Below are 72,089 nucleotides of genomic sequence, written 5' to 3'. Positions count from 1 at the left end.
AGACTTAAGGCAATTGTAACTGTTTTTTTTTAATTAAAGCTGAATTTAAGTCATTAACCTAGAGGCCCCAAACTAGATAAGATCTAATCCATCTTTCATTATTCAGGTTCTGGGCCTAGCTTGAAACCCACAAACCCATTGTCATGACAAAGGCAGAGAGCCAATTGGGCTTGCAATAAGGCCCAAATCAAGAAAAAAACTTGACTCAACGGGAAAACTCGGCGCATATGGATCCCCATTGATGGCCAACTTGATGTTGTCATATCTGAGAGTATTACATCTTCTATACCAATCTCCACTTTGAACCAAATATGGACAAACATTAAACGCATGAAAATCACAATTTGGAGAATAATACATGCATTCTATGGCAACGCGGAACTCCCAATCATGTTGATAAGCATTTGCCCAACATATCCATCATTTGGTATCAAAACTCAACAATCATAAACTTATGCAATGTCTGACTCAAACCAATAAGTTTAGCTAGATCATATATGATTCGCAATTATTAAAGAAGATGAAATAAAACCAAGCTTAGGCCTGGGATTTGCCAAGTCTGAAATCCGATTCAATCTACTTTAAAAGCTCCTTTTCAGAAATTCGAAGAAAAAAAAACTCAGAACACACATGAAAGGAGAAACAGTGATAAACTATGAAAAACACCGAACTAGGTTTCAAACCATACAGATGCAAACCTGAGCAGAATTACTAGGAAAACAAAGTAAAACTAAATTCATGAGACCAATTATTCTGGGTCAACATACATTTAACTTATTGCTATAACAAACACAAACCAAAGACCAAATAATTTCCAGTAATCAAACTACAACATCAGAGTCCTTAATTATTACAAGTTTTATCTAAAGTACCTTTGAACCTCTTACATTCAAACTAATTCAAATCCAATATCTGATACTAAGTGCATATGAATGGGACATCCAAAGCAAGCTAGACTAAATCAGGGAAAGGAATATGGCAAAGGCAGCAACAATTACAATATAAAAATATTGTGTTTCATTCAGCTTCAATTTGGTTCATAAACCGTTACATAAGACTCAACCAAGCTCAATTTCCAACTATAGTTTCAGAAAGGTACCTGGAGATGGAAAGAAAACAGAAGGTGGAGGATCAGCAGTAGCAATAGTATGAGGTAGAAATAGAAATAACCAGTAAAACCAGCTTCCAACCAAGAAATGAGGTGCAGTAACCCTAAAAAAAGTTTCAATCGAACTAGAGCCCAGCAGACTTCGAACCAAACTTTTTTTCAAAACAAAAAAACAAAATCTATCCATTTTCAACCCCAGGTGAATCAGAATTTGTTTCAGAAATTGAAAACCTCAAAAGTCACAGATGAAATTCAATGGCACAGTGATTCTATTGGAATTTTCAGCTGTTTTTTTAATTCTCCAGATCTGATCCCTTCAAAGTCTGCCTTCAATGCCAAGTAAAGGTGCCTTTAAAGGCAAGGCATTAGGGCAGCCTAAAAGGGATTCTTATTTGCACTTTAAACCTTTTGATATTTTTATTTTTGTTATTCAATCCCTAGCTTAAAATCAGTATTTCCAGTAAAGTCCCAAAGCCAGCTTCTAGGAAGCTTCCCTCAATCAGTTACAAGAGATTCCCTAACCTAAATTCCCCAGACTACCCTTAAAACCCCTGTCAATTACCCTAGCTTACCTCATGGGTTAAGCCGACCCAGTAAATTAAACCCAACTGAACGGGCTTCTCTTGCAAATGGGTCAGAAATGACCCAAAGCCCAAACAACCACTGATCCAAACTAGCTTCTGTGATTTAACTAAGAGCAGGAGAAAGCAAACATTTTCATGATTTGAAGACTAAATTTTAACTACATGACTAATTAATAACACAAATAGGCAGGGAACGAAACTAATTAAATTAAACTAATGAGACTAAAACCAAAAGGGAAGATCAAAGATTTAACTATGACATTAACAAAACTCAACAGGCCAAGAAAATCGGAGAACAAGTTTTTTACGATTTGAAAAAGAGATAGAGGGAACAATCGAACAGAAAACAATTCAAACTCGAAAAATTGGTCAAGTTTTCAACCAAAGAAATAGGAGAAGAAAAGAAGAAGGACAAAAGGTGAAATAAAACCAAAAATGGACATAGAGATGAATAGAAACTCACTAATTAAACTCGAAATTACACTTGATATCCTGATTCACACAAAACTGATGCTACTCACTTGTTATCTGTCAAGAACAGACGAACAACATCAATTTTGTAGTGCATCAGCCTCCTAATCGTGGAAAACAAAGGCTTGAGTCGATGCGTGCCACCAGATTCGACAGGAATTGGTTTTGAATTTTTAGGGCTCGAACCTGGATCTAAAATTCGAGACATTCTAGCAAGATTCGGGGGAAGTGGAGTGGGGATTTGGAACAAGGGGGTCATGGCGGTTATGTAGTGTAAAGATGGGGCGATTTGGGAATGGCGCCGCCGACAACCAGCGGTGGACACTAGGGCGGCGTCTCTAGGGTTTGGTTGGAGACGAAGAGACTGAGGGGTTTTTTTTGGGGGGGGGTCCATTTCGAACCGTTAAATACTTACGGAGCTTTAGTTCTGAGTCGTTTGATCAAGAGGAGATCAACGGCTCAGATTCACAAACCCAAAACGGCGTCGTTTGATTTAATGACTGGCCGGACCGGGTTTGGAGACTGGACTTGGGTAAATGGGTGGAAAATATTTGGGCCTAGGCATTGGACTGACCCAATTCCGAGTCTTTAAGTCAAATTCCTTCATTTCATTTTCTTTCAATTCCTCTTTTTATTTTTCTATTTTTTTTTAAAATAACACCTAAATTAATTCCTAATCAAATTATTTTATCAAATTACATTAACCAACTCTAAATAACAATTACCACAAATAATTAAAAATCAAATTAAAGGAAAACTACCAAAATACAAAATTAAAGTTAAAAAGTGCAAAATAAACTATTTTATTTTTTATTTTTTTTATTTTTCCCATTTTTATAAAGCAACTAAATTACTAATGCAAAGTTAAATCCTAAATGCAAAGGCAACATATTTTTGTATTTTTCATAATTTGAACAAAATTAACATGCGCAGACAAATGCAAACAATTAACAAAAAATGCTACAAAAATCTACGAAATTGCAAATAATGGGAAAATTATTTTGTTTTGAATTTGTGGGAGTAATTCATATAGGGCAAAAATCACGTGCTCACACTTTGTACTGCTCCTTGTTGGTCACCTGCAAGTGTTTAGTCTGAAATATAAACAAAAGAAAATGAATGGGGTCGTACCTTAGTAGTAATATAATCTTAGGTGAGTTACATTCTAATTGCTCAATAATTGTTCACCATTCATCATTCCGAGCTTGTAGGATCCTTTTCCGGTGATTTTGATGATATGATACGGCCCTTCCTAGTTCGGTCCCAACTTTCCCTCGCTCGGTTTTTAGGTGTTCAGCGTGACCTTTCTTATCACTAAGTCCCCGATATTGAAGTATCGAAGGTTGGACCTTCTGTTGTAATATCTCTCGATCCGTTGCTTTTAGGTAGCCAACTGAACAAGGGCGGCTTCGCGCCTTTCATCCAGTAGTTCCAATCTTGTATTTATGGCCTCATCATTTGATTCCTTTGTTGAATATTAGAATCTGATACTTGGCTCTCCAACTTTGACCAGTATTAGAGCTACGGCGCCGTAAACCAATAAGAATGGAGTGTCCCCAGTACTAAACTTCGAGGTCATACGATATGCCCATAGGACTTCGGGTAGGATTTCCTTCCATTTTCCTTTGGTGTCGGTTAATCTTTTCTTGAGGTTTTGGAGTATGGTTTGTTGGCCAATTCGGCTTGTCCGTTCCCACTATGGTGATAAGGTGTTGATAGGATCCTTTTGATCTTATGATCTTCGAGAAACTTGGTCACTTTGTTGCCGATAAATTGTTTCTTGTTGTCACATACGATTTCGGATGGCATTCCAAACCGACATATGATGTGGTCCCAAATGAAGTCGATGACTTCCTTTGCCTGGACCTTCTCATACGAATGTGCTTTAACCCACTTAGAAAAATAGTCAGTCATAAATAATATAAATTGAGCCTTACCGGGTGCCCATGGAAGAGGGCCAACGATGTCCATTCCCCACTTTATGAATGGCCACAGTGAGAAGACCGAATGCAGCAGCTCCCCTGGTTAGTGAATCGTTGGAGCATGTCTTTGGCATTCATCACATTTTCGTACGAACTCCTTCGCGTCTTTTTCCATGTCGATCCAGTAATAGACAACTCTGATTACCTTTCGAACCAATGATTCAACGCCTGAATGATTTTCGCATGTGCCCTCATAGACTTATCTCAGAATGTACTCGGTATCTCCTGGTCCCAAGCATATTTCTAGTGGGCTATCAAACATTCTTCTGAATAAGGTTCCATCTTCGGACAAGCTGAATCGGGTTGCCTTTGTGCGCAGGGTCCTCGATTCTTTTGGATCTGAGGGTAGTTTCTCGGTCTTCAAATATTCTACATATTTGTTTCTCCAATCCCAAGTCAAGCTTGTAGAGTTTATTTCGACGTGTCCTTCTACTATCGATCTCATGAGCTGTACAACTGCCCCCGAGTTGAGCTCGTCATCTTCAACCGACTACCCTAAGTTTGCAAGGGCATCAACTTTGCTATTTTGATCTTGAGGTACGTGTTGCTAAGTCCACTCTTTGAACTGATGTAATGTTACTTGCAACTCATCCAGGTATTGTTGTATTCATTCTTCTCTGACCTCGAACATTCCATTAACTTGGTTCACCACGAGGAAGGAATCGCACTTAGCTTTGATCACCTCTGCCCCCAAGTTTTTGGCTAGTTCGAGACCTGCAATCATGGCCTCATATTCGGCCTCGTTGATAGTCAATTTTACACTCCTAATAGATTATCTAACTACATTGCTTGTTGGTGGATTCAATACGATGCCGAGTCCGGTTTCGCATTCGAAGAACGTCCATAAAGAGGGTCTAGATTTATTAGGATGTTCCCGAGTTTACCAACAACTCTCGTTCAACCTCGGGTATTAGGGATGATGTAAATTTGGCCACAAAATCTACCAAAATTTGAGACTTAATGGTTGTCTGGGGTCGATACTCAATATCGTACACGTTGATTTCCATGGCCCATTTGGCCAATCGTCTTGAGAGTTCGAGTTTATGCATTATATTTCGCAATGGGTAGGTTGTCACAACACATATAGGATGACACTGAAAATATGTTTTCAGTTTCCTAGAGGCGATCAGCAAAGCCAATGCCAATTTTTCTAGGTGAGGGTATCTAGTTTCGGCCTCACCTAGGGCCCTGCTAACATAATAAATTGAAAATTGTGTACCTTGTTCTTCCCGAACTAGGACTTCGCTTACCGCTATCTCTGATACTACCAACTACAAGTATAGTTATTTATCTACCCTCAACGTGTGAAGCAGTGGCGGGCTCGATAGATATCGCTTAAGTTCTTCCAAGGCATGCTGACATTCCAGGGTCCATGTGAAGTTGTGTTTCTTCTTCAGTAATGAGAAATATCGGTGGCTCTTATTGGAGGACCTCGAGATGAATCGCCACAGGGCAGGAATGCACATGGTTAGCCTTTGCACAACCTTCATGTTGTTCGCTACCGTGATATCCTCGATAGCTTTGATCTTGTCGGGGTTGATCTCGATTCCTCGGCTGGATACCATAAACCCGAGAAATTTACCTGATCTGACTCTGAAAGCACATTTTTCGGATTCAGCTTTATGTTGTACTTCTTCAATATATTGAAGTTTCCTGCAAATGCTTTAAATGGTCCTCTGCTCGTAGGGACTTAACCAATATATCGTCAATGTAAACTTCCATGGATTTCCCTATTTATTCTTCGAACATCCGATTTACTAGTCATTGGTAAGTGGCACTGGCATTTTTTAATCCAAATGGCATCACGTTATAGTAGTATGTGCCATACTTAGTGATGAAGAGTTCTTTTTCCTAATCATCCGGGTTCATCCGTATTTGGTTGTACCCGGAGTAGGCATCGAAAAAACTGAGGATCTCGTTGTCGGTCGTGGCATAGATCATGTGATCGATGTTGGGCAAAGGGAAATAGTCCTTGGGACATACCTTATTTAAATCTTTATAATCTACACACATTCTCAATTTGTTCCCTTTTTTAGGGACTACTACTGAGTTTGCTAACCATTCCGGGTATTTGACTTCCCGAATGGACCCTATTTTAAGGAGTTTAATTACCTCGTCCTTGATGAAAGCGTGTTAGATCTCGGACTGGGTCTCCTTTTCTGCTTGATCGGGTGGAATTCCAGGTCCAAGCTTAGCTTATGAGTGGTTATCTTCGGTGGGATCCAAGTCATGTCAAGATGGGACCAAGCAAAATAATCTATGTTAACTATGAGAAATTGAATGAGTTTTTTTTTGAGCTCGGAGGTTAACCCCGTGCCCAGGTATACCTTCCGATCGGGTAGATGTTCAACCAATGTGACTTTTTCTAGCTCTTCGACCGTTGAATTTGTAGCATCGGAATCATCAAGAACTATAAAAGATCTGGGAACCCCGTAATAATCATCTTCATCGATCCCCTATTTATCCGATTGGGTCATGGCTGGTGCCAATAATTGCTATTTAGTTTCTTGTTTTGTGTTCGAACTTGGCTCTTTTGATGTCGTCAGTGTTTATACCAAAATCACTTTTTCGACTCCAAACATTTCCTTTATGGTCGGTTGCTCCTTGTAGATTGTTTTAATCCCTCCCAACGTTGGGAATTTTAACACCTGGTATAGGGTCGAGGGAACTGCCCTCATGTTGTGGATCCGTAGCCTTCCGAACAGGGTGTTATATCTCATGTCCCCTTCGATCACATAAAACTTGGTTTCTTAGATGGTCCCGGTGGCATTTACTGGTAATTTTATTTCTCCCTTAGTAGTTTTACAAGCCATGTTGAATTCGTTTAGCACTCGGGCTACAAGCACGATTTGGTCTTGTAGGCCGAGTTGTTCTACGGCCCTCTATCGAATGATGTTAGCGGAGCTACCTAAATCAATTAACACATGTTTAACTCGAATTTATTCATGAGTACAAATATTACCAGTGCATCGTTATGGGGCTGCATGATTCATTCTGCGCCATTGTCCCTGAAAGACAAAGTTCCTTCTGGTATGTAATCTCGAGTCCGTTTCTCCCTTGTGATGGACACTTGGTACGCTTTAACATCGGGCCTTGAGGGACATTGACCCCTCTGATGATCATGTGAATGACGTGTTGAGGTTGTTCTTGCTCAGTTTGTTTATTGGAGTCCCTATTTCTAAATTGATTCTTGGCTCGGTCACTGAGGAATTCTAAAAAATGCCCGTTGTTGAATAACCGGTCTACCTCCTCCATCAATTATCGACGATCCTCTGTTCTATGGCCATGAGTGCCATGATATTTGCACATCCGGTTTGGATCCCTTTAGGCTGGGTCGAATTGTAGAGGTCGAGGCCATTTGGTATCTTTGATGCGTTTGATAGCCGATATGATAGCAGCAGCATCAACGTTAAAGTTATATTCTAACAATCTCAGTGCTTCTTTGGGTTCGATAGGCCTGTCGAAACCATTCTTGCTCATGAGTCCCCGGTTGCTCTGGCCTCAGTCATTTCTTCTTTTATTTCGTATTGAACTCCGTACGGACCCATTGTTTCTTCGATCCTCATTGTACGGTTGATACTGATCCCTATTCGACCTTAGTTCACGATCAATATCTCTCTTGACTCTGTTGACGAGTCTAACAGGATAAACAAACCCGGAAGGAGCCCCAGTTGATCATCTTCGATTGATATCGGTTACGCACATCAGCCCAAGTGATAGCCCGATATTCTATCAGATTTTGCTTCAATTGTTGTGAAGCCACCGAACTTCGAACAATGAGTCCTTGGGTAAAAGTTTGAATGGCCCAATCATCAGCGACCGGTGGTAGGTCCATCCGTTCCATTTGAAATGGAGATACGAACTCTCTGAGCATTTCATTATCCTTTTGCCTCACTTTGAAGAGGTCTAATTTCCTTAGTTTCGACCTTGATAGCCCCAGTGTCTGCTTTCACAAAAGAGTCTGCAAGGATAGCAATGAGTCAATAGAATTAGGGGTGAGTTGTGATACCATATCATGGCTCCCTTTGATAAGGTTTCTCCATATTTCTTCAGTAAGATAGACTCGATCTCATCATCCTCCAAATCATTTCCTTTGATGGTGCATGTGTATGAAGTGACGTGCTCGTTTGGGTCAGTCGTTCCGTTGTACTTAGGACTCGGGCATGCGAAATTTTTTAGGGATCGGCTTCGGAGCCGCGCTCGGAGGAAAAGGTTTCTATACAAACTTCTTGAAATCCAAGCCTTTTAATATTGGCGGCGCTCCCGGGATTTGGTCGACCTTAGAATTGTAGGTTTCCACCTTTTTGTCGTTTGCTTCGATTTTCTTCTCCCCTGATTCTATTCGTTTTGTTATCTCCTCGAGCATTTTTATGATCTCGGGTTGTTACCGGACTCGTTCCCACTCGATATTTCCGCGACCGTTTCCTCCCTGCGAGTGATCTCACAAGACGGGTCGGGCTCGATCATGCTCGGTACGCAGTTCTAGTTTTGTAACTGAGTTATTGACGCATGTTAAGCCTGCAACATTTCGAAGATCATCCGTAGATTGGCCCCGTCTCCTTCATTGTTTTGCGTATTCTATGCTGTCAACTGGGCTCCACCACAGATGCTATTTTTGGGGTCAACATGGAGGCTTGTGTCGATAGCCACGTGCGAATTAGCGTCCAATAGGTCCGCAATTGGAATTCTGACGAGATCAATGGGTGGTACCTCGTTACCAGGAGCTATATTATTGTTCTCACCGTGGTGACCAGATTCATTATCAGCGGGTAGAGGTGTTAATTGTGAGTTTGACATTTTGAGATTAAGCCTGAAATCAGAGACACTTCAAAGAACAAGTATAAAATAGTATGTGTTATGGAAATTTGTATCAAATAACCACTATTATCCTTAACTCCACTATGGGCGCCAAACTGTTTACCCTCTAAATCGGATAACAATTGAATTTACAAGTGGTTTTAAGGATACGTGAATTAATTTGACACAAAGTGATAGATTGAATTATAAATAAAGCAAAAAATAAAAAAGTGAATTCAAACCGTGTGACTTCAACAATTATAGCCTTGAGAATAGATCTCACTCGAACTGAATGTGATTCAAATGATGTCAAAAACAGAAGAACGGTAGCTTGCAGAAAGAAAAAAATATTATAAAGTTTTGGGATGCGTGTTACCATGTCTATTATAAAGAATTAGACCCCCTTTATATGGTAGGGGAGTCTAACTTTAGATACAATTCTATAAAAAGTAGGAAATCTCATGATTTGCTAATTAACCAATCTCTCGTTGATACGTGCCGAGATTCTCGCCATGATATCCGACCGGTCGTGGATATTTCGTTCTTCCGTTATTGGGTCCGATAATGTTTCCTCGGGCTTAATCGGAGTCGGGTCGACTCCAAAGTCACGGGCTCGAAGATTTTGAAGACGTATGTTCTGACTTCGTACTTTGGTTCGATGGGACCTGGGGTCAATCTTCAATCCATCATGTTTCGGTCCCGATCCGTCGTGCAATAGATGAGCCTGGTTTCCGCCGTATACAAGTAGGTATTTGATGGAATAATCAAGGTTCGCACAAATTGGTCCAGACACCACCGTCATAGAAAAAAATGCAAAACATCTTGTCCGCACCCAACTAGTTCCACTCACAAGTCATAAGCCATAAGCCCTCCTCTGAGTTAGCGTCATCTTGTCCGCACCCAACTAGTTCCACTCATAAGTCATAAGCCATAATTCCTCGTCTGAGTTAGTATGCCTTTGAATTTTAAGCAGGCTCGTGCCAATACTTTCGCACATACTAAAAAGCAAAAAGCAAAAAGCAAAAAAGTGTCGACAGCAGGGCTCGAACCTGCACGGGCGAAGCCCAACAGATTTCAAGTCTGTGTCAACCACCACTCGGACATACCGACATTTTTGTTCGAGATCCTAATATGACCTTATATGTACATAAAATCCATCATATGGGCTCCCTGTTTTGTATAACTTGACAAGGACTCAAGGAGCCATTAGAATCCTGACGAGCTTATCCTGTCCAGCTAAGCTATTTTTTGAAAAGTGATCCATATAAAATAAGATAAACAATGCCTAAAAGCGTGTACAAACAATCCACTCTGATATTGTTCGACACTACCTTCTCTCCAAATATATGATTGATTAATGATAATGACATTCTCTATTTATCAATTCGTAAAAATAATATAAGGTTCGGATAGCTACTTGGTAGGGAGGCGGGGTTGGAATTGCTATTCTAGGCTTTTTACCGACTACAAATGTTCATTAGTCTAATAGTATCACTGTCGAGCTTGGATATTCGATGAGTTGCGACCCATTGAAGCCAATGGATATCTGTTCTGTTTATGAACATATAAAAGTACTATATACTCTCATTTAAAAGAGTCGCACACCAGCTATTAATTAAGTCTAACTTAATGTACAAGTTAGCTTTAAAATGTATAAAAAGATTGAACGTGTATTAGTTACTCTTGTTATGCTTTGGAGTCGTGCTTTAATAGTTCCTTTCAAATTTAAATAACACAAGTTCATTTCCACATCATCTTTGTTAATTAAAAAAGGGTAGTAACAGCGTATATGTTAAAAGAGTTCAAACTACAGGGGGTGTGGTAGGATTCCAACTCGATCCCTCCATTCTAAATTAGATCGTTTGGATTTGAGTTTTAAAAATGAAACTTTTTACAGTAGAGAATATATTTTTCCTTTAGTAACCTTATCCGGCATAAATATGAATTAATTGCCCAATAAATTTAAAATAGCAGATGATTAAACTAAAAAGACATGAAATATGGCATGCTTCATAGAGGCATGTGGGAGAGGAAGACCAGATTAGAACACGAAAACAAACAAAAAGCAGCAGAATCATAGAGGCGGACCTATGTTGTAAGGAGAGGGTCACCAACACTGAAAAGTTCTACAAAAATTTTCATATATATATCTATATATCTTTAAAAAAAAGTAGCGATATATTTGTAGCGACGCTCGATATACATAGCAGATTTATTTTGAATGCAAAAGTGTACGTAAGACCTTCAAATCCTAACCAAGACGGTTACACTGGTGGGACACTAGCTTTTTGTAGTGTAGCATTTACAGAAACAGAAGGTCACTCTATCGCGAACGGAAAGCACGATAACCATCAGTATGTGCTTTGTTTTTTTTTTTTTTCTTTTATCGCAACAAATTTGAGTGGCCATTCCGTCGTTATCTCCTACTATGACCTGTCTCTAGTCTCATACCAATACCTTCTGTTATTTGGATACGGCTCCAAAATTGTAATTAATTTACTGCTATATATATGGTATTATATTCAAACAATCTTTTTATTTACGATACAAAATACTTTAATTTTACTCCCTGTTATATTTTGAAGTCTTTCATACCGTTAGTAAATTGTTCTGTATTGGTCATTGACTTTAATGGAGCTATAACATGGAATGAATGAATTTTACCTGTCAAAATATTTGAAAGAATATCTAAATTTACCTTTTTTACTTTTATTATTGATCCAAAATTCTCCTCTATTATACTTTAGGTTGTAATTTCATTAAATTAGCAAATACAAGTCAATTTGTTAATATCAACAATATGAATGATAACCGAAGGTAAAAAGATATTGTATAAGTGATTTTTGCTTTTTCCAATTTAATATAAATATTTTATTAATTTAAGTATTTATAAAATTGGTTCTAAAATAATGAATGTGTTACGTCCCTCGTCTCCCGCCCCCTATCCTTATGGGTGAGTAGTATTATTTTTCTTTCATCAAACGGGTCCCTTTTCTTCATGTTTTCAATGTGCAAACACCAATAAAACATCATCAAGAGTATTATAAATTTATAATATAATACGCCGAGAAAACAAGAGCATTATAGTTTACCTGCGTCCCACCTTGATGCCCTGCTCCTCTGCTCTGCTCTGCTCTTATAAAAAACAATAAGAGAGTGAACAGAGAAACCATACGTAACGTATCCCACCTCCACCCCAAACAAAGACAGGACCATTAACTTCGTTCATAACCAAAAAAAAAAAAAAAACAGATTGAACTTTGAAAAGTTCTGAAGCTGTTAATTGCCAGAATTATTATATCCAATAATGATGGTTCATTTGAAAGAAAGATTTGGTTTCTTCTTCCACAACAGATGGCTGGTTTTTGTTGTTGCAATGTGGATTCAAACTTTTGCTGGCATTGGATATCTCTTCGGCAGCATTTCTCCTATAATTAAAAGCTCTCTGAATTATAACCAGAAGCAGATTGCTCGATTGGGTGTGGCAAAGGACTTGGGTGATAGTGTTGGATTCTTGGCTGGTACTTTGTGTGAAATCTTGCCTTTATGGGCTGCACTTCTTGTTGGTGCTATTCAGAACTTTATTGGTTATGGTTGGGTTTGGCTCATTGTCACTGGCCGAACTTTTCCTTTGCCATTATGGGCTGTGAGTATCCTTCTGCTCTTTTCCCTCAATCTGCTCCTCTTTGTAAAGGGTATCTTGCTCTTTTTCCTTGTCCACTTATTTCATGTTTGTTCAGGGATTATTAAATCAAAAGTTTTGCTTTGTCAAACTCAAACTATTTGTGTGGTACTCTTGCATTTAGTAGGCCTATTTGCTTTTGCATCAGTTAGAATCTATGTATTACTTGTACAATTTGCTTCAACTGAAAATTTCTTGCATAACTAAAAAGCCTTGAGCTCAGATGGCCTCGAAGAACATGTTTCTGTATATTGATGCTCTTTAAGAATTCTGCTTTTTTGAATCTTGTTTGTGTTGAAAATGGCAAACTCCCACATCCGTGGGAGACTTAATTTGGGGAGAATTTCTCCCTGTAAAAGAACGCCTAATGTTTAGGATTTAAAAACACATCTCATTTGCCTTCTCATCTTCTTAAGGCATTTGTATCTTCTTTTTTTAGTATTATTTCACTTGTATTTTTGGAATGGAATAAAATATTGGTTGTGTCCGAGGAAGTAGGCAAAATTGGCCGAACCTCGTAAATTCTGGTGTTCATTTTATTGTTGCTTTATTGTCTTATTTATTATTTGGTGGCTGTCATAATTTTTGGTATATTAGTTGTGACTCATTCACACTATATACATTTGGCTTCCGCAACAATTGGTATCAGTGTCAAGGTACTGTCTAAGTATGCTCTGTGGTTGCAGCATAGTCTGATCTTCCACATCAGAAAATATTTATCTTGGTAACTGAGTCAAGGTTTTGTCTGAGTATGCTATGTGGTTGCAGCTTAGTCTGATCTTCCACACCAGAAAGGAAATAATCTTGATTTGTGTCGTCAGCTATTAAATAATATTTGTGTCAAAGATGGAAGACAATAAACAAAAAGAATCTACATCAAGTGTCAACAATACGTCATCATTGGCATCTTCGCTTATGACAAGAATTGTGTCAAATGCAAAATTTGCGGTAGAAATTTTTGACGGGTCAGGACATTTTGGGATGTGGCAAGGCGAGGTTCTAGATGTCATTTTTCAACAAGGGCTAGATCTTGCCATTGAAGAAAAAAGACAAGATGTTATTGGAGACGAAGATTGGAGAATTATCAACCGTGTTGCTTGCGGTACCATTCGATCTTACCTTGCTAGAGAGCAGAAATATCCATACACAAAGGAAACTTCTGCAAGTAAATTATGGAAAGCATTGGAGGATAAATTATTGAAAAAAAACAGTCAAAATAAATTGTACATGAAGAAGAGATTGTTTCGCTTCACCTATGTTCCTAGTACCACGATGAATGGACATATCACCAGTTTCAATAAGTTGGTCACAGATTTGCAAAATATGGATGCAACTTTTGATGATGGTGACTTGGCCTTGATGTTGTTGGGGTCACTTCCTGATGAGTACGAGCACCTTGAAACTACTCTACTCCATGGGAATGACGAAATTTCTCTCAGAGAAGTTTGTTCGGCTTTGTACAGCTATGAACAAAGAAAGGGAGAAAAACAGAAGGGCGGAGAAGGAGAAGAACTAGTTGTGAGGGTCGTCCTCAAAATCAAACGAGGACAAAGAAAGAAAGATCCAAGTCAAGATCTAGACCCAGCAAAGATGAATGTGCCTTTTGTCGAGAAAAGGGGCACTGGAAGAAAGACTGTCCAAAGTTGAAGAATAAGGCCAAACATAACAATGGAAAGGCCATTATGGATTCAAATGTAGCTGATGGTGATGATTCAGACTTCTCATTAGTTACAACAGAGCCATCAACATCTTCAGACATATGGGTGATGGACTCGGCTTGTAGCTATCATATGTGTCCCAACAGGGACTGGTTCGTGGATTTTCAAGAAGGAGAATATGGAATCGTCAACACAACGGATAATAACCCTCTTACCTCATATGGTATTGGTTCAATACGATTAAGGAACCATGATAGAATGATCAGAACATTAACAGATATTCGATATGTACCGGGTTTTAAGAAAAATCTCATCTCTGTGGGAGCCCTAGAATCAAAAGGGTTCAAAATCATTGCAGAAAATAGAGTGATGAGAGTATGCTCCGGTGCACTAGTGGTAATGAAGGCCAATCGGAAGAACAATAACATGTAACGTTATCGCGGTAGTACAGTTATTGGGACAACGACAATAACATCCAATGACGAAAAAGAGGCAGAAGCAACCAGGCTATGACACATGCGCTTGGGACATGCTGGAGGAAAATCCTTGAAAACTTTATCAAATCAAGGATTGTTAAAAGGAGTAAAGGTTTGCAACTTGGAGTTTTGCGAGCATTGTGTCAAAGGGAAACAGATAAGGGTTAAATTTGGTACAACGATCCATAATACTAAAGGCATTTTGAATTATGTACACTCTGATGTTTGGGGTCCTTCCAAAACACATTTATTGGGTGGGAAACACTATTTTGTAACCTTTGTTGATGATTTTTCCAGAAAAGTATGGGTGTATACAATGAATAGCAAAGATGAAGTGTTGGGATTTTTTCTCAAATGGAAGACGATGGTGGAGAATCAAACAGGCAGGAGGATCAAGTGTATTCACACATACAATGGAGGTGAATACAAAAATGACCATTTCAATAAGGTCTATGAAAATGATGGCATCGTCCGACACTTCACTATCAGACATACACCACAACAAAATGGAGTGGCAGAACATATGAACCGGACCTTGCTGGAGAAGGTACAGTGTATGTTGTCCAATGCTGGCTTGGGCAAAGAATTTTGGGTTGAGACAATTATATATGCATGTCACCTCATTAATCGCTTACCATCTGCTGCTATTGATGGCAAGACACCATTTGAAAAATGGTATGGAAAGCCTGCTGTAGATTATGACTCTTTGCAAGTATTTGGCTCAACTGCATATTATCATGTGATAGAGTCAAAATTGGATCCAAGGGCAAAGAAGGCTATTTTTATGGGAATTACTTCTGGAGTCAAAAGATATCGCTTATGGTGTCCTATGACAAAAAAAGTAATATTCAGCAGGGATGTTACCTTTGATGAATCTGCTATGGTAAATAAGGTAACAGAAGATACCAAACAAAATAAGGGTGCTTCTAAGCAGGTGGAGTTTGAGGGAAAATTTACAAGAAGCAGAGGAGGAAACAAATGAAGATTATCCTCTGGAAGAAGAGCTAGTAGAGAGGGAGATTCCAACTCAGGAACCTCAACAACAACTTGAATCAATAGCAACCAGCAGGCCAAAAAGGACAATAACAAAACCTATTCGTCTTATAGAGACAGTTGCTTGCGCCGCCTCAATTGTAGCTGATGATGTTCCTACACTTATAAAGACGCAGTCCAAAGTTCAGAAGAAGATAAGTGGAGGATTGCCATGAATGATGAAATACAGTCAGTTCATCATAATCATACATGGAGATTGGCCAATCTCCCGAAGGGAAAGAAAGCAATTGGGTGCAAATGGGTATTTGCAAAGAAAGAGGATTTCCTAACCAAGAAGATGTTCGCTACAAAGCAAGATTGGTGGCCAAAGGATATGCTCAAAAGGAGGGAATTGATTACAATGAAGTGTTTTTTCCAGTTGTAAAACATTCCTCCATTAGAATTATGTTGGCTTTGGTAGCACAGTTGGATTTGGAACTAGTTCAGATGGATGTAAAAACTGCGTTTTTACATGGAAACTTGGAGGAGGAAATCTACATGACTCAGCCAGAAGGATTCAAAGTTGCTAGAAAAGAAAATATGGTGTGCAAACTTGAAAAATTATTGTACGGATTAAAACAATCTTCTAGACAATGGGACAAGCGATTTGACGAGTTTATGTTGCGGCAAGGGTACAAGAGAAGCAAATACAATCATTGTGTGTATTTGCGCAAGCTTAAAGATGGTTCATTTGTATATCTTCTCCTATATGTTGATGATATGTTGATAGCTTCCGAGAATTCAGAAGAAATTGATAAGTTGAAGATTCAACTAAAGAAGGAGTTTGAGATGAAGGATCTAGGTGAGTCAAAGAAAATTCTTGGCATGGAGATAATAAGAGATAGACGTTCAAAGAAACTCTGTTTATCTCAGAAAGAATATTTGAAGAGAGTACTGCAGTGTTTTGGCATAGATGAGAAGACTAAGCCGGTTATTACTCCACTTGCTCCCCATTTTAAGCTAAGTGCTACTATGTCGCCAAAAGATGAAGCTGAACAAGAGTATATGTCAAGGGTACCATATGCAAATGTTGTTGGTAGCTTGATGTATGCAATGGTCTGTACGAGACCTGACATTTCACAAGTTGTTGAAGTTATTAGCAGATATATGCATAATCCAGGAAAGGAGCATTGGCAAGCTGTGAAGTGGATTCTACGGTATATTCACAATACTGTAGATGTTGGGTTAGTTTTTGAGCAAGAAGGCAATCAATCTGTAGTTGGATATTGTGACTCAGATTTTGCGGGTGATCTGGACAAACGAAGATCAACTACTGGTTATGTGTTTACTTTTGCAAAGACACCAGTTAGTTGGAAGTGTACTTTGCAGTCAACAGTTGCTTTGTCTACAACAGAGGCGGAGTACATGGCTATTACAGGGCTGTGAAAGAGGCAATTTGGCTTCAGGGGTTGCTAAAAGAGCTTGGTGTTGAACAAAAAAGTATCACAATTTTTTGTGATAGTCAAAGTGTTATTCAATTAGCGAAGAACCAAGTTTATCATGCAAGGACGAAGCACATTGAAATTCGGTATCATTTCGTACGAGAAATCATAGAAGAAGGTGAAGTCACGGTGAAGAAAATTCATACTACAGAGAATCCTGCTGATATGCTGACAAAAGTGGTGACTGCGAGTTTCAACATTGTTTGGATTTGATCAACATTGTTGAATACTGAAGATTGAAGATGAAGACACAACCAAAATTTGTTACCAAGAAAAAATTGAAGATGTGAAATTTTGCCAAGATGGAGATTTGTTGAAATGGCAAACTCCCACATCGATGGGAGACTTAATTTGGGGAGAATTTCTCCCTATAAAAGAAGGCCTAATGTTTAGGATTTAAAAACACATCTCATTTGCCTTCTCATCTTCTTAAGTCATTTGTATCTTCTCTCTTTAATATTATTTCACTTGTATTTTTGGAATGAAATAAAATATTGGTTGTGTCCGAGGAAGTAGGCAAAATTGGCCGAACCTCGTAAGTTCTGGTGTTCATTTTATTGTTGCTTTATTGTCTTATTTATTATTTGGTGGCTGTCATAATTTTTGGTATATTAGTTGTGACTCATTCACACTATATACATTTGGCTTCCGCAACAGTTTGATGTTTCTATTTTGAGGAAGTTTGTAAATGTAAAAGGGCAGGTGCAATAGTATATTTGGGAGAAGTGGACTGCTTTTTTTTTCCTACTTATTTGATAGCTTGCACATTACTTATCAACAATCTCCTCATCTAGATATCTTCATTTCTAGTAGAAAACATAGAGAACTTCTAGTACTTTTTATTTTATTTTGGATAATATCGGTCCTATATATATGAGCTTAAGTGGAGCGGCTTGATTAGTGAGAATTCATATAGCATGTCCTCAATTTGCTTGCATAGCAGCAAGATTCTTTGTTTTGCATCGGGATATCTATATGATGAATATTCATTGTGCTTCTCTCAGACGGTTGGTCATTCACCTCAGATGTTGATCAAAGTCCCTTATTTGCTGGCCACCATAATGTCTTATCCATGACATCTACTGGCATAATTAGCTGGTGTCTACTATAGTGCTGTATCATCACGGGAAACGCCTGACTTTTTTAGCCATTTCTCTGCAGATGTGTATTCTTATATTTGTAGGAACAAATGGTGAGACCTACTTTAATACAGCAGCTTTGGTCTCTTGTGTGCAAAACTTCCCCAAAAGCCGTGGTCCTGTGGTTGGGATTCTTAAAGGATTTGCTGGCTTAGGTGGTGCTATTTTGACTCAAATATATGCAGTAATCCATTCCCCAGATCATGCTTCACTTATATTTATGATTGCCGTTGGACCAGCAATGGTAATTATCGCTCTCATGTTTATAATCAGGCCTGTTGGAGGCCACAGACAAATCAGGCCTTCCGATGGATTAAGTTTTTCATTTCATTTACAGCATATGCCTCCTTTTGGCTTCTTACTTAATGGGAGTTATGCTTGTTGAAGACCTTATTGATGTTAGCCACAATGTTGTCATAATCTTCACAGCTATTCTATTTATCCTCTTGATAATCCCTATTGTGATTCCCATCTCCTTGAGTTTCACTCAAGAGCCAAGAGTACCAGCAGAAGAAGCACTACTACTATCCGAGTCACAGAAACAAGATCCTGAAAATTCTGAACACGACGATGGTCATGAAATTATATTTAGTGAGGTTGAAGAAGAGAAGCCAAAGGAAGTAGACTTGCTTCCGGCTTTAGAAAGGCAAAAAAGAATTGCCCAACTACAAGTGAAACTAGCACAAGCAGCTGCTGAAGGAGCAGTGAGGATCAAAAGAAGAAGGGGTCCCCATAGGGGGGAGGACTTTACATTACTGCAGGCTTTAAAAAAGGCAGATTTTTGGCTTATGTTTTTCTCACTGCTTTTAGGTTCTGGTTCTGGTTTAACTGTCATTGATAACTTGGGACAGATGAGCCAATCTTTAGGATCTAATAACACACATGTATTTGTTTCCTTGATCAGCATATGGAACTTCCTTGGCCGTATTGGGGGTGGATACTTTTCTGAAATAATTGTCAGGTACATGAAATTTACTGCTCATACATTGATGGTTTCACTTAAATTCTAAGAAATTTCTAACACAACATTGTCTTATTGACAAACAGGGATAATGCATATCCAAGACATGCAGCTATGGCTGTTGCCCAAGTTGTAATGGCCATTGGCCATTTCTTCTTTGCTATGGGTTGGCCTGGGGCAATGTACATTGGTACTCTTTTGGTTGGACTTGGTTATGGGGCTCATTGGGCGATTGTACCAGCTGCTGCTTCAGAATTGTTTGGCTTAAAAAATTTTGGGGCATTGTACAATTTCCTCACTCTTGCCAATCCAGCTGGTTCATTAGTATTCTCAGGTCTTATTGCCAGTAGTATATATGACTGGGAAGCTGAAAAGCAAGCTCAACAGCACAATGATGGACAGTTGAATTTGGCTTCGGTTTTGACAAGTTTTCTTAACATGGATGAACCTCTCAAGTGTGAAGGCGCCATTTGCTTCTTCTTGACTTCTTTGATAATGTCAGGACTTTGCATTATTGCAGCTGTTCTAAGCATGATTCTGGTGTACCGCACGAAGACTGTGTATGCTCAAATGTATGGAAAGTCTCGTACATAATTTATCCTCAAAAGTACAAAAGGGATGGAAATCTAAGCATCCTGAAGAGAGACACCCTCGCTATTTTCATGGCATGACACTGCATAACCATAAATAGAGCTCCTCTGGCTGAGAGCAAGCGACAAAGAAAGCACAATAGCCTGGTTTTGCTGTTGGTAGTTGTCCATGGTTGGGTGAAATATACATATTTGTGTTGCAAGTGATTTTTGTATATCTGCATTTTCTCAAACTTGAAATTGTTGAAGTTTGGATGTCAATATTAAGTCACTGTACTGTTTCTTTGTTAATATTAAGTCCTTCTGCAGCCAGAGATTGTGGTCAAGTGGACATCGGTTGGCCGCTCAAGTAATTTTTGTATAAGTTTTTGATGGCAGCAACTACAGGAATGACATCTATCTAAATTCGATAACCAAGAAACGCAAGTAGATTAATTTGCATAAAATTATAATGAATTAAAACCATAGGTCAAAGCCGAACTCCATGAAATATATCAAGAGAAAAAAAAATGTTTCTTATTTAATCTATTACACTAGCAAAAGTCTTAATTTCAGTAACTAAATGAAAAACTGACATGTATCTTGGCCAGTAAAGCTGTATTCTAGCTTCATTGTGGAGGAGGCGGTGGCGGCATATTAGATTTTGCAAATCCCACCCATGCAACAATACCAACTGCAAGTATTACCCATCCAAAAATGTCATACTTGAGATCACTGCTCTTCTTCTTTTTGGAACTCTGCAATGCAAGAACAGACACATAATGGTGAATAAGCAACAACAGTTTGATAAAATGGAACTAAATTTGATAAACCAGCAGATTTTCGTAACTTCAACACCTATCTTTGAGGACTTTTAATGTTTCAAATTAATTACCATGGAGGGTAAAGTAAAACTTTTAAAGGCGTACAAAATGAAAGAGAAAAATAGGGCTCTGAAAGGAAAGACATCATGACTTTGAAGAATAATTTAAAAAAAAAGAAAAACAAGACGCATTAATCGTACATTAATGCAACTAAGAAGGATAAGAGATTGCTCCTATCAAGAGATGGGGGTGTACCTTTGTGCTTGTCGATGTTGAAGGCTCTGGTCCCATAGCTTGTGGCATGGAACCCTGTTTGTGGATTTCCATGTGCAACTCTGGAGCCTAATCATAATGTAGATGAATTATAATTGAGATTCCCAACCAGAACACGAGACATTTCATGAGTAGAAATACCACAAATTTGGCAAAAAGGATAAACAAAAACAATCAAAAATTACCACAAGCTGCAACACCTAGTCGGGACATTTATAATAAGCTTGTTCGCGTTGAATAAACAGAATCACACACCAACATTATTTACCAAAGACAAAATGCAACTCAATCCAGAGTTACACTTCTCTAAATTCTTAGCCTGATAGAAGAATCCAACTGCATTGGGTTTTTTTCCCCTAACAGGAAACAGGGTCAGACTAAAAAATATTGAAACCAACTGGTCATTAGATAGACAAAGCTTCATCTATTCAGAACTCTCCAAAAACCACCATTCTCTACAAGGTTTAGGAAGATACATGCAAAAGAAGAAAAGTGAATCATCTTTTATAAGCAAGTACCGGTCCATGCCAGCAAACATTTGCTCAACGAAAACCAAGCAATCAGAAAGAAAGAAAAATAGTCATCTTAGTACCTCATTAGTATGTGCAATAATTTTGACAATAAAAGCTAATATTGAACTTCATTACATTAAAGTCCATTCGCATTGCAGTAAATCGACATTTATATGCCCACATAATCTTATATGCAGAGCAAACATCTCCATCAAAGGATTGCTTTGCTATATTTGGGAAATATACCAGCGGGGGAGAAATAAGGAAGACAGGATTCAATAGAGACCACAAACAAAAGCCAAAAGATCAAAAGGATGGTTTTTGAATGGAAGATCAAAAGGATGTTAATGTGCATCTATATAATAGTAGCGCTTTCAGTGTCATCACACCATTCTAATCAGGTCCATAATGCTTCCCGTATAGCTTACAAATTAAGATGCCTGGAGAGGGAAAAAGTTTTTTCCTCTGAAAGCTTAATAAATCTTTAATACAGTAAATGCTGAATGTTATCTGTATAAAGAAATTAAGATGCCTAAAGCAGGGAAAAGCTTTTCCTTTGCAACCTTAGTAAATCTTTAATATAGTAAATTTGAATGTTTTCCGGACCCGTGGGATCCACTTCATCACCAACGAAACCAGAGAAATACCCAGCCAGCCTAGTAAACTCCGACGAAACCTTCTAAGGAGTCTCACACCTCATAATTATGTGAATAACAACAGAATAAAATAAATACAGATGTAGCGGAAAAATTTGCAGATTTCATAGTCTCCTTTTTTTCTGTTGGATAGGTAAATTCTGAAGTATACTGTCACTTGCTATATGGTGTTTAGTGCATCTTCGCTTCAGTTCTATTTCACCTCTCATTTTTCTAAATTCCTTCTTCATTTTAGGGTCTTACGTATTATTTTTCCTTAGCTGTTGCTACTTTTGTGAATTCCTAGCAATGTAAAGGAAGTGGGAACTGAATTGGAAGTCAAAAAGACCTCCAGAAACACAATTTCTTTATAAGGGACCTCCAGGAACAGAATTAGTACAATGAGTAGTTCACTTACTAACGCCATGGATATAATATGTATAGCTGTATGAGCACATGCAATGAGGGATAACGTATATCTTGATGGAAGTTACCTATTCTTCTTTTATAAGATAATTGCACTTATTGCATTTGGCTCAACACCAAAATTGAATGGCTGTCTTACAATAACTGCCTTTTAAGTTGCTCAAGCATTCATTTGAAATATCTAAACGAAATATAAGGATGCTGAGGATAGAACATATCGAAAGTTAGCTAAAAAAAAAAAAGAGCTTCACCTTAGAGGTAACTTCCAAAGACTTGCGGTAAATGTCATTTCCTGGATCCTGCATTCAGAGGACCAAAAAGCTAAGGTAATTGCAACAGTAAGCACAAACACTTGGAATTTCTGCTGAGAAATATATACCGCATCAACTGCCTGCTGAAAGCACTGAGTTGCTTTGTCAAAGTAAACCTTAGCCTCGTCCATATCAGGAGTTAAAAATGCATGAGATGTATGTGCATTCCCCAAACACCAAAGAGTTTCATGTTTTTCAGGATTAACCTCCAATGCCTCCTCCAACTTTGAGGTTGCCTCTACAAAGTTAATTCCAACCATAAATTAAACAACAAAGGCCGGACAAAAAAAGAGAACTTTAAAACCCAAAGTACCAAAACAGTTCTGTCTTTAAGCATGGGAATAGAGATTGATATGGATAAACAGCAGGGAAAAGCAACATTTTTTTCGAAGAGAAACATTGTCTTGAATAAAAAAAAAAATTAAATTATCCCTCCCCCCCTCCCCCTCCCAAAAAAAAAAAAAAATTCGTCTGCAAATATATTTTATCAACAGCAGGAGATTGTCCTCAAAAATCCAATTTTTAGCAGACTGTTTAATCAAAACCCAAGATTCAAGTAGGTAGTACAATACCAGAAATCATCTGTTTAGATTCAGGAACGGGCTGGAACTGTGATAATTCCAATAATGCACCTCCCCATCTCGTCAAGTTCTGCATTTGTTATTATATCAGAAACAATAGATTCAGTTTATTGAGGCAATATAGCATATAACTTACAAATATAAAAACACATCAAGCTGGTGGAACACAAATAAACATAACTCTATATATATTCCTTATTACTATAGTAGCAAATTATAAGCTTGAAATGAGAAGATAAAAAGGAGAAATACGCACATCAGCATCGAGGGGATTCTGAGCGTAGGTAGTTTCAGCAGTCTTACGAGCGTGCTCGAAGAAGAGGAGGCGATCGAACTCGCTTTGCATATCCATGTCCACTGTTACTTAGGACCTTACTATTTTTATTAGGGTTCTACCAAAATCCTCTTTCCCACTTCCTAACGGCGGCCCGCCCTTGGTTTTGTCGACGGAGGGGACTGGACTTAAAAATCTAAGACAGTATGCAACGTCAACTTGTACTACAACACAGCTTGTGACACGTCAGGGGTATGAAAAAATATAGGGGGCTGGAGTGATGGGCTTTAATATAGCGGAATGAAAGGGGGGTTTATTGGAATTTTTACATTCCTGTGTCATATAAGAAACTATATTACGCTCAATATTTAAGGTTTGATATAATTATATTTAGTATACCTAATTATTAATTTTATACCATAAGGTTTTTTAGTTGTACATTAGTTGTACCTTATATCACTCTTATACTGTATATTCCTCCAAATCCCCCCAACCCCACACTCTCACCCACATATCACCACACACCCAAAAACCAGAAAAACCAGAAAAACAATTGGAACCCTCTGCTAAATCCAGAAAAACAATTGATACCCTCTATCATTAACGTCCAAAATCAAGGTTTTTTCTTCTACAACCAATCAAAATTGAAGTCAAATCTTCAAAGTTTCATACACAGCAATAACTTTTGATGGTTATGATTTCGGGTTCTTTCAGTAATATAAGAGAAAAGGAAAAGAAAGCAGCAATTCCACCATTGACAGCCATTAAAAAGCTTTGAAGCTTTGAATTCAAATTTGGGTTTTCAAAAATCATTATTTGTTTGGATTGGGTGTTGTTGGAAATAATTGGGAATATGGTTTGGAGTTTATATCTCAATGTTGAGGGGTTTTGATGAAGATTAGACTTGGTTTTAGCTGAATTTCAGATTGAAATTAGAAGAAGAAGACGTATATTGCAGAAATTGTAGATAAATTGAAGAAAAATTGTAGACTATTGTTTAATTATTTTTCTTGAAGAAAAATTGCAGAAATATTTGTTTGGATTCCATATTTAGCATAGCAGTTTCGTAAGGAGTAACAAGAGCATATAGGAGAATCACAGAATTGTAGCATAATCGGGATATTCGACATAATTACGTTTTTTGCAGAAGATTTGTAGAAGTTTTAGTCGTTTTTGATTTATGAAAACAGAAAATAAAGCATCTACAATCAGAATACAAATAATCTACAATTTATCGAAAAAATATCTACAAGCTAGGTACATTGAATTTTAATATCCCAATTCTCATTCAATTGTAGCATAATTGGGATTTTCGACATAATTGCGTTTTTTGCAGAAGATTTGTAGAAGTTTTAGTCATTTTTGATTTGTTACTACATTTATACTATAAACTACAATCTATGTCGAAATCTACAAAATATCTACAAACTGGGTACATTGAATTTTAATATCCCAATTCTCATTCAATTGTAGCATAATTGGGATTTTTGACATAATTGCGTTTTTTCAGAAGATTTGTAGAAGTTTTAGTCATTTTTTTATTTGTGAAAACAGAAAATAAAGCATCTACAATCAGAATACAAATAATCTACAATTTATCCATAAAATATCTACAAACTGGGTACGTAACTCGAAATGCTTCCCCTGAAATGTATGTTTCACATTTTTTATACATATTTTTGTCCAAAATAGTACTAAATCATCCACTTAAATATAATTTTTATACAATGTTGTTCAACTTTCATACAATAGGTAAATGAATAAAAGAAAAATAAATAAAGAACTGTTTGCAATTTATCTACAATTTGTCTACAATTTCTGCAATATACGTCTTCTTCTTCTTCTTCGAGTTTCAATCTGAAATTCAGTCAAAACCAAGTCGAATCTTCACCAAAATCCCTCAAAATTGAGATATAAACTCCAAACCATATTCCCAATTATTTTCAACAACACCCAATCCAAACAAATAATGATTTTTAAAAATTCAAATTTGAGTTCAAAGCTTCAAAGCTTTTTAATGGTTGTCAATGGTGAAATTGCTGCTCTCTTTTCCTTTGCTTTGTATTTTCGCCATAATTGCTTTTGTTGCAGAAGAATTGTAGAAGATTTTGTCGATTTTGATTTGTAAAATTAGAGAGAATGTTGAAACAGAGTTTAGCGCAAAAAATAGAGTACGGAAATTTTGTAAAGAAGTTGACGATAGTGATTATTGTGCATGATCTGCTGATAGTAGGCTATATAGTTGATATTTACACCTTAATATGACCATACTTTGTTGTTGTTTTATAGATAAATTGCCAACAAAATGCTCTAAATAGTGTTCTTTTATTTAGCAAGGGATATTATATGAGAGGAAGCAACATGGAGTGTTTTGGAGGCGATAATGTGAAGAAAAACGCCCACTCGAGAAGTATCCGAACACCAAGAAACATAAATGGTCTAGGCAAGAAGGCCACCGCGACCGCGGTGAACTGTTCACTCCGTTGGAAGTTGTGGACCAAAGTATAATTTCGGGGAAACTTTTGTAAAACCCTTATAAGCTTTAGAAACTCATCCAACTGAAAGGGGAAGCTAATTTTAGACTACTTTTGGAGGAAGAACAAGTATGAGAAGATCAACCAAACATTAGAGTTTTTCTATCTCCCTTTAATTCTTGCAATTTTATATTATGAATAATTTAGTAGTTCTCTCTTATTTTGTTATGAGTAGCTAAACACTTATCTAGGGTTGATGGAACCAATTGTTGGTTGAAGTCTTGACTCAAGTTGTTATAATCCAGTCGGATTTACGATATAATTGTTCAACTATGTTTTGTATGGTGATTAATTGAATGGGCCATTGATTAATCGTGTCTAATTACCTTATATTGCTTGAGAAAGAATATTAGGTTAGATAGTTGTTGAACAACACCACTTTTGGGTAATTGAAGAGATTCATTACTTGAACTTAAAAGTGGGTTTAGAGATAATAAAACTTTGGTGGGGTAATTTAGAGTTGCATAACCATAGTTAGCTAGAGTAGTTCGAGAGAATGCTCTAGTAAATTATTGTAGTTGATCGAGAGATAATTACGATAGCCCATAACTCTTAATCCTTATAGAGTATTACGACGAGATTATAGCGGAAGAGTCAAGACCTAAACTAGCAATTGGGGAAATCACTGCCCTAGACCTTTTTACCATTGAATTATCTTTGTTTTAGTTTATTGTTATTTTTAATAGTAGTGAAGTAGTTAAACAAAAGAACCCAGTCTTTATTGATCAAAAATCTTGCATCTAGAAATTGATTGAGTTGATAATAACATTGCCGAAAAGTGTAATAGATAAGTTAGTTCCTTGAGGATTCGATTCCGAACTTAAAACCGATTATATTTGCAGTGACCGCTTTGTCTTTTAAAAGGCAAAGTTGGGTGTTATCATCTGCGTTGGAAGATCTGAAAAATATTTAAGTCCCCTTTTTTAGTGCGCCTAAATAAGGAATCCTACAACTATAATGATTCCTTATTTAATGCATTATATATATTATGTAGAAATACTATTAGCATGAAGGGTAATATGCAAACTATGAACATATTTGGTAATATAGTTTCCTATATGGTATAGGAGCGAAAATTTCCCTTACATATTTACCCAGTTTTAGATCATTAATATTGAAGCTATATCCACATGGCACAAGATTCGTGAGTTGAAAAAAATCGGTTTCAACTTGCAAACTTAAGATGCACTTAAGACTTAATTGGTCTGAAATGCAGCTAATTTTTGCATGCACTTAAGACCTTTTAGAGAATATTTAGATTGGTTTTTAAGTTGATCAAACTAACTTTTAAGCTCTTTTTAGTGTTTGGTAAGTTGAAAAAATACTTAAAATAAATTTAAAAGTACTTAAAAGAAGCCAAAAACTAACGGCTAGGCACCCCAACTTATTATTTTTTGGCTTATAAGCTATATATGTTTGACCAATTCTATCCCTTATAAATTTGTATAATTCCAACAATAACCTTCAAAACAAAGCCCTAATTCATATGTTTCTTTTCGCTTCTTTCTTTCTTCCACTTTTCCGTTACCTGTGTCTCCATATCTGTGTTCAACTATCTTTGGTGTTCCCTCATCTCTGAGCTTTGTTTTTCTTCTTAAGGATCTATTTCAAGTTCTCTTTTAGAACTTCATGAAGTGACGTAGGAAGTTAATTTACATTTCATGTAGTGCATCACATTTTATAAGAAACAAAACAAATTGTTTAATTGTGAGCTTATTCAGTTGTTATATATTATATATTGAGTAGGAGACGCCCGGTGTAGTGCGTAATGTATTGAATTTCCATACATATAAATATCATCGGGATAACAACATTTTTTAGCCACTAATTACTGCAATAATCGAACGTGATCAAGCAATGATACTTTCCAGAAATTTTATTATTTTACATTTAAAATTCAAAAGTGACTTATATTTATAAAAATTATCTTAGGTAATCAGTTTACTTGAAAGTGGACTGAAATATAAATTATTTTCTATTTGAATCAATTTAGAGTTAAAAGTCTTGTAGTAATCAACTCCTTTGTAGTATTAACAGTTTTAAGGTTATTTCAGTCATTTTAACATAAAAGTGCTATTGTTAACCAAAAACAACCATAGTTTTTTTTTCCAGTTTCAGCACTTCTATCCAAACACATAGCTGCTTATTTATAAAATCAGCTTCAGTACTTTAAAAGTGCTTTTAAATACTTATGCTTAAAAGCCACTTTTTTCAGCTAATCCAAACGGGCTATTTGTCTGAAGTGCAAATTTGCCCAGAAATATAAACTTGTTCGTCGAATTTCAACAGTCCAACATACGATTTAATCCCCAAATCTACTCCACATATGCTCAAATTTAAAATATAACTTTCAAATATACTAAGGAACAAACTCCAATCATCAATTTGTCAAAATAACAACAAATCTGACAAACCTATTTTGCAATTAAGAGGAATAACAACAACAACAACAACAACAACAACAACAACAACAACAACAACAACAACAACAACAATAGTAGTAGTAGTAGTAGTAGTAGTAATAATAATAATAATAATAATAATAATAATAATAATAATAATAATAATAATAATAATAATAATAATAATAATAATAATAATAATAATAATAATAATAATAATAATAATAATAATAATTATTATTATTATTATTATTATTATTATTATTATTATTATTATTATTATTATTATTATTATTATAAAGAAGTTATATGTACTTTGAGTACTAGTTAAACTTTTTTTTAAACAAAGTGAATACTAGTTAAATGGAGCGATCAAATAGGATACCCCGTGAAATTTTTATGAGATGACAACTGAAAGTCCATTCTCGATGAGGTGGCTGTTGGAGCTCAGAAGAAATTTAGTTGCCTTATTTCTTAACAATCAGCAATTGTATGAATTTAATGAAGGAAAATTGGGGCTACGTTAGTGCTTTGAGAGAGAGAAGAAGGTTCCAAATATTATTGATTGATGAAAAATGAATCTCTCTTTACAAATCGAATCCCCTTTTTCATTTATACACATCCCAATAACAAATAACATTTATCCGGCTATGCTACGAAATAAATGAACCAACTAAAATAAAATATGGGCCTATACTATTAGAAATAGATACATTGGGCATAGGAGAAATTAGCCCATATCTATAATCCCAGCTGTCTTCCTCAAGTTGGAGGGTGACAAAACCCCTAACCTGATAATATGTAGATGATGAACAGGACTAGATAATGCCTTGGTGAAGATATCACCAAGCTGGGAAGCACTGGAATTGTGGGACAATGTGATCAACCCTTCAGCAAGCTTGCTATCGGACAAAATGACAATCCAATTTAATATACTTTGGTCGCTCATAAAAAACTGGATTACGAGCGTTGTGTATGGAAAATAAGCTATCACAAAAGAGAGGAACGGGAGGAACATAAAGGACACCAAGATCAGATAACAGCCTGCATACCCAAGTAATCAATGTCACTACTTTGCATATGGACCTTGTACTTAGCTTGAGCTGAAGACAAAGAAACCACTGCCTATTTTTTGGACTTCCAGTCGATCAAGCTACCACCAAGGAAAATACAACACCCAAAAACAGATCTTCTACTGTCCGGATAGAAGCCGCAGTCACTGTCACAATAATAAGCTTGCAAGGACAAGTCAGAAGAATGTGAGAAGAAAATCCCAAAATCAGAGTTGCCTTTGAGGTACCTCAACAGATGCATGGTAGCCTTTATGTGAGGCACACAAGGCTGCTGCATAAACAGGTTAAGATATTGCATAATAAATCTAAGATCGGGACTGATGTGTGTAAGGAAATTAAATCTATCAATCAGACTTTTGTATACCTCGGGTCTTGGAAGAGGTTCCCCATCCTTAGCTTTCGATTTCACATTCAATTCAAGAGGGTAAGTAACAGGGGAACAATTAGAAGAATGAAACTCAGCCAAGAGATCATGAAAGAACTTTCTCTGATGCAAAAGAACTCCCAAAGTAGTATGCAAAACCTCAATACCAAGAAAGTAGTTAAAGGACCCAAGATTTTTTTATTTTAAATTGATCATCCAAAAATGCCTTGAGAGAAGATATGTCAGATACATCAACCCCAGTAAGTAAAATAGTATCCACATAGACAACCAAAATAACCAAAGAACTGCCAGAATCCTTTGTAAGCATAGAGTAATCACTGGAGAATGAGTATAACCTCTGAAATGCAAGGCTTGAAACAATTTGGCACACCATTGCCCAGAATCCTGTCTCAACCCATAAAGAGACTTTTGAAGTCTATGCGCTAAAGTAACAGAAAAGGAGGAAGGAGCAGCAGAGAGACCAGGAGGGAGTTTCATGAAAACTTCCTCATCAAGGTCACCATGCAAGAAGGCATTGTTGAGATCAAGTTGAAATAAGGGTTTCCAAAACAGTCAATTAAGTCATGCGCAAATCATGATGAGGTCGTATGACCCGGTCCAACATAATATTTAAAATGTGCACTGCCGAGGGTCGAACGACGCGAACCATAAATGCATCTAATTATCCCGCTCGCGAATCATACATGCGATGCAGTCATAAATTTAAGGAATTACCCCGCTCGCAGATCATACTTGCGATGCGGTCAAATATAAATTTAAGAAATTACCCGCTCGCGGATCATACTTGCAACATAGTCAAATATAAATTTATCATTAAATCATAACCCTTTCTTGATTTTTTTCAAAATAAAGACAATTCAACTTGAAGCTTTAAAATCCTTAAAAAATTCTCAACTTAGTTCCATTTGATACAATTAACAAGTATAATCAAGTAACAGTGTCCACAAAGTATGGTGTAAACCTAAAACTACCCGGACATAAACATGAATAGTAGCTACTTACGGACTCTCGTCACCTCGTGCGTACGTAGCCCCCACAAATAGAAGCACGTATTGAATTATTTTACCTATGGAGTAAATTCCCTCTTACAAGGTTAGAAAGGAGACGTACATCGCTTCGAAGCTCCATAGCCGTCTCCCAAGCCTTTCCAATAATTCAAATTGATGCCCAACTCTCCAAAACTGGTCAATAAATATACAAACCCATAAAAACATACTCTAATACTCATTATAATCCAATTTATAACAATTTCTGACCCCGATCGAAAAGTCGATAAAATCACTCTCGAGCCCGTGGCCTGGAATTCGAATTATACACTGCTGCTCACTCTCCTACCCTGGCCTGGTATGGCACTTCATCCCTTGGGTTTTTTCTGCCAAGGGATAAGATGGCACAACCTGCTGTTGAGGTTGGGGCCCGCCGAATCTTCAACCTTTGGCTTCAGCGGGTTATGTCTCTTTTTTTTGCCTCTTCTGCATCCTCCCCTTTTCCTCTTCTTCATCTTCTCCCTCGGCGAAGTTATTCCATGCGATCGAGCTGGGAACCTAGGGGAGGTGGCGATCGAAGGAATTGCCTTCGAGGATGTGAGCTCGAGGAGGTGGCGCTCGGAGATGCTACTACCGGAGATGAACCTTCAAGGGTAGACTAAGCCTTTAGGCTTTTATTATGGGTGTGCACCCCTTTTCTTCTTTGTTTCTGTGTAAGGACCCCTTGCGGGCTTTTGTAACCATACGTAAGAACCCCTCGAGGACCGTTGTAAGAAATTTTTTATGAATATAAAGATATTTTCTTGACTTCTGCCTTTGATATTTGCCATATTCTCGTGCATCTACAGGGATTCCGAATGTATGCCTCTATCGACGATCGTTAGTATCGAACTCGGGTGTGAGTATTCTTTCCAGTCTTCGGTTGATAATCATGGCTCCTCCCCAAGCCCACCGTTGTTCCTCGGACCAAGCCTGAATTTGTCCGATCGACTCGGGCCGTCAAGGCCCTCGAGTTACATGGGAATAGTACCTCGTTCCTTGGAATTTTTGAAAGCGGTATCTGAGTAAGGACCAGCTTCGGGCACCTTGGAGATTTGCTTTGAACTTGGTGTAGATAATATCTTAAGGCGTTGTAGATATGTTCCCAATGAGGTTTTCCCATATTTAGGCGATGTCCTGAGGGAAGTGCTTACTTTTCTTCTTGAGAAGAGCCCTTGAGGTCAGATATCACCTCGGAACTGGAGATGATATTTGTCGTACCTCCTTTTTCCGCCCCCGCGAGGGTGCAAGGGAGTTTTTTCCAATTAAAGGACAGTCGAAACGGGATTTATTTCTTTATTTCAGAGTCGCCACTTGGGAGATTTAGGGTGTCCCAAGTCACCTATTTTAATCCCGAATCGAGGAAAAGAATATGACTCTGTTTATTATTCTGCGAACCAGAAATCCTGAGTAAGGAATTCTGTTAATCCGGAAGAAGGTGTTAGGCATTTCCGAATTCCGTGGTTCTAGCACGGTCGCTTAACTGTTTTATTATTGGCTTAATTATCTTGATTTTATATAAATGTTATCTGATTTTTCTACCGCTTTTACTTATTGTGGTTAAGAACCCTTCTTTGAATCGAATTACGCGTACGTATATTCGTGTTATATAAAAAAAATGCGGAATTGTGTCACGCATACGTGTACACAATAACTTTTGATAATATATTTATTGAGCAATCATTTTTCGAAATTGTGTCGAATCAAGAATATTTGTTTTTCTTGAACAGTGAACCGTACATCTCGGTTTTTATGAAATTGATTCAACGCCTTTGGAAAAATCCTTTTGTCAAATATTCGTTCGAAATTGCGCGTACGCATAATCCGAATTTTTGCTTTTAAAAATATAATCAAGGTACGCGAACGTATCCCTAATCGCGCGACATATTTGGAATGATATTACGGATTTTTCCATAAAATGTTTATTATATTATGAGAAATTTTTTTTTTAAGATATCCTTAATTCTTGAAAAAGAATTCACAATTTATTGAATGTTACCCATTGATTATAATTTCCGCATATAACATGTTTATCCAAGACTACTCAAATTCAAAGAACGGAATAAAAATATGATTAATACTATTTTTAAACAAATATGACATATATATATATATATATATATGCCAAATAATAAATTGCATATGGAACTGAAAATAAATGATTCATAAAGGAAGGAAATATTTTCCGAGAATTTTCATTATTTACTTAATGCAAATTCTACTTCTAATTATCATTGGTATGAAGTGTGGCAATTTATGCTTATACATCTCTTTTCATTCTTATATGCTTGCTTTTAATCTAATAGGCCTAATTACTTGGTTAATTTGTTTTATGAAGGTAGATAGACATCGAGCTATAATGGCCGAATTATTGTACAAGTTAATTCAATAAAATTACCTTACATGCAACTTAACTGTATATCGTATTCATAACGTATTGTAATAAGGTACATCATATCGCCTTTCGCCCACTTTTATACACACATCTATTATCTTATCAACATCACCATCTTAACCTTATGTAACAATAAATATCACTACTATAGTTATCTTGGCACTTCTACATCACTTCTTACTTAACCAACAACAAAATTTAAATAATGACCAACGTTCATACCATATTCCCTACTTCGACAATTATTATTGATTAAACTAATGAGATAATGAGCTAATGTTATTACAAATCTTTATACGAACTTTCACAGCAAGACAATTAGCTCATAGCTATCAAATTGAATTCACTACTAATTAACTAACATAAAATAAAAATGAAATTTAAATTGATGAACTTGGACAAATAAAAACAGAATTTCAATTCAAACTTCATTGATGAGTCATGTTGAATCTCTTTCCAACTTAAAATTTAAAAGGCATGTACCTGAAAATGGAGGTAGAAGAAATGAATTTCAGCAGTGACAACAGCAGCAAAGCAGCGAAATATATTAGTATTTCCACAGATTTGAGCCACAAAAACAGGACCCGAGGAACCGAGATGCACAAGAGTAAAGCTTCTTGAAGAATTTCAGATTTTAAAACCCAGCAGTATCAACAAACAAAACCCGGACAGATTCCAGAAAAATAATGTTTCAGAATTTTTTATTTTTTTCTGTTTTTCTTCTTTCTTTTCAGATTTTTTGTTTCTGCTTCTGTGCGTTTTCCTCTGTATGTTTCTGTCCAGATTTCTCTCTCTCTCTCTCTCTCTCTCTTAAAATTCTCTCTTTGTCTTAAAACTGATCAAGACTCCTTAGGATTCCTTTAAAACTCTCCTCAAAAATCTTTCTCTCCCTTAAAAACTGATCCTCAAAACTGATCCTAAAATCTGTTTGCTTTCCCAATTTCACACTCTCTTTTTCTCTTAAAACTCTTAAAGACTGCCCTCTTAAAATTCCTTCCAAACTCTCCTAAAAATTCTCTAGGGTCTTCAAAAACTGATCCCCTTAAAGTCTGTCCAGCTCCTGTATTTATACAGGGCTGGTTCTATACTCATTAGTATTGGAGGGACCCTTTATCCCTTTAACAACCAGAAAGTTTCCATTGAAACTTCTTTTTAATACTTTATGTGATCCTAACATGATTTTCAGCAGCCCCATTATCCCTTGTTCCCCCTTTATTACTTAAATATAGCCATTAACACTACATTATAATACACTAGCCTTAACACCCTGTTTTTTACTGTTTCATTCCCAAAAGTGCCCTTGAAATCCTGATGTTATTACTGAAAAATCAGAACCTACAGCAAAACAGATTCTAAAATCTGTACAAACTTAGTTATTCTTCAGATTTACAGCTATAACCAATCCTATTAACCTCCTAATACAATTGTATCTAACCAACTTTTGTAAACTTGAATCCAAACTTGACATTACAGCAATATTTCACTGAATTCAGAACTAACAACATATTACTGAAATTATCAAAACAATTCAGACTGGACCTAATGCTGAACTAGAATCAAACACACACAGGATCATTGTCAATACTGACAATGTCCTGAAACCTTAATGTTCAGACAGTAACATATATACAACCTTTATTTTGACAGATTCATATAAACCAGGATGATTTAACTAACGAGTATTAGTTAAAAATGATTATCTACAATATCTGTCAACAAACAATACATAATAATAGAAACAGATAATTTCAATCTGTATTATGAGAATTCGTAATATAATTAATCGACGAACTTAATCGAGTCGATTACACACATTGTAAACAATCACAACCAATAGAAACAATTCACATTCGGATCAAGTAGATAAGTAGGAGACAGAAATGACAGAATTGATCAAAACAAATATGAAAAATTAAAAAGCTATTAAAACAGACAACAATACACGTAGAATAATACAAAAAGAAATAGAAAATACCTCTAAATCTTCAATTAAACTCGAACTCAACTTGGATTTGGACCTTTTTGTTTGAAATCAAACTGACCTTAGTCGAAGTATTTTCCACTGAAAATACTTCGACTAAGGTCGATTAAACCTCAATCTTCATTTAATATGCACAGAATCCGGAAGTTTGGTATTTTTAGGGTTCTTAAAAACTCGATTTGGGATTTAACCATTTCTGGTCAGATTCGAGAAGAACCAAACATGACACAATGGTGAGGGTAGCCTAGGGGTTATTTGGTGTTAATTTGAAACGGATCTGAGTTCGTCCTTGTTTGGTCCGAATCTTCAAAAGAAGATTCGAGAAGTTCAGAGCTGATTCGAACTAAACTAACTTCAGATCCATAACAAGGGTTGTTAGGGAAAGCCATGGTGTTAATTTGGGGCTGATTCGTTTAGATCAGGTTTTCAAGCCAACCTTTGATTTAAGATTCGAAGAGTTGGGGCCTGATTCGAAGGAAACTAAGGTCGGATTCGTGTAGGGGAGGTTCAGGAGGTCCTAGGGTGTTAAGGTGGTGACCGGCGGCGTTGATGCCGCCGGGTTTCAGGCGGTGGAATCCTAGGGCGGCTAGGGTTAGGAGTGGGGGTTTGGGACGATGATGAACAGTGTAGGAAGGGGGGTGTTCGGTTAGGGGCCGGGGTAAGGTTTGGGATTTATATAGAGGTGGGGTGGATTGTTGTCGTCCGTTGGATCAAGTATAATGAATGGGTAGGATCTTTTCACTTAACCAAACGATGTCGTTTGGTTTAAGTTGGGGGACGGGTTGAAACGGGGCAGTGGGTCGGGTACTGATCACGGGTTAGGGTGATGAGATCTTGGCCGTTGGTTGTATTTAATCCAACGGCCCTTGATAAGGGGTGACCAAACGACGCCGTTTGATTCTGCTTGAATTGGACCGGACATGGGGCTGTTGGGATTAGGCTGTGAAGGGAATTAATTTGGTTGGGTCTGGATTTAAATCCAGGTCCGATTTTTATGTATATGTATTATTATATTTTTTTCATTTTTTCTAATTTAAATTTCTAATTGTAATTATAAAACAATTTTACCTTCACAAATATATTAATTATTCTATAACAATTATTTAACACATAGACAAAAACATCAATCACACAGTGAAACATTTAAAATAAAACCAATGCATATTTTTGGGATTTTATTTAAATTATCTCTTAAATGCATAATTAAATCCTATATTCATGCAAATATGTATTTTATTTTATTTTTGTTTAATTATGACAAAGCAAACATTTTACGGACATAAACAAATTTTTAACATCACGCAAATTCAGAAATTACACAGTTAAAAGAAATTTATTTTGATTTATTTTGGAGTAGTTTTTCGTAAGGCAAAAATCACGTGCTCACAATGTTGTTAGCCTTTTAAAGCCTGACTTCCTTTCAATGGAGGTCCTCGAGGTCGGGTACCACCTCGGGACTGGAGATGATGTTGCTGGCCTTTTGAAGCCTAACTTCTCTTTAATGGAGGTTCTCGAGGTCAGGAACCACCTCGGGACTGGAGATAATGTTGTTGGCCTTTTGGAGCCTAACTTGGGTAGGCGAACCGTTGCTGTTTCCCCACATATATATGGGGTTTCTCCCGCTCCTTGGGATATCCCACTATTTTAGATAGTTATCCTTCTGTTTCGGCATCGAGTCCTTCGTTACCTTAGCACCAAAGTGTTTGTGTAGGTTCCAGCTTCAGTTTACTAGTCCCACCAAAGTCATAACTGCTACTTCAGGGTCTGCCCAACAGAGAGGGGAGGGTTCCACTCCCAGCGCTTAGGATCCACGGGAGTTTACCTTGAAGACTATGTCTTTGATAAGAGAGGAGCACCTTGAGTTGGTGAGGAGAGACTGCAGATAGGGCGAGAGGGTAGCGTTACAGGTGCTTCCCCCAGATGAGGGTATCACGGACCTTGCCAATGGATTCTTGAACGTGTACTGGTACCCTTTTGCACTAGACCCCCTTGATAGGGACGTGCTCGATTTCTGTTTAAAGTATCGGGTTACTTTGGCATAGATACATCCGTCGTTTTGGTGAATAGTGCTGATAATGAGGTTCTTTGTGGAGAAGGCAGGGCTTGAATTCACGCTCAGTGATCTTGTCAGGCTGTACCGGCCCTTTCATTATCGAGGTCTGCTAACCTTGCGGTGTCGCTCGTCCATGCCCTTTGTTGTTGATGATGAGGAAGATGGAGATCGAGAGTGGATTAGTCGGTTCGTCCGGGTCTGGACGATTGACGTTATCCCCGTGGAACTTATGCCATTCCCCGAGGAATGGAATTATACACGTGAGTGGAGCGTCTCGTGCTTTCTCAGATTTGCTCATGGCGGAAGCTAGTTTATTAATCGTGTTTCTCCCTTCTCTGCAACAATTTCATGGGTGTCGGGCGAAGTTCCTGATCTGCCCATTTGGGTCCGGAAGCTGGCGGCCCATTCGACTTGTGATGAGTGCAAGTGGCGAGCTGTATCCTGGGGCAGAGGGGAAGCAAAACATCATAGTATGTGTGTGTACTGCTTTTTCCCTATCCCACATACATTTGGAAGACATTTTCCCCTTTTTATGTATTAATTTTGCCATCGTAGTATCAGAAGGTCTCCAAGGGCGAGGCTGTGCACCTCCGGAGAGAGGGAGGGGTTGCCAACTTCCTAACTAAAGGACGACAATGATAAATGGGATATGCATTTGCAGAGCAAAGTGAGATGGCTCTCACATCAGGGCAAAACGGGGCCGAGTCTTTGAGGAAGAAATATCGCCTGAGCCTGCTGCACCCAAAGTTTCCGGTTCTGGAGAGGTGGCTCCTCCAAGTGATCGTGCTTCGACCGGGGTTGATTCTTCCAGGGTCGAGGGGACTAGATTAACAAGGGTGTGCTCGGCCTTCGAGGAAGTCCGCCGATTTCACATTACGGTGAGCTTTGACATAGGCCTTTTGAATCTCGCATCTTCCCTTCCTTTTCGAGTTTTTCTTTTGCAAGCCTTTGACATGCTTAGGTCCGAGCTACTCCGTCATGGGGCTAGGCTACGGAAATCTCGGGATGAGGGTAGGTCCCTTTTGCTCCTTTGCAAGGAGAAGGAAGTTGAGTTGATACACTAGCAATATGAGGCGTACCGGAGCTCGAATTACGAGAGCTATTTGATAGAGTAGGTAACTTCCCGTCTCGGGCGGGTATGCATTTTGCTTTTTAACTTATCAAGTTAATTCTTCACCTATCCCAGCTACAGAAAAAGACGGAGGCCCTGGAACACCTCAGGGGTGAAGCCGACCGAATCAGGAATGAATGCGTCGAGCTAAGAGCTCAGGCGCAGGTTTAAGCTTCAGAGGAGAAAGTTGCCTTGGCTAAAGTTCCTGCCTTCAAGGTCCAACTCTGCTTAGCTCATGATAATGCTTCAATTCAAGCGGATATGATCACGAAGCTCGAATCCGAACTTTCAAAGGTCAGGGCTGAGATCGTTGATGCTCGGGCCGAAGCTGCACTGAGCCGGGCTAAGGCTGATCAGGAGATGGCGATTTATTTGAAGGATGCTACCAATGCCCAAGCTGAGTTGAAGAGGGTCCTCGATCGTGAAGAGAGGATCAAAGAATATGCTCGTTGCAGATCCTGAAGGAAGGTTCTCAAGGAGATCGGTGTCAAGAGTTTTGTTCTCTCGGAAGAGTTGGCGCGAGCGAGGGCAGACGAGCGTGATGCTCGGTCACTTCTGTCCGACGGTGAGGAGAGTGAAGATGAAGCTGGTAGGCCTTAGCCCTCAGGGGCGGGGCGTAGACTTTGCCATCTTGTATGTGATATTTTCAGAGCGTGTTTGTAGATGGAGAATGCATTTTTTCATGTATGTGAATAAAAGAAATCTTGAAGCTTTATTTCTTATGTACCCCTTTCTGCTTCGCTTCTGACCAGGTGGATTGGTTTCAGAATTGGTGAGAATCCTTAGATTTGTGATACGGCTCCGGGGCTCATTAGGTAGGCCCTGGGGCTCTTACGTGTTAGGTCGATGCGGTCTTTAGTGTAAGCTGGCGTTAGAGCTCTTATGCTTTTGCTCAACTATTTTGGGTTTAGTCTCCGAGTCGGGCTTCGACTTGAGCTCATTCGACCCTCAAGCTTTTGTGTCTGCATGGGCGGGAGACAATGGCTCTTATGCCTTGCCCTTGGGCATTTGTATTTTATTTATTTTGGGTTCAGTCTCCGAGTCGGATTTCGACTCAAACACAATTGACCCTCAAGTTCTGTATTTGTGTGGGCTGGAGATAATGACTCTTACGCCTTGGGTCGAAGCGACCTTTTATGTGTGTGGCCCTGAGGCTCATGAAGTTGGCGACGATAGCTCTTATGCTTTGCCCTTATGCATGTATAGTTAACTATTTTGGATCCAGTCTCCGAATCAGGTTACGACTCAAGCTCACTTTGACCCTCAATCTTTCAATTTTTGATCCTGAGTATAGTAGTTTAGGCGTCTACATCGAGGGTATGCCCTTTTGGGAGTCTTACAAATGCAACATATAGCCTAAACTTCAGGATTGAGTTTATGCCTGTAGTAAGGTCTTACAAAATTTTCATGCCTTTTGAGGTCTTACAGTTTTGTTGATACTTGGTATAAGCATGATTCATGCCTTGCTTGAGGTCTTATAGTTTTGTTGATACTTGGTACAAGTATTATTCATGCCTTACTTGAGGTCTTACAGTTTTGTTGATACTTGGTACAAGTATGATTCATGCCTTGCTTGAGGTCTTCCAGTTTGGTTGCTGCCTTAAATAGGTCTTACTAGACCGAGTCTGCCCGCTCGGGGTCTTATGGATCCAACAAGCTTACAAGGCTTCTTTTGCAATCAACCCCGAACACTTGAGGGCACCCCCTTGAGAGGTCATCTACTCAGAAGAACCAGGGAACAACAAACAAGGTTCCAATAGGAAATGATGTACCGGGCCAAACGGTCAAATGAACTGTATCTGCATAAGCCGGGCTCACGAAAACAAAACAACATGTACTTATGCTAAACAATCAAAGAATGTCTTTCGCCTAAGTATCTCGTACTCCAAAGAAAAGTTCGGCCGAAGAAAAAGAGTGCAACGGATGCCGTTAAGGCCTTGAGACCTTCGGGTTGGGTTAGCACTTTTGACCGCCTTGACTGGGTGCCTGCATATGGGTTAGTGTAAAATAATGAAAGAGGGAGGTGGTCTTACCTTATCGTGGGATGCGCCGGTGATGTTTCGAGGTCTTATGTGTCCCTATTGTTTGGAGCGAGGACTCGGCACGGTCCTCCGCTATTTTTAATCGGGCTTAGCCGAAGACATAGTTTGATTATCCTTTGACTCTTTCGAGAGTTGAGATATTGGTGCCGGTGCTACGTTACGTACCGCGATTGCTTCCCTTGCCGCACGTTGTTCCCCGTAGATGTTTTTAACCCCATCCTCTGTTGGAAATTTCATCATTTGGTGGAGGGTGGATGGTGTTGTTCCCATGTAGTGTGTCCTTGGTCGCCCGGATAAGGCGTAGTATTTCATGTCTTCTTTAATGACATGGAATTTGACATTTTGGGCCACGCCAGCCATGCTGACTGGGAGAGTGGTCTCTCTTTTCGTTTTTTCGATCGCCGTGTTGAATCCGTTAGGGACTTGAGAGGCGGGCACGATTTGGTCTAGCAGTCTGAGCTGCTCTATTACTCTCGACCTGATAATGTTGGTTGAGCTACCTGGATTCACGAGCACATGTTTTATTCGAAATGAATGAACGAAAGAAGAGGTTACCAGTGCGTTGTTATGAGGTTAGGGCGAGGTTTCAGAGTCTTCTTCGCCAAATGTGAGGGCATACTCAGGTACGTATCCCCAGGGTTCGTTTTTCTATAGTGATGGATATTTTTGTCCTCCTCATCACGGGTTCCTAGGGAGTGTCGACACCCCTCAAATATCATATGGATAAGTGTCATGGCTCATTTTCTTCGTTCTTCTTGGCCTCCTCTCTTTCTCGGAACTGGAATTTAGCCCGATTGCTAAAAAATTCTCGGCGGTGACTTTTATTGAGTAGCTTGGCTATTTCCTTTTGGAGCTGGTGGCAATCTTTGGTCTTATGGCCGTGCGTATTATGAAGTGCACATACTAAGTTGTGATTCCTCTGGAAGGATCCGACTGAATAGGCTTGGGCCATTCGGTGTCCCTAATTTTGCTGATGGTGAACACGATGTTCGGTACATCGATGTTGAAGTTGTATTCTGATAGGCGAGGCATCCTCGTTGGCCTCGTGTCCCTGTAAAATCCACCTCTATTGATGAGTCCCCGAGAATTCTATCCTCGGTTTACCAACCGATCGTTGCGAGACGGATTGCGTCTCGGGGCATTCCTCCTATCATTGGGGTATGGCTGATACCTCTCTTTGTTCGATTTTGACTCCTTCGCCAGGAGTCTTCTTAGATATACTGAGCCCGAGGGTGCTCCCAAATGGTCATCCTCGACCCTGATCTTTGACTGGTACCTGTTGTGAACGTCCGACTAGATTACGGCGAGATACTCGATCAGATTCTCTTTTAGCTTCATCGAGGCCACTGAGCTTCGTTCATTCAGGCCTTGAGTGAAGGCCTGCACCGCCCAGTCGTCGGAGATTGGGGGTAGTTCTATTCGTTCCATTTGGAAGCGAGATACGACTTCTCGTAGCATTTCATTCTTACTTTGCTTAATCTTGAATACGTCAGACTTTCTTGTTGCTACTTTGGTGGTGCCGGCATGTGCCTTTATGAAGGAGCCTGCTAGCATGGAAAATGAATCTATAGAGTTGGGAGCTAGGTTGTGATACCACATCATGGCCCCCTTTGAGAGCGTTTCTTCAAACTTTTTCAGTAAGACGGACTCACTCCTGTCGTCTTTTACGTCGTTGCCCTTTATTGCGCATGTATAGGCAGTGACGCATTCGTTGGGATCTGAGTTCCCATTGTATTTCGGGAATTCTGCTTTCTGAACTTCTATGAAATAGGTTTCGGAGCCGCTTCCTCTGGGAACGGCCATTGCACAAACTTCTTCGAATCTGCACCTCTCAGGACTGGGGATGTGCCCGGGATCTGGTCGACCCTGGAGTTGCAGGTCTCGACCTTCTTATCATTGGCTACTATCATTTTTTAGCCCGATTCGATCCTTTTGGTGAGGTCCTCCAGCATTTTTACGATGGCAGGATCGGCTACCGATCCATTGTTGCTCGATCTCTCCGATACCTATTTGGCCGAGGGAGTAGTTTCTGGTGCTACTGTGCTGGGAGTCTTCGAGTGGCTTTGCAGATGAGCGATAGCCAACTGTTGTACCTGCAACATTTCAAAAATGACATGAAAACTAACTTCTTATACCTCCCGAGCTGGGGTTTTTTGGGCTTCCTGTTGGTCGCTATGTTGTTTGCTCCTGTCGGTGTGTGAGGTTTCATCGACCTGTTATGCGTCTTGCAAACCCGTGTTGTTGGAATTGGTCCAGGTGCATTATTGGGGGTTCTGTGGTGGTGCGCCAACAACTGGAACAGCCACACCGTTTTCTCCGTGGTTTTCAAGCTCCAACCGTTTTTCGAGCTATGGAGCAGATCACCATGGACTTTGTAGTTGGGCTCCTTTGAACTTTGAAGAAGTTCGATGCTCTTTGGGTGTGTTTACCATGAGAATGGTAATGACAATTAAATTTGTTGATGGAACTCTAAAAGTACGTGATCTATTTTTATGCCAGTTGTTTAAGCAGTTGATGCTAGATCTGTGAAGATAAAAATGAAATGCGAGCTAAAGTAGAGTTATAGTCAAACCGAGAGGTTAGCTATTCGACCCTCGGACTGACCGGTAAGGGGTCTCGAGGTCGATACTTGGGCTCGGGCTCGAGCTATCAGGGATAACCGGGGGAGGGCTAATAGTTAGAATATAATCGTTAGAAGCTCTTTATGGCCTATGGAGAGAAATGAATGAAGAACAAATATGAAAGCAATAAATGAAAGTGAAAATCTCGAGCGAATAAGTTAGAGAGAAAAGAGAGAGAGTAGTTATTGATCTTGTGTAGAATAGTTGGAGCAACCGCATCCTTTTACAAAGTGATGAGGATCCCCTTTATATAGGAGGGGAAATCCAACATAATACAAAATGCATTAATTGTAAAGGTATGGAGATGGGACGGCTAGACGTGACATCTTGATACAGGTTTCGGACAGGCCGGTTTTGTCAGACTTAGCTGTGTGCCTTGGGAATTCCCCATTTTACTCTAGCCTCGATCAGTATTCTCTTTAGGTCGGGCCTCGACGAGCTCCGAGGGATGGAATTCGATCACAACTTTGCGTCTTCGAGGTCTCTAGGTGTTCTTCTGAAGTGACTTAAATAGCAAGAAATTGGACCCTCTGATTTCGCCGCATACAGGGTGATTGTGGATTGGCTGACCAAGTCCACGCACTTTATTTCTGTGTATACTACCTATTCTTCGGAGCGGTTGGCAGAGATCTATATCCGAGAGACTGTTCATTTGCATGGTGTCCCAGTTTCTATCATTTTAGATAGGGGCACTCAGTTTACTTCACAGTTTTGGAGGTCTGTGCAGCGAGAGTTGGGTACTCAGATTGAGTTGAGCACAACTTTTCACCCTCAGGCGGACGGGCAGTCTGAGCGCACTATTCAGATATTGGAGGACATGTTGCGTGCTTGTGTAATTGATTTTGGAGGGTCATGGAATCAGTTTCTGCCGCTCGCAGAGTTTGCTTATAATAATAGCTACCAGTCGAGTATTCAGATGGCTCTATATGAGGCTTTGTATGGGAGGCGGTGTAGATCTCCAGTTGGTTGGTTTGAGCCGGGTGAGGCTAGGCTATTGGGGATAGACTTAGTGCAGGATGCTTTAGACAAGATGGAGGTGATTCAGAAGAGGCTTCGTACAGCGCAGTCGAGACAAAATAGTTATACTGATAGGAAGGTTCGGGATGTGTACTACATGGTTGATGAGAAGGTTCTGTTGAAGGTTTCACCTATGAAGGGTGTTATGATATTCGGGAAGAAAGGTAAATTGAGTCCTCGGTTCATTGGGCCTTTTAAGGTACTTCGGATGATTGGGAAGGTGGCTTATGAGCTTGCTTTGTCACCCAGCTTGTCAAGTGTGCATCCGGTATTTCATGTTTCTATGCTCCAGAAGTATATTGGGGATCCGTCTCATGTTCTAGATTTCAGCACGGTTCAGTTAGATGGTGATTTGACTTATGATGTGGAGCCAGTGGCTATTTTGGAGCGTCAGGTTCGAAAGTTGAGATCAAAGAATATAGCTTCAGTGAAAGTACAGTGGAGAGGTCGGCCCGTAGAGGAGGCTACCTGAGAGATCGAGCGGGAGATGTGGAGCAGATATCCTCACCTATTTGAGGCTTCAGGTATGTTTCTTGACCAGTTCGAGGACAAACGTTTGTTTAAGAGGGGAAGGATGTAATGACCCGGCCGGTCGTTTCGTGAGTTACCGCTCTGTTTCTCCTATTTCTACTTCTTATTACTTTATTTATCGGTACTATGTATTATCGGGTTGGTTGGCTCGAGTTCGGAAAGGTTTTGGTAAGGTGTGAGATACTTAGTCTTTTTTAAGTAAGCTTAAGTTGGAAAAGTCAACCAGATGTTGACTGATGTAAAAAGGGGCTCGAATGTGAGTTCTAATGGCTCGGATAGCTTCGGGAGGTGACTTGGGACTTAGGAGCGTGATCGGAATGTGCTTTGGAGGTCCGTAGTAGGTATAGGCTTGAATTGGCGAAAGTGGAATTTTGGCGTTTTCCGGTTGATAGGTGAGATTTTGATATAGGGGCCAGAATGGAATTCCGGGAGTTGCAGTAGGTCTATTGTGTCATTTGGGATATGTGTGCAAAATTTTAGGTCATTCGGACGTGGTTTGATAGACTTTTGGATCAAAAATGTAATTTGGAAGATTTTGAGAACCTTAGGCTTGAATCCGATGTGTTTTGGTTGATTCGATGTTGTTTGAGGTGTTTTGAAGATTGGTATAAGTTTAGATGTTAGTATATGACTTGTTTGTGCTTTTGGTTGAGGTCCCGGGGGCCTCAGGGTGATTTCGGATGGTTGGCAGAAAGATAGGAATTTGGAAATAACAGCTGAAGTTTTCGGACTGCTATCATAACCGCATCTGCGGTTGAAAGGCCGCAAGTGCGACCCCCACAGATGCGAAAGACCAGTTGCAAAAGCGGAAGGAGCCAAGGAATGCAAGAACCGTAGAAGCGGTTAAGGAACCGCACCTGCGATGGCGCAGGTGCGGGTTGTGCATCGCAGATGCGAAAATTGAAGGCTTAAGTGATGACCACATAAGTGGCGCTTGGGACCGCAGGAGCGAGTACTGGACTGTAGGTGCAAAAAGCCTAGGCTAGAAGGTATAAAAGATTTCCTTCGCGAATTTGAGTTATTTTTTCACCATTTTTAGTCGGTTTTGGAGCTTTTTGGGAGATTTTGAAGAATGAGTTCAAGGGAACTTCATTGAGGTAAGATTGTTGAACTTAAAACTCGTTTCTATGGTATTATTTCATGGATTAGAGCTGTAATTATGGAAATTTAGGGTTAGAAATCGGGAAACTAAGGCTTGAGAATTTGGATACCTTCGAGCAAGGATTTAAGGGGCCATTTGTGATCGGATTTTAGTACTTTTAATAAGTATGAACTCGTGGGGAGATAAGGAATCTAATGATGTAAAATTTATCGAATTTCGAGACGTGGTCCCGGGGGTTGGGTTCGGTTAATTTCGGAATTTGCATGGTATTTTGATTACTTTTAAGTGGGCTTCGTTCCCTTAGCATATTTTGATGGTTATGTACTGATTTTTGTTAGATTTGGAGCATCCGGAGGCCGATTCGAGGGTCAAAGGCATCGTGAGCTAGGGTTTGGACCGGATTGAGGTGAGTAATGATTGTAAATGTTGTCCTGAGGGTATGAAACCCCGGATTTCATATCATGCTATGTTGAGGTGACGTACACGCTAGATGACGAGCGTGGGGCCGTGCACCATTGGGATTGTAACTTAGTCCATCCCGAACGACTGTTTTACCACGTATTTGATTGAAAACTATTTGCTATTGTCACGTTTTGGGCTGAATGTCATATTTGGCCTCGTGCCAACTATTTGGTCCCTTGGGGCTTTTTACTGCTATTTTTTCACTGTTTTGATTTTATATCCGTACTCAGTCATGCTATATTATACTGCTTTCATAACTCAGCCATGCTTACTCTGTTTTAATACTTTAAATGATATTTTGGCCCGAGCATTATGTTTTACTATGCCCGAGTGGCTTTTAATGATTTTTGACTGAGTAGGGCTGAGGGCCTGAGTTATACGCCACAAGGTGGCTTGATATGACGCTGAGAGCTTTTTGATTATGCCACGAGATGGCTTGATATTACGCTTGGGCCGTAAGGGCCCCTCCCAGAGTTTGTACACCCCAGTGAGTGTGGGTACCCATTGTGATATGAGATATAGCCCGAGGGGCTGGTATTGTTCCATGTTATAGCCCGAGGGGCTGATTCTATTGACATTGTGCCCGAGGGGCAAATTTTATGTGTTTATCTTTTCTAGATGCCTTTTATTTACTTGTCTAACTGTTAAAAAGGTGTTTTAAAAAAATTTATACTAAATTAAGGTGTTTTATGAGATTTCACTGTTTTATTGCACTTTACTGGTTTTACTCTACCTCTTTATAGCATGTTGTTGTGTTTTTACGTGATTTCTTATCGCTCAGTCTTCATTTATTGTTATTACTCACTGAGTTAGAGTACTCACTTTACTCCCTGCACCCTGTGTGCAGATTCAGGAGCTTCAGGTCCTGCTAGGGAGGGTTGATAGCTTCCAGCAGATTTTCGGAGTCCACTAGGTAGCTGCAAGGCGTTCGCAGCCCAGTGTTTCTCCCTCTTATCATTATTTCTTTCCCTTGTACTGGATTTTGTAATAGACTGTGTAGTCCATTTTCCGTATTCCTAAACTTATGTTAGATGCTCATGACTGGTGACACCCCGATGTCGGGCTATGTTTTGTTTACGCGGTTGATATATTTCACTATATTTTGGGATTTATCTTTATTAATGATTTGATTATGACTCTTTATATCTGTTAATTAATTTGAGGTATGTGTTGGATGTCCTTGTCTTCGCAAGAAGAGCCATCACGACCGGGTCTAGGTTTAGGGTCGTGATAAAAGGCCTTGAGATAAGAATAGACATGCACAGTTCCAAACAGTATTGCATAAGGACTCTTGCTAAGAAGTAAAGTAGAGGGGAACCTATTGATCAAGTATGTAGCAGTAAGAATATAATCTCCCCATAATTGGATGGGAAGGTGGGATCAGAATAGAAGAGCCTTAGTAGTTTTCAAGAGATGTTTGTATTTTCTTTCCACCACCTCATTTTGTTACAGGATGTAAGGGCACGATGTTTGGTGCAAATGCCTTTACTGGAGAAATAGCTACAACCAACAATACTAGACCTTAATTCTTATGTATTGTCACTTCTAACAGTCTTAAACCAACAGATAATTGCAATTAAAGAGAGAAATCTACCGTATTTAAAAGAGATCAACCGGAATAATCAGCAAATCGATGGATACTATTGAACTTTGCAAACTTCGGTGAAGTTTAACGAGGGTAAAATTGATCAGAAGCGCAACACGAACGAACACAAATCTATGATCTTATACCATGTTAACAATCAACAATTGTGTGAATTTGATGAAGGAAATTTAGGGCTATATTAGTGCTTTGAGAGAGGGAAGAAGGCCCCAGATATTATTGATTGATGAAAAATGAATCTCTCTTTACAATTCGGGCCCCCTTTCTATTTATATACATCCCAATAACTAAATAACATTTACCCGGCTATGCTACAAAATAAAAGAACTTACTGAAACAAAATGTGGGCCTATACTATTACGAATAGATACATTGGGCTCATATGAAATTAGCCCATATTTATAAGAGGAATTTTCAGAAATGACTATTGTTTAGTGGCTATTAACTTCCTATAGCTATCATATACATAATTACTTTCCGTAGCTACCTTTCAGTTGTTATGGTAATGTATTTGATGTATTCGAGCTACTGTATTTATGAATACAATAGAAAATATCGGCTAAAAAATAGGACAGTCCAGCTGTCAGCCATTATATTCACATGTATTCATACCATATATTCATGAATACAACGTAATAATAGGTTTCTCAAGTTGTTTAATAACAGAAAGCTGCTAATTTAACGGGATACACTCCTAATATAACTCACCTATATCAATTATAACACACAACATTATCAATCCAATTAATGAGAAAGCTTATCAGACGCTAAACACCAAAAGACACAGCATTCTTTAGAGTTTCAGTCCTTTTTTTTCTGATACAGTTCGAGTTTTTTTTCTTTTTTTTCTGACATTGTTCGAGGTTCTGTTCGGAATTGATACAAGTATCTATAGAAATATTTTGAAATTCAATTTTCTGTATATGAGTACATATGTATTTATGCCGGATACAACTTGTAATAGTAACCTACTGCCTGCATATTTCATAATAAATCTTATTCTTGTATCATGTTGTATCAAACAATTGTGTTTAATGTATTCAAGTTTATTTTTGTATTCACAATATTTTATTTATTTCTAATACATGGTATTACTGCTTTATTGAGTATATTTGATTGGTTGTATTCATTAATTTTCTATTTGTATTGAAAGTATTTTACTTTATTCCACTGTATTGTTGTTTTAAATACATATGGATATAGTTAGGTTTAAAATACAAATTAATACAGTTAGATTGAATGCATAACTAATTGATGAATAGTGTTGTAGGAACTCAAATATATATAAATACATCTAAATACAACAGTAAAAATTACCGTACAAAATAAAAATCAGTGTATGCCTTATCGAATACATCTAAATACAAGAAGAGAAAACTACTGAAAAAACTAAAAATCAATGTATATGGATTCGAATACATATAGGCGTATTAGGGTCATTGCGTATTTTTGTTCTCCTTTCGGCTTCAATGGTTGCTGATGAACCTGCAAATACAGGTTCCTCTTGAGTGATTTGCAAATCGAAAGATGACCCTTCGAAATTGGGTGCTTTAAAAATCAGTGTATGGTCACTTAACAGTAGGAAGTGACCATAAATACATATTTTGCTATAAAAACTAAAAGGTAGCTATAAAAAATAATATTTTAAAAGGGTTTTTAATAATTCCAACATTATTAATGTCTTGCGATGTAATTAGAAAAGAAATGTTTATAGCATGCAAAGTATCTTTTATTACTTTAAGAGTATAATGTAATTTGTATTGACGACCAAAAAAAAAGTAATTTGTATCAAATCTCAGAATATATCACTGTTAATTATGCATTAATATATTTTCATATTGTGGTTCAGTGTGAAATTTTTAACGTAAGTAAAAGATCGCACCAACGAAGAACTAAAGAAGTATATTACTTACTGTACAAGAATGATAAAGAAAACTAATAATCAGACATAAATCAAATACAATACTATATATTAAGCAGTTTGCAAAATCACGATCTCTAATAATGGCTATTTAAAATAAATGGAGGCCCCAAACTTCGTAAACACCATAGCCAAACTCTAATTCTGGTGTCCTATACAGCGTGGGTTTTGTCAGAATTGTATAACACTCCGCACATTGGGATTTGTCTGAAAATTGCTGCACAAGAATCAGAATTCAAACTAAATTTAAATATAGTTGCAATTTGCAAGTATTCTGATATTTTATTTTAAAGGCAAATATTCAACGTGGATGTGAGGGTCAAGCTCTTAACATTATAATTAAAATTATTATCTACCGGTCACTAGGTTATTACCTTAATAATGGTGCAATTTGCAAACTTTTCACAAACTCTTTCTTAATATTGAGCGATAGGGATGGAGCTAGAGGCGGAATGAAGCTCATCCGAACTCCCTTCTCCAGATAATGATATCATGTATATCTGGTTGTATGGATCAGACCAGGGCTGTGGCATTTGGGCTATTTCCAGTCGGGTCAGGTAACAACTTTAACTGGCCCAAAAGCAAGTACGGGATTGGTGGCCCGTGTTTCTTGTTCAACCGACAGCCCTTTAAATTACATTTTCTGTTCAAATCGACACCGATGTCTGACCACACTTATAAATCCATACACATTCGCACAGGTAGCGCGTGCATTACTACTTTTACCACCCAGTGATCGTCGAGCAACTGAAACTGACAACACACGTCACATAAAGCGCGTGACTTAATCATTCAATTCATACAGGCTCCACCTTAAAATTTGAAATAATATCTAATGTCAGAAATGTAATTTAAAGTTACATAAAGTGTTGCCAGCTTAAAGTATTAGGTGTAAAGTAAAGTTTCAAAATACCTGGTACTGGTACTAGCTTCTCACTTTTATTTGCTTTGCAGCTTTATGTTTTAGCTATGGATACCAAATTCTAGGGTTATTGTGATTGAAGAATATTTTGGGTGATCAAATTTCAAGTAAGCTCTTCATATTTTTAGCTAAATAAATTTATTGACATGCTTGGCTGCTTCTATGTTAGTTTAAACTAAGCAGCATATTGCTGCATTTCCAATTTGATGATCTTATCTCTTATTCATTGGGTCAATATTGCTTAAATTATCTACCTGATCATGTTTGGGCTTTATTTCATCACACTTAGTATTGTTTCTTATTTGGATTTCAACTATTTTCTGTACTGGTTGCTAAAAACTTTGGTTAAGTTTTTTCACTTTTCTCCTAAGAAGCTGTTATTGACAAACTTACCATAAATTTTTAAGTTTTTCTTGTTATGGTTATTGTTCCCAACTTCCTAATCACCCCATATTGACACTTTGAAGCTGACTGTTGTGTTGTCACTATTAGCTGATCCATACTGTAATTCAAGTAGTATTTGTTCAGTAAAAGCTGTAGTATCTTATACTATGAAGTGCTTTGCTTTTAACTCCTTTTGCTGTGATATCCAGAATATAGGGTGAAATTTTATGACGGACTCACTTATTTGTGCTTTTCATCTGATTTTTGGCTCCGCTAAAATGTGTGTTATGCAGATTCTCGAGCTGTATAATTTAGTAGTCAAACTGCAACATGGAGAATATGCACAGCTATTGGCAATTTGGGGATGAGCTTCGAGGCCAATCAAAAGTGTCGGAAGATCATAAATGGACAACGGCTGCTATAAAATTGGCGGAGCAGATAAAGTCCAAGGGTGAGCGGAGGAATAACCTTGACTTTTCGAAGGGATCAGCTGAAATTAGCCCCAGGGATTATCTTGGTTATCAGGAGTATAACAAGTGTGAAAGCCTTAACTTTAACATGTTAAATTTGGATAGCATGATGACTGAAATTATGACTAAGAGTTCCGTTAGGAATGCCGTTTATAACATCGATTCAGTTTATCCGAAACCCAATGTCAACTTGGGAAATATGTCTTTTAGCAAGCTCAACAGCAACCCCATGAATGAACAATGCAATATCAACAATAGTGAGAGTACCAATGGGAATAATGCTGTTGAAAAAAGGTTTAAGACTTTGCCTGCTGCTGAGACACTACCTAGGAATGAGGTTCTTGGAGGGTATATATTTGTTTGCAACAATGACACGATGCAGGAAGACTTAAAGCGCCAGCTGTTTGGTATTTTTCCTGTCTAGCTTTTAATAATCTTTCAACTAAGTAGACGTGTTTGTTTGGCATAAAACAGTGTGGAATTTATGTAATGTATACATTAGGTTATAAACATCTTAGCTGCATGTTGAAGCTCACCTGTTTGATCAACAGCGTGACTGAAATAATGAAGTAACACCACATTTTAAGAGAATGAATGTCCTTTTCTTGGTTGACTAGTTAAACCAACATTGGAGGTTAGATTCATGTCGCCCTCCTTTGAACTTTTTGTTAATAGTATTAATATACGAGGCAGGGGTCAATGCCCCAACCACCACCACGGGAGGTGAAAGCCTGGGTGGATGGGTAGATGGATTTAACTAAAAAGAGGTGCATTTTAGCTGCTGCAACATTTCACCGTTTGTGGCTGATGAGAGTTTGAATCACTTGTGAGAGAGGGAAAAAAGTTGAGATCCTTGTTTTATAGAACCTAAAACTATATACTATTAATTTGTGCCAATACAAGAAAGTTGAAGTCATTGATAAATATATGGTGCTGGAATTATATTCATTTTTATCATATCTCAACTCCAATCATTCTTTTGCAGGTCTACCTCCAAGGTACAGAGATTCTGTGCGGGCAATAACACCAGGGTTACCCTTGTTCCTCTACAATTACACTACTCACCAGTTGTATGGCACCTTTGAGGTTTGTCCAACTAAAATTGTTTTTGCCGGTGTGCTCTGAAAACATGAAAACATGAAAACATCTGCCTGTTCACATCTTTATAACTAAAGGGTGGTCAAAGCCCATAGGATATTGCAAAACCAAAGCATCCTCGGACATGCATATGGCTGCTGTGGATATTATAAGAATTTTCTTCATAGAGCAGAGAAAAACTATTCTTTTGTAGTTCTTTTTTCTGTTAATTGTAGTGTTAGGACTTTGTTATCTCCAAAGGTTAGGGTTTGAGGCGTTGCCACACACTTATACTGGTGAGAGCCTCATACTACTACTTTTGCACCGAGTATTAACTCACCGGCCTCGTCCTTGTCAAAATTAGTTCCAAGTACTATAAATTGTTGAAGATGAGCACTACTAGCTTCCTTTTTCATTTTTCAAGATAGCCTCTCTAAAGGGTCTGCCTTAGTTGCTTTATGCAATAAACAAAGATGTCAGAACAAGTATCAATCATTCAAATTTGAGTATTTGTTCATGCGTCAACCGCAGCACAATGAATCTCCACTATAACAATCTCTGTTACTATTTTTCTTGACAGGCAGCAAGTTTTGGAGGTTCCAACATTGATCCAACTGCTTGGGAAGATAAAAAGTGTAAAGGAGAGTCAAGGTTCCCTGCTCAGGTAAAGTAATGAGTTACTGCTCATTTTCCTCTAGGTTCTTGAAGTATTTATTTTAATTTTGAGTTTTCTGTACTTCACATTTAGGTGAGGATCCGTGTTAGGAAACTAGGTAAGCCTTTGGAGGAAGATGCTTTTAGACCAGTTTTGCATCATTATGATGGACCCAAATTCCGTCTTGAGCTCTCTGTGCCCGAGGTAAGATGAGAACCTATTTCGTAGTTTTGAGTCCTTATGTAAGTACTATGGCAAGAGTTGAGAGTCACGATGCCTAACACCTGATTTGTTTTGCAGACTTTGGACTTGCTGGATCTCTGTGAAAAATCTGGTGTCTAAGCGCCAGCGTTCGTGGACTAATTAGCATAAATAAACTCTGGTAGTCTATGTGAATGATGTTGTTTTGTGGCACTTTTCACTATGTCTGGAACGTGTTTTCCGCCAATTTCCAAAGCGCAAGCTTTGGTATTTAAGTCTGGCTGAGAGAGGTTAGGGTTGGCTAATTTAGCCAATTAAGTGTGTGATTTTCTCTGGAGATGCTTGAATAGAAGCTTCCCAAATTTAGTCTTGTAATCTTGCAAATTTGCAATGAACTTGAAAAGTAATGATGGCCGTGTAATGGGTCAATATTGAATGTCATTTCACATCTGCATTTCGACTCTGCCTGCAGTGGGCTTGTCCACCAAATTCTTAGGTTACAAGAGTATTGAATTGAATGGTGAAACTGTGCCAGCAAAGTATATCCTTATTTTAGAACTATCTTTCAAATTACAGACCACAACTGGAGTAAGATCATAGCAAAGACGTCACTCCTTTGATTTATCACAGAAACACAGATCCGAGTAATTGAAGCCCTGATAGAACTCGTTAATCAAAGGAAATAATGATGGATCAGGTTGACGAGGGATTGAAACTGTTATGCCCGACTACCACCGCAGATGATGCACAGAAACCACTTTAGTATAAAAATAGTGTTATGTTCTATTTTATGTAATACTATTTCCTACCTAATCACATCCTAAGAGAATGATACATTTTAACCTTTAAATTTCTCATTTCAACGTTAATAGCACGCCTTTTATACCCACTGAAATTCCATGTCAGTTTTTTCGCAAGCGTTTATTAAAAAACATGCCCGAGTCAAATTCAGCCACATGATTGGATTAGAGGGAGCAATCAATTGCCTGTTACCTAGACATGGCCTACAGGATGTTAAAACCTCTCAATGCTTTGGCGCTTGAGGGGGTTGCAGAGGTCAGACGCAAGACACAGGCAAACTAAGATGGAGAACCCAAATCTTTATTCTTGTAAGAATTAACACAAAGCCAGAGAAAACATACATCCAACTGGCTCTTACCAACCCCCAGTATACAACAATAAAAAAGAGAAAAAAGATGGGGGGTTTGTGCTGCGCAGGTAATGCAATAAAACTACTCTTAAAGACCAGCACCAGTCAGAAAGCAAATAATTTAGACACTAAAAGGTGAGAGGCGATGCAGTGGTTGAACTTGGAACAATCAAACTGCCAATGACACATCTTCTCATATGGCTCCTCCACAGTTGTCATAATCTAGACCAGGAACGCCCCAAGATGAATGAGTCAAAACATAATGCCACATATTCACCTTTACTGCTACCTTCTTCATGCATATGAAGCTGTTGAATCAAAGAGTGGCTGAAACAAGAAATGTACGAATTCTCTGTAGCAGCTCAGCTTTGATGGAATCAGGAATTGAAGCTGCAATTCAATAAGCAGCAGAAATTTTTTAACAAAGTTAACGCCAATGCATATATTCTATCAAATGCAGGCAATGCAAAAGCAGTATTTAAAACATTCCAATAATCATGAAGCTGGGAAACTGAACAAGAGACGGGTCAGAAAATCTAATCTCCCAATGCCGTATGTTTAAATGAACCAACGGTACTCGAGGAAATATGTCAACTTCAATGTCTTTTATTGCTTAAAAGGATACAAAAATAATCAGAAGGAATACATTTTAAGCTATAGCCATTCCTCCTTCAAGTGTGAGTTGTGTCTGAGAAAAAGTGAAAGAGAAGACAGAACCATTACCTCTGCCTTTCGGGGTAATCACATGTACAAGGTCGTCGACAGTTACATTGTTCCGTCCTTTCTTCTTGACATATTCCCTAAAGTAAAGTATTGATGAGAGAATGAATGCGACAAAGGTTACACATCAAATTGAGAATCGTTTGCTGTATATACACAACACATGACCAGCATCCCAAAGATCATAAAAGATAAAGAAATAAGCTAATAACTTGGAATAGTATTCTTAAGTACCTTCAGAGGTAGTAACAATTTAAGTGCATATTAAAAGCTGAAAGCGCGAGAGAAATAGGTGCAATAACCCTCAACCACTTAAATAAAACTGGCTCTTGAAGACCCCCACCCCAACCTTGTTACAATCAAGGCTTAATATTGAACAAGGTGATGAAAGAAAATACAGGGAAAACTCGTAGATCAATGATAACTAGAAACAGACATTTTTTGGTTCTTATCAATCATTTAATTTCCCTGTACCTCCAAATGCTACACATAGCTCCCTTCTCTTATGTCGTCTAACTAAACAAACCTTTTCGTTACTGAACTAATCTACGTTCCCTACGTATTACACTCAAGTTCTGCCACATTAAGTGCCCTAAGTTGGCTGTAATTAGTAATCAACCACCTCAAAATTGATAGTTCTTAGAAAATTTCAAAGATAAAACAGAGTATTACCAAATAATTAAGTTTGGTCGCAAAATACCACAAAATTAAAGAAAAACATACCTTAAAGTAGTTAATTTGGATAAAATTGTATGTATTTTCCCATTCTTCAAGGAGAATAAAATTACGGTACTAATTAAGCAAGTCTAAGCTTGCTGCTGCCCTATTTTGCCTATTCTCTTCATGCTCGTTTCCTCCACCCTATCCCTATCCCCATCCCCACCATTCCTCCCCTTCCCACCCATATACCCAGCTACTCCCTCTCCCTGCCCCCCTCCTCCCCATCCTAATTTGACAACCTCACCTACCAACTCTGCAATCGTTTAACCTCCAGTAGACCCCAACCCTCACCTCTCCCCTTACCTTTTAACAATTCCTTTCAAACTCCCTAATCCCTTCTTCTCCTCTTTTATACATCCTCTTCTGTGATGTATCTCAATTCTCTTACTTGCTTTAGGTCCCTCATCCCCCTTCCATCTCTATCCCTTCTCATCCTCTTCTAGTTGCCCTCTCCAACCTACCTTTCAAAATCTAAACTGCTGCTTGTGTCAAAGTTCAATCATTCTTGTACTGCAACTGTTTCTATCAACATTTCACAAATCTATTTATGTAATTACTACAACTAACCAACATGCTGAAAGACTGTCATTTCTAGAAATCATTGTTCTTTCCAATTAATTTGTTCTTTTTAATCTGCGCGTCTGCTTAAATGAAAAACCATCTTGTGATTTTTTTTGTCGGGGTTCTGGAACTGCAAAACAAAAGCTCATTAGTCTTTAAATAATCAGAGGTAGCGATCTGATTTGAGAGGTTTTTAGTATAATAGAGTTTCTTCCTTTCCTTTCCATCACGATATGTTAGGTTTTGGATCGTGATAAAAGTGCTGACTTGGCGCCTCTCTTTGGCCAAGAAACGCACATATCTTTTTTGTCCTTTTTTTGGGGTTTTCCCCTTATGTTTCCCTTCCTTATCTAATTTCTCAAATTTTTGCCATAGTTCCATTAATTTCATTGTATCCCATGAAATCGATCAGTTATAAGAGTTAAGAGGCAGTTGGAGCGCCCTACTTGTAAGTAATTCCATTGTTCAAGACTTGAGTTACCTTAAATTCTTGTCAAACACCATTTGGGATCTTTTCCCCTTCATTTCAGGGGTGGAGAGGGTCCGGGGTGAGGAAAGCGGAACAGAAAGGCCTGGTAAGAATCAAACCATGCCCCTCTAGGATGCAAGATATGGATGTACACAATTGTCAAATAGTCAAATAGGTAGCAAAATAAACAGACCAAGATTGTCAAATAGGCAGTTATTTCACTTGACAGCAAACTAAGAAAAGCGCTTAACTTTCAATTGAGGTTTCATCGTAGCAAAGGGCAAGGATGTACTTGCTACGAAACAAATAAAACTCATCTAATCTTCTCTGTGTCGTTCAAATTAAACACTCATGTATTGAAAAAGTAGCTATGTAACACATTCTCCTAACAACATTTTATCCTTCCAAGTGTTTGACACAATGTCGGAGAGAGACATTACCTACAAAGAGCTTTCATTTCATCCTTCCACCCAGATTCCACAAGCCTTTCCCTCAAAAGCTCCTTCAAACGTTCCTTTTCCCCACTCTCAATCAACTAAACAAGCAATTCACCAAATATTCAGAAATTATAGAGCTGGAAAACTGCAAACGATGTGTCCAAAAGAAAATTTTGATAAAATTGACCTTAATGTTGATAATTTCATTAAGGGTAGGCTCCTTTTCTTGATCATCCCGTGTATCCGGTGTTGGTGGACGATTAACCGAATGCCTCCTATTATTATATACAACATTACAATTCACAGCCAAAAGTATTAAACGATTTTGAATTTTAACAGATAAATCATAAATGGTAAGCTGTGTTCTAGCTAAGGAAGAAGAAATTACATGCTTTTGTTGTGCTAAGAAAATCGAACAATTAGGTCTCCACAGTCCGACTGAAGCTTCGCGCCTGTTGCTTCTAGCCCTACCGCCAATTAAAGCTGCGTCTGCAGACTTCTATTACCTCTTTTCTAAATAAACCTACGAGTCGACAGAAAAGTGGTTCCTTTTTTGCCTTTTATAAGGATTTGTTATTTAACCCAAACTAATAGTAGGATTAACTATCACTTATTATCTCCATAAAACTCATTTCTTTAAACTATTGCATACTAGTATTAATTTGCTAATTATTCGAGCTAAGTCAGATTAAACTAATTAGTTTCATCACAATTTATAGATCTAGAGACTTACAAAGATATAAAATTTTGTAAATTTTCTTAAATTAAAATCATTCAAGTAGTTTCAACTCCAAACTAGTTAACTCGATTATGTGAGTCTTTTATATGTGTACCAGTCCGTCGGACTCATTTTACTCCAACATCCATAATATAAAGTCTGTTGTTTAAATAGTTAGTGATTAGAAACTTCAAAATTTTCAACTCCAAATAACTTTCTCCCACTCCACCTCTCATAAATTTTCAACACAAATTCTTTTGAAAAGAATACCGAAGGAAACTTGTCCAGAAAAATTTGCATAGTCAAACGTCGATTTTAGAAACATTTCGAAAGCTCTCGGAAAGATTAACTGGAAATAGATATCTTAAGTACATCAAATATCATTTTTACATCTAAGTAACAACCCCAAATAATATCAAGTCAGGTGTTCCTGGAGAAGAGACTGATGAATAACAAACGAGCAGCAACAAATACAGTGACATCGGAAGCTGGAAATTGGAATACTAGAATTTTACATCATCAGAATACCAAAGCATCCAACATCTAAGTCCTACAATAATCTAATTCCTATCATCAGACATCTCAAAACATCCAGATATCCTACACTTTTACATGCTTTGTTGCACATAGCAACAACTTTTTTCTTCCAAAATAATAAAATTACAAACACTGAACTTCTATCTGTAGCACAGGAAGACGCTTGAACAGCCAACGTCTTTCCTTGTTTCACAAAGATTCTTCCCTCTAACCCACGCTATATTGCAAGAACCTACATTCTTAACTTCTTGAGAAAACAATGCTAGGATGTTGCACAAATTCCACAAAAAACAATCCGATACTAGGGAAGAATACAGTTCAGTTCACCCGCTTCCAGGGGCATCAGAAGCTGGCTTGCGATTCAGGTAGCGAATAACAGCATCCTCAACCCTGACAATGAAAAATAATGCTCATTAATGTCTCCAAACATCACATTGCACAATAGTGCACCATTAATAAGGGAAAAATATCTCTTATAGACAAGCTACCAACAATCGTGATGAGGTCCACAAAATCTCGAATAAAAGAGTTGATGATTACACCAACCACTTACCTAGTTTTAAAAACACAATGTACCTTTTGGTTAAACTTGTCTTGGAGAAAACCCTCCTTTGCTTAGTCAGTACTAAGTTTCATTTTGAGCGATACTAAGAATTTAATGCATCTTTAACTTCTTTTATAAGTGATCCATCCATAAACCTTTTGTGTTGTGCCCATATCTTAAACGGAAGTAAGTACGAGAAAATTTTCGTTAACATTTGTTACAAAATTTTCTTAAAATAAAAGGACGCAACTACAACGGAGTTAGTGCAATGAAATAAAACAAAAAAGACATGAGCTGTCAAAAAATCACATGTAACAATGATCAAAGTAATTGCAACTAAACTCTACTAGCTGTCAATTTACGCCAATTAAGAAGATAAATATTTGTGGGGATCTATTTATGTTATACACACTTTTATCTTGGTGAGAATTGTTGTAACTTTACCAAATTACTGAAACTATAAATATTAAGCTACTTCGGATGGTAATAAGCAATTTCACTTCAAGAATATAATTTACCCAAAATGTAATGGCAAGTAAAATTTAGTAGCAGTTAAATACCATGGTTGGCTATAAAACTGAGACCGTCGCTCTTTCTCAGCATTGCGACTCGCCTCCCCAGCAACAACTTTCAGATCCTTGGTCTGGGATTCTAGAAGTGCATTAATAAACTCAATAGGAGATTGACTAAAGCCAAGAAAAAAAGCCCTTCTCCTCCGATGCTCATGGATCTTTCTTATGGCACCACAAATTGCTTCATCACAAGCTTCAATCTCTTTGGTCTTTTCCGTATTGGCCAGCAGAGCATTCAGCTCCCTCTGGATAGGGAATGGCACATCAACCAATACATCATAGCACGCAGTTCCAGCAGGATTATTTCCGGAAAGTTTAATCCTGTGTTCCAAATGTATGGGTTGTGGAGGAGACAAATGGGGCGTGATCTTTTGTGTGACTGCAGTGAACTTAACCTTTCCTTCCCCAAACACTTTCTGAAGAGGAGGATCACAGTTGAAGTAAGAAGGATCGTCAGGGTTCTGCAACTTTCGAGCCTTAACATAATGCCAGATAGAAGAGATAATTCTTGCACGAGTCTCGACCTCAATACCAAGAACTTCAGTTAAAGCCGGTGAAAGTTTATATTTCTCAGGCATGTAATTCAATTCTAGTCTTAAATTAACAGTGAATTCTTGCTCTCCTTTTCTTTTGACCTCGAAACCATCCTGAGGTGCAGGCGATCTCGCAGAATCCCAGATTATAATATGGTTATCAGGATACAGTTTCTGGTCCAAGGAAATGGTGACTCTTTTGAAGAAAGTCGAAAACTTTGGATACATGGAGCTCGATTTCTGAAACATGGCAGCTTGATCAGGATCCATTCCCTCCTCCAAAATCCTTCCTACGATTTTAAGGGTCCACGAAGGCGGTTCAGCATTCGGCTTCTTAGGAATAGTACGAATCTGATTAGCAAAAGTATTGAATACATATATACGAAGCGTCTTCTGAATAGTAGGCGGATTCTTCAAAGCCTCCTGGATGTCAACTTTCTTTCTTGCTAAGGCAGAATCAACCCGAGATTCAAACTCAAGGAGCTGAGTATAAAGTGCAGATTCGGGTAAAATCGCAGCCACCTTCTCGTGCAAGTGCTTCTCGGGAAGCTTCTGCTTTTTCCTTCTCGCAGCAGACGAAAGCTCCATAGTTCTCATTGGGGACATCGTGTTAGCAGCCGCGAATGCAGGTGGGCGCACCGGAGGTTTCTGAGGCATGCGTTTCGCGGAGGCACTTGCAGAACCAAAATTGCCAAGAGCATGGGCTTGGTTAAGGGACAGACCCTGAGCTTGTAACTGAGCCTGGAATTGAGCATGGGCAGCTTGTGCTTGAGCTTGAGCATGAGCTTGGACTTTCGACTGTGCTTGAGCAATGGCTTGGGCATGAGCTGCAGTGAGCTGAGATAACTGAAATGACCCGGGAAACCCGGAGGGCATCTGTTGTTGGGGTTGTGATTGGGATTGTAGGTGTGCAATTGGGTTTGAAGGAGGTGAATTGCCAAAGGAGGATGATCCTCCCATGTTCTTGTTAGGGTTATTGTTGTTGTTAACAGACATAACTAACTAAAGCGAGCAAATTAGATGCAATAGTTTAAAGAATCTCGCATAGGCATCAAAATAGGGTTTTGTTTTTAATTAACTCAAAACCTAATGATACCAGTGAATATGACTGACAGAAAAATTAGGGCTTTTTATCTTCTAGTGAAAGAAGAAGTATGAAATCTAGAAAAGGAAGGAGTTAGAGACCCAGATAGTGAAACTTACAGTTTGATTTTGCCGGAGAAAGAGTTTGCTGTAGAAAAGAGGGTTAGAGGAGCGTCTGCAAATCGCCGGAAAGTGGTTGCAGCTCGATTGAAAGGAGTAAATCGACCTACCCTTGGGGATCGGCAGGGCCGAAATCATTCGGGATTTGTGTAGGAATTCGTAATCCGGAATGCTGTTTGGGCTTCTGAATTGCAAGTTTAACGGGGCACGGCCCATTCCAAATAAAAGACTATAAGGTATTTGGGCTTGTTAATTGAAGGGGAAGTTACGTCGTAAAAATTGCACGGACGCCCTATTTGGTCGTCCTCATTTAACCTATACCCATTTTTTTTAAAACTTTTAACTTGTATCCACTTTTTAAAAAACTTCAGCTCCCTTTCTCCTTCCCTTCAATACCTCACCAGAATACAGCAAGGTTATGTTTTAACATTTATAAATAACGATGGGACAAATGACTCTTCCATTTGGGTAGATAACAATTAATCCACTCAAGTCGTTGGACTTGTATAAGTTAACGAATTTGATGAGATTTCTGTTGTGGGAAAAAAGTGACAATGGAAGAGTTGTACAATTAAACGACTAGGGAATGACAGCAAGTCTATAAAAAGTCATCGTAGTAGCAAAAGACACCATTTTCTAATTGGCACAATCAGTCTAAATATTTCTGGGGAAACTTCAAAAGAACACAATGCACGAGAAGCGGAGATACCAAATAAAACTTAGCAGATAAGAAACGATAAAAGAAAGCAGATTTACATGATGCAGGGGACAGTGAAAAAGAATCCAAATAGGACAGTGAAAAACTTCAGCTCTGAATCCAAGTAGGACAGTGAAAAATTTCAGCTCTAGAGCTGAAGTTCCCAGTTACAGTGAAAAACTTCAGCTCTAGAGCTGAAGGTTTTGTGTTGTAACTGGAAACTTCAGCTCTAGTATGTAATATTAATAGGTGGTAAAACAACTTCAGCTCTAGAGCTGAAGTTTCCCAGTTACAACACAAAAACTTCAGCTTTAGAGCTGAACTTCAAGCTCTGCTACTAGAATGCTGAAGTTTTACGTGATTGTCTTTGCTACTTCAGCCCCGTATGCTGAAATTATGCGAAAAAGCGGGTACGCTTGCAATTTTTTGCAAAGCGGGCACAAGTTAAAATGTGACACAAAAAGCGGGTATAGATGCAAATATATACCTATTTAGGGGGATTTGCATCTATACCCGCTTTTTGGGTCAAGTTTTAACTTGTGCCCGCTTTGTAAAAAAAATTACAAGCGTACCCACTTTTTCGCATAATTTCAGCATACATGGCTGAAGTAGCAAAGGCAATCACGCAAAACTTCAGCATTCTAGTAGAAGGGCCTGAAGTAGCAAGTGTGCTGAAGTTTTTGTTTGTAATTGCTGAACTTAGGCATAGTAGCTGAAGTTTTATTTTCTATTTGCTGAAGTTTTTTTTTGTAATTGCTGAACTTAAGCATAGTAGCTGAAGTTTTGTTCTATATTTGCTGAAATTTTTGTTTGTAATTGCACTAAATAAGCTGAAGTTTTTTTGTCCTGAATTCATTAATTTTGTCATTAAGTTTTTTCAAAACTTCAGCAGAAAATGTTGAAGTTATTTAGTTCATTTATAAAAATTTTAGCACTAAATAAGCTAAAGTTTTTTGTACTGGATAAGCTTTTTTTCAAAAACTTCAGCAGAAAATGTTGAAGTTATTTAGTTCATTTGTAAAAACTTCAGCACTAAAAGCTAAAGTTTTTTCAATTAGCATTGACACCATCTACACAATATGAATGGTTTTGCCCGAATGCAACCATACAGTGATGAAGGTAGTCTTGTTTAACTGTAAGACTATGAACTTCCTGCCTTTATTAGTTGCCTAAAAGCGATTCCTACAACAAATAGTGCTGCTAAATCAAACTTATAAATTGAACCTACTGCCATTCGTCCACCTTCTGGATATGTAAATAAGAATTTTATTGGGAAATTATCCAAGTGGAATGAAACTCGTACTCCCATATGCATTTATGCCTATAAAATAACTCATCCTTTGTTTATGTCTTTACTGAACATATAAGTGCTAGTGATCTTATCCAAGCTGAAATAAAATCTTGTTCTGCCAGAAAGTTTACAATTACAGAAATATCTGGTTCCAGTTTTATCATACAAGGAACAACTTCAGAAGAAGAAAAAAAAGCAACTGTATATAAGAAACTTTGAAAAATTGCAGTTGATTTAGCAACACCAACAGCAGCACCAACAACAGTAGCAGAAGAAGAAGAAGAAGAAGAAGAAGAAGAAGAAGAAGAAGAAGAAGAAGAAGAAGAAGACGAAAGAGGAGAAGGAGGAGGAGAAAGGGAGCTGAAGTTGTTTAAAAAGTGAGTACAAGTTAAAACTTTTTAAAAAAATGGATATATGTTAAATAGGGGCGACCAAATAGGGCGCGCCGTGCAATTTTTACACCTATTTACGTGTAAAAATTGTGTGGGGGTAATCACTTTTTAAAGTGATATTTACTTTTTATCCAGCATTTTTAATGTTGAGCAAAAATAGTCACTAGTCTATTAAAATTAATATGAAAAGACGGTGTTACCCTTTCTTCTATCTCTTTTCCTTCCCAAACCCTCTATCAAAATTTCAAAACCATTTCTCCCAATCAAAATAAAACTGTTAAAGAAAGCAGGACACACGTAACACAAGTTGATTAGAATTAACGTACTATGATAGATTGCAAAAAGTGATAGATAGAAATTAGAAACTAGCAAGCTTGGGAAAATTAGTGAAACTCCAATTTCGATACACGAGTTCCAGATTTAAGTGGAGCTGCTAAAGTGTGAAGATGTTGCTAAATTTTTTGGGAAGAAGACTTCCAAATTAGAAGAAGAATAGTTCAAAAATTAAGGACACGTATCCTTAATTTAGAGTTACAAGCACAGAAATTAAGGACAGGTAGTCCTGAACTTAGAGTTCCAAGTTCAAAAATAAGGACATGTAGTCCTGAACTTAGAGTTACAAGTTCAAAAGTTAAGGACAGGACGTCCGAAACTTAGAGTTAAAAGCTCAAAAACTAGGGAAAGATAGTTCTTAACTTAGACTTACAAGCTCATAAATTAAGGACAGCTAGTCCTGAACTTACAGTAACAAGCTCATAGTTTAAGGACACTTGGTCCTAAACTTAGAGTTGGAAGTTCAAAAATTAAGGACATTTGGTCATTAACTTAGAGTTACAAGCATGGAAATTCAGGACAGGTAATCTTGAACTTTGAATTTCAAGTTCAAAAGTTAAGGACATGTAGTCCTGAACTTAGAGTTACAAGTTCAAAAGTTAATGACAGGTAGTTCTAAACTTAGACTTACAAGCTCATAAATTAAGGACAGCTAGTCCTGAACTTACAGTAACAAACTCATAAGTTAAGGACACTTGGTCCTGAACTTTGTAAGCAGAAGAGTATTTTCGTCCGGAGTATATTAAAGCAATGGCTAAAGACTAAAGACATTTTAAACAGTGGATTAAAAGTAAATAAATATCTACTGGCTGCACTTCCCCCTATCTACGTGGCCTCTTTACACCATATATCCTAAAATTAAAAATCCTTAAATGTTATAAAACAATAAAAGAAGAAGAAGAGTATGTGAGCACGTAATGTTTTGTCTCATATAAATTACTCCAAAAGAATACCCAAAATTAGGTTTTTTCTTTAATTATGTGTTATTTTAGGAATTACTGTGCGATTTTCTTGATTGTTTGCAAATCTTTGTGAGCATATTTAATTTTATTAATGTATTAAAAAATACAAAAAATATAGCATCTGCACTTAGGATTTGATTTTACATTTTTTGGTTAATTTAGTAAAATGTTGTTTTACAAAAATGAAAAATTCACAAAAATAACGTACTCTTGCATTTTAGTGTTTAATGTCAAAATTTTGCGATTTTCTTTTAATTTGGTATTAATTATGTGAGATAATTATTATTTAGAGATAATTAGTATTTTTAGATAATTTGGATTTTTATAGCTTAATTTAGGATTTTTAAGTTTTAATTTTTGAAAATGAAATTAGAAAGAAAATTGAAAAGAAAAAGAAAATAAGAGAGAAAATCTAGTTTTGGGCCAATTTGGCCAAAAGGTCCCCAAGCCCAAACAAAACCTGTCCAAACCCACCCCAAACCAGCCCAGACCCGTCTTCAACCCGACCCGTCTCCAGCCTCAACCAAACGACGTCGTTTCAGGCGTTTCAATCTAGATTGTTGAATTAGCCTGATCGCCCGGTCCAAAACCTTCCTCATTACCCGACCCTGACCTACCCCTGAACTGGTCCAGCCCTAGTCAAATAAAACGACCCCGTTTTGTTTAAAAGCTTTGATCGGAGCCGTTGGATTTCAATCATCCAACGGCTCAAATTAAATCACCTGTTTTAATCATACCAAAACCCCTCAGAACCCCCCTCTCTCTAGTCTCTCTTCAGAGACCAACCAACACACCACCGCCCGTCGGAAATCGCCCACGGCGGCGGACGGTGGCCAACCAGCCCCAAAATTACACCGTAGAACCCCCTCACTCCCCTCTTCCCAAATTCGTAACCCGTTACCTTCGAACATCCCTGGAGCCCTTCGAATATCGATTCAAAGGATGAACCCTAGCGCCGCCCTAACTTTCTCCGGTGGCGGCGCCACCTCCAATCGACCCCAAACTAACACCCCTTGACCACCACAACTCCCTCTTTCCTAATCCATAACCAGTTTCCTTCGAATAAGGCACAATATGCTCGAATCTTAAATCCAAGGGTCCGAATTCTAAAGTCAAACCTAAACTCGAGAATTAATGATAATTTTAGAGTCGGTTTCATCACGAAATGGTGTTAATCATTTGTTTTTAACAAAGAACAAGTGACTAACATCATTTGGCGATGAAATCGGAAAACAAAATTTGGGTACCAAGTTGTCCAGTTGAGCCGATAAGTTTTCTTGATTATTGTTTTTTCAGTATTTGTTTCACTTCTCTGGTTGTTGGTCTACTAACTTAGTCAGTTTAATTAGTTTTTTTTATTAAATTTGTTTGAATTTGTTTAGTAACAAGTCTAGTTAATTTGGTGTTAATTGTTTTAGAGGTCGAATCACAAATGAGTTCATTCGTTGGTTAGTTCTTGCTTGTTTCAATTCTAATCACTCATGTATGGGGTATTTTCTGATTTCTTTTCAATGATTAAACCCTTATATATTCAGAAATGGATGCTGTTTGGTTTTGGCTGCTTGATGATTTTGTTTTATAGAATTGTTTATGCAAGTTTGCAAATAATCAGAACTTTCAGTAGTTCTGATCAAATAATTAGGATTTCAGAGTATAGCTTGAGAATTGTTTAATAAAAAGGGGTATTCACCTAACTTAAGAAGATTCTAATAGTGGTAGGGTTAGAAGTGCATTATTGAGTAAGTGGAATCATTTTAAAATATTGAAAGGTCATTTTGTGAATCCAAGGGGCATTTCCCGTTGCCTATTTAAGAGGGATAGAGTATAGATATAGAAGGAGAGCTTGAGAGATCTATAGAAAAAACAGAGGAAATTTTAAGAGTTAGAAGTCCTGAAAAGTCTTAAACGACTGAAAACTCTAGAAAAACACTATTTCATGAGTTCTTCTGGTGACTTCTGAAGTTTTCCTAAGTGCTGAAATGATTTCTGGGTAGCTGACAGTTGAAATGAATTAAAATCGAGTCTGGTTGAGGTTTTCTGGTTCATTACTTGGACTGAAATTGTGTTTCTGGACTGTTTTACTTCACTTTCTGGGCTTGGAACTGGGTTTAAATTGCTGCTGATTGCTGGTCTGTGGCTGTTATAGTTGCTTTATTTCTATCTTCCTTTTTCATTTCCAGGTACGAGTTTTCTCATGTTCTACCTAATGTAAAGCTTGGCTCAGAGTTGAAATAGAAACCTGGAGCTTTGGAATTTAGTGTCAACTTTTTTTTTCTTTGTTCATAGTTTAGCTTTATTTCTATTTTAATTACATTAACCCAAGACTGTATGATGGACTGCACCTTTGTTGGGTGTTCCGTATTACTCTTCTGAAAGCTGCATGTGGTTTGAGCCTAGTGGTAAAGAATAATGTGTCGTCATATATAACACTTGTTAAATAATAGAATTAAGTAAAGAAAGAAAATGAACGAGCCATATAACGGGAATATAAAAGGAAAAAGGACAAAAATTAACTAGTGGGTTTAAGAAGTCTAGGATTCTTGGGTAGCTGGAGCTGTCCAATATGACTTAACTGCAAAAAGATGCTTAGTTGAATTAGTAAGTTAATATTGATTGCCATGCTAGAATTGGAAATTCATTCATATATGCGCATCTTTTGGGCCTAGTGTAACTGTTTTCTTGCAAATTGAATAATGGATCTTTAATTTTCTGCATTTGTCGATCTTTTCCCATTAGTTGGTTTGGAGATGTACAATCTTTCATGATAATTCTAATTGGACTAGTTTGAATGACTGTTTGTAGTCTCACCTAGATTTCATGTGCTCAAAGGAAAGAGATGAATGGACTCATATTAATATGTTAAGTTACGTCCATGTTTCGATAATTCGAGCGTCCACTGGATTTGCATTGTACTTGACTATTTTGCATTGCCTATGGCAATTGAGAAATGAATGTTGGGAATAGATTTGATCTAACTTTCAATGCATGAAATGATATGTATATAATTTTCTTTAAGAGTTGAATTGTCTAATGCTTTAGGCGCGATTTAATGTATTATTGTGATTGTGTACACGTTCGCATGACATAATTACGATTCTAAAAATCAATTCGGAGTATGCGTTCGTGTAACTTCGAACAAACTTTTTCAATAATAAAATGGTTGCTAATAGGCCGCTAAATTAATTTTAGTTCATATAGTTTGAGGTGTGCCATCAACAATTTAATCATACATAGCACTCGTATTAGTTTAGATATAAAAAATGACAAATGTTCGTAGTTTTCTTTAGGCACGTTTAATATACTATCGTGGTTGTGGACACGTTCACGTGACATGATTGTCACACCTCCTTTTTCCGCCCCCGCGAAGGGTGAAGGAGTTTTTTCCAATTAAAGGACAATCGAAACGGGATTTGTTTATTTATTTCAGAGTCGCCACTTGGGAGATTTAGGGTGTCCCAAGTCACCGGTTTAATCCCAAATCGAGGAAAAGAATGACTCTGTTTAACAGTCCGTGAACCAGAAATCCAGATAAGGAATTTTGTTAACCCGAGAGAAGGTGTTAGGCATTCCCGAGTTCCGTGGTTCTAGCACGGTCGCTCAACTGTCATATTCATCTTGATTATCTGATTTAATACATGTTGAACCTATGTGCGAATTTTAACTTTTAACCGCTTTAGTCATTATTATTATTATTTTTATCAAGAATTGCAACATCGTGGAAATACATCTCGAACCACGTCACATCAATGCACCCGTGGTTGTTTGCACATTTCAACTCTGTTGAGATTTGGATTTGGGTCACATAAATGTGCACCCGAATTTAGGAAAATAACATTATTAAATACACGCCTAAAGACTAACGCGTTGTTATTTTGAGAAAAGCCGTAAAGTTTGCTATGCGGCCTGTCTCGAAATCTATGCATTCGAAATATCTATCCGTTGAGGGACCCGTAATTTATGTATTCTTGTTTGTCGAGGCTCGTCTCATTCATTATTTTTTTTTAAAGGAATTTGCAACGTCATGGACATGCATCTCGAACCACGTCACAATCAATGTACCCGTGATTAGAGACACATTTCGACTCCGTTGAGATGGATTTGGGCCACATAAATGTGCACCCGAGTTTAAGAAGGTAAGATTATTAAAATGCGCGCCTAAAGCGATTAGCGTATTATTATTTTGGGTAAGGCCGTGGAGTTCGCTAAGCGGCCTATCCCGAGTTCTAAGTAATTAACACATACATTTTTGTGAGGGCCCCGCAATCTGTACATTTTATTTGGCGAGGCTCGTCTCGTCTCGTTTTTATTTAAAGGGATAAACCTACAGCGACTACATTTTTCTATTAAGTTCGTCTCTAAAATAAAAGAAAATCTCCCAATTAATTACATGCCAAAAAAAAGGACGTAACTTATTAGTTATTAATTTACGGCTAATGCAAATGAAAAATTGCAATCGAGTTTGTACAAAGAGAGATTGCTTTCATTCTATATTCTATTATTTAATAACACTAGAACATGAGATTGACACACAATAATATCAAAACATATTGACTATTCTTTGATTAATTTAAACTAACATTATTAGATGAAGGAGTTATTATGCATATGCAACCCCATTACTCATTAATCAGTCAACTACATTTTTATACAAAAGAAAGGAAAACTCTATTCAAGCACAAATCTAAACAGGAGGAATTCAACAGGAACAAAGCCTGGTCAATACTTCATTTCGCCTCAAGCTAAGAGTGTACAAATATGTACCTGGAAATAGCAATACAAGAAGATGAAAGAGCAGTCAACAATAGTAACAACACGGCAAGACAACAGCAACCCAACAGCAGCAATTCGAAACAGATTCGAGGCCCTGGAAAATTTGAAGAAAGCCAAACCAACTCAATAGAATAAACTCAAAAGTTTGTAAAAAAGACTAAACAGCAACAAACCACGCGTGTATTAAACCCGAAACTAAACTCATTTCTCACTTTGTTTTTGTTTTCTCTTTTTCAACTCTCCAACACTCTTGAGATTTTCAGAATATCTTCCTCTTCCAAAAAATCCTCTCTAAAAAACTATCCCTAAAAAATGTCCTCTTAAAAATGTTCTCCCCAAAAAATGTCCTCTTCAAAATGTTCTCTCCAAAATCCCCCCCCCTTCTATGTCAAAAATGACTCTTATTTATAGCAAAACTCTTGTCTTGAACCACTAACCCGAAATATTCTTTTAATTGCATGCCTTGCCCCCACTACTTAATATTTTTCTTATTTAATTCCTTTGTCCCCCATGCCTACATGTTTTGCCCCCCACTACATTAAACAAATATATCAACCCCACTCCATTATATCTTGTCCCCCATGCTTAACTTAAATAATCATATTATTCCCCCACTACATTATGTCTTGTCCCCCACTATATTAAACAATTATATCACCTCCCCACAAACTTATGTCTTGTCCCCCACAATGTATTATTTTAATATTGTTAACGCCTAGTGGACAGAGCACTCAGATTAAATAATTGTTCAAATGTTCAATTTCAAAAATACCCCTCCAACCTTACTGAAATTACCATTTTACCCCTGAACGTACTGCAATTTACCAATCTACCTCATTAGCTATAACCAATTCACCTAATCAATTCCAACCAAAATACAGCAAATATAACCAATTTCTAAACAAATTCAAACAACAAATCCCATGAACACAGATTGAACAACATCAAATTAATGAGAATAAGTTAACCATATTGGGAACCAATACTGGTTAACTTAGACACAAATGAACGAGCAATGAGACAACAATATTAACAACAAAAGTAAACTGAAACAACGTGAATCACAATTAACGGAAACAAAAATGCAAACTGAAATCATATGATGAACAACAAAAAGCAGGAAACCAAACAATACACAAAACGAAACCATTTGAACCAATACAAGAATAAACACTCATGGGAATAGCCACAGTTTAAACCAAACATTTGAACTTCCTAACTTGAAATATGCAACGATACAAAGAAGGAGAAAAATCAGAATAAACCAAATATTTAATTTTACCTGGAACGAGAATTGAACAGAAGATGAACGAAAGCTAACAACAACACAAAAATAGGTCGGAATCCTACCATATTAAAAGGGATTGGGTTCGAATGACAACCTCGATGCACTGCAACTCGATGTCCTCGACTGTGTATGGACTGCTTCGACAAACCCCGACCAAAGCTCGAACAAACGAGATGGTTGAGTCTTGTTTTTTGGACTGGAGGCGACAGAAAAAGGGTGAAGCAGTAGCGATGGGATTTGTTTGGAACTAGATGCTCGATGAGGCTGGATGCAGCAGGAGCAGCAACGGGACAGTAGGATCATTTGGTTGAAGACGATGAACGTGAAGACGCAGCAAAGCAGCAGCTTAGCTGGACGTGAAATAGAAGACGCAACAACCAGTAGCCATGAGAGCTCAGGCTCGAGCTCAACGGAGACGAAGAAGATGATCGTTTGGTGTGGCTAGTTGGCTGTGGAGATGCTGGTTGTCATTTGGACGTGACGACGAT

General features: G+C 38.0%; 4 protein-coding genes and 1 pseudogene across 4 annotated transcripts; 2 read left to right on the top strand and 3 right to left on the bottom strand.

Annotated features, from left to right (window-relative positions):
• Positions 1-12,102: 12,102 nt before the first annotated feature.
• On the top strand, positions 12,103-20,234 carry LOC107765436 (protein NUCLEAR FUSION DEFECTIVE 4-like; annotated as a pseudogene).
• Positions 20,235-20,351: 117 nt separating this feature from the next.
• On the bottom strand, positions 20,352-23,970 carry LOC107765437 (mitochondrial import receptor subunit TOM20). Its single transcript, XM_016584085.2, has 6 exons — positions 23,720-23,970; positions 23,455-23,533; positions 22,951-23,120; positions 22,823-22,870; positions 20,981-21,067; positions 20,352-20,659 (listed from the first exon to the last, which is right to left on the bottom strand). Exons 1-6 carry the CDS (start codon positions 23,813-23,815, stop codon positions 20,531-20,533), a joined length of 609 nt encoding a protein of 202 aa, XP_016439571.1. The 5' UTR covers positions 23,816-23,970; the 3' UTR covers positions 20,352-20,530.
• A 26,913-nt stretch (positions 23,971-50,883) lies between these two features.
• LOC107816544 (B2 protein) lies at positions 50,884-54,133 on the top strand. The gene is made up of 6 exons (XM_016642267.2): positions 50,884-51,024; positions 51,595-52,178; positions 52,757-52,857; positions 53,429-53,512; positions 53,597-53,707; positions 53,804-54,133. Exons 2-6 carry the CDS (start codon positions 51,632-51,634, stop codon positions 53,843-53,845), a joined length of 885 nt encoding a protein of 294 aa, XP_016497753.1. The 5' UTR covers positions 50,884-51,024; positions 51,595-51,631; the 3' UTR covers positions 53,846-54,133.
• Positions 54,134-54,784: 651 nt separating this feature from the next.
• LOC107816545 (transcription and mRNA export factor ENY2-like) lies at positions 54,785-58,293 on the bottom strand. The gene is made up of 5 exons (XM_016642268.2): positions 58,150-58,293; positions 57,949-58,036; positions 57,765-57,859; positions 55,578-55,654; positions 54,785-55,244 (listed from the first exon to the last, which is right to left on the bottom strand). Coding segments are annotated over exons 1-5 (336 nt in total). The 5' UTR covers positions 58,152-58,293; the 3' UTR covers positions 54,785-55,170.
• A 657-nt stretch (positions 58,294-58,950) lies between these two features.
• LOC107816546 (SWI/SNF complex component SNF12 homolog) lies at positions 58,951-62,062 on the bottom strand. Its single transcript, XM_016642269.2, has 2 exons — positions 60,121-62,062; positions 58,951-59,406 (listed from the first exon to the last, which is right to left on the bottom strand). The coding sequence occupies exons 1-2, from the start codon at positions 61,659-61,661 to the stop codon at positions 59,340-59,342; spliced, it is 1,608 nt and encodes a 535-aa protein (XP_016497755.1). The 5' UTR covers positions 61,662-62,062; the 3' UTR covers positions 58,951-59,339.
• Positions 62,063-72,089: the final 10,027 nt, after the last annotated feature.

The sequence above is a fragment of the Nicotiana tabacum genome, chromosome 3 (genome assembly GCF_000715075.1).
Source record: "Nicotiana tabacum cultivar K326 chromosome 3, ASM71507v2, whole genome shotgun sequence".
NCBI classification, from domain to species: Eukaryota; Viridiplantae; Streptophyta; class Magnoliopsida; order Solanales; family Solanaceae; genus Nicotiana; species Nicotiana tabacum.
Note: the sequence above shows the minus strand (reverse complement) of the source record. Positions and strands in the feature narration are given on the sequence as shown.

Bases quoted from the DNA above. Each gene is read 5' to 3' on its own strand.
- LOC107816545 (XM_016642268.2), bottom strand. The intron at 55,655-57,764 runs GTAATGTCTCTC...ACTTTACTTTAG, and splicing joins GAAATGAAAGCTCTTTGTAG to GGAATATGTCAAGAAGAAAG. The intron at 55,245-55,577 runs GTAATGGTTCTG...ATTGAATTGCAG, and splicing joins GATTACCCCGAAAGGCAGAG to CTTCAATTCCTGATTCCATC.
- LOC107816546 (XM_016642269.2), bottom strand. From the start codon at position 61,661: ATGTCTGTTAACAACAACAATAACCCTAACAAGAACATGGGAGGATCA. The intron at 59,407-60,120 runs GTATTTAACTGC...TTTCATTGTCAG, and splicing joins CAGTTTTATAGCCAACCATG to GGTTGAGGATGCTGTTATTC.
- LOC107765437 (XM_016584085.2), bottom strand. From the start codon at position 23,815: ATGGATATGCAAAGCGAGTTCGATCGCCTCCTCTTCTTCGAGCACGCT. The intron at 23,121-23,454 runs GTATTGTACTAC...TTAACTTTGTAG, and splicing joins ATCTAAACAGATGATTTCTG to AGGCAACCTCAAAGTTGGAG. The intron at 22,871-22,950 runs GTATATATTTCT...CTCTGAATGCAG, and splicing joins TTCAGCAGGCAGTTGATGCG to GATCCAGGAAATGACATTTA.
- LOC107816544 (XM_016642267.2), top strand. From the start codon at position 51,632: ATGGAGAATATGCACAGCTATTGGCAATTTGGGGATGAGCTTCGAGGC. The intron at 52,858-53,428 runs GTTTGTCCAACT...TTTTCTTGACAG, and splicing joins AGTTGTATGGCACCTTTGAG to GCAGCAAGTTTTGGAGGTTC. The intron at 53,708-53,803 runs GTAAGATGAGAA...TTTGTTTTGCAG, and splicing joins TTGAGCTCTCTGTGCCCGAG to ACTTTGGACTTGCTGGATCT.